Here is a 52,306-nt window from a genome sequence, read left to right as displayed (position 1 = left end):
CTTAATACCTATTCCTGAAGAGCTGATACTTGTTCATATATTTACTCACAATTGTTTACAAACTAGAAATTGCATATTTTTACGACTTAATTGGTTCCTTTCTGCGAATATTTATTTTCTGAACTGAAATGAGAGGGCATATTTGACAGTTGTATTACTGAGTACAGTCGGAACGGTTAATAACGACATATCGGCTATAACGACAAAATCGAAAAGTCCCGAATTTCTGCCCTTCACATCACTTAAACGACATATCGGTTGTATCGACCTGTTGTTTTTTCATATAAATTTGAACGACAAAACCAACGAACCAAAATATTTATAACAAAATTCCACACACTCGGCATGTTTGAATGTAGTGATATGTTTTAATTTTTCTTCGTAAGAGCACGTTTAAACTACGAAATCCACTCGATCCACATGTCCACAAATCCAGTTGATTGTATTTGACGTATAAGGGGTTAATTTCTATTAAATATATTATCTGCACATTTTAACGATAGACGCATCTTAAATTCAATCAACAACTAAAATTTACTATTTAAGTTATTATAGACAATATAAAGCTAACCTTGCTATTTTACGTTCCATATTACCTGACACAAATTTGGGTTTTGAGGGTGATATGGACTCATGCATTTCTTCTTTCTACAAAAACTTAAATGAAATGTCATTATTATCCATTCCCTTCATAGAATGTAGGGATAAGTAAATCGACTTTCGGCTAATTGACTTTTTGTATTGAAAAGTGTAAAAGTCGAAGTCGACTTTTGATCTATGAGAAAATCTTTTCAAGATCGACTTTCGTTTTTCTTCATAAATTCTTGGTTTTTTATCACAAAGCTCAAATTGTCCAAAAATTGTAGGGGAGTGGGGGGCACCTAATAAGATTACGGAATTAGCTGTATTTTTCACCATATAAATTTTTGTGTTTAAGTCATTTTATGTTTTAATAAATTTAGATCAGATTTTTTTAATTTTCGAATATTTTTGTATATATTCGAATATTTTTGTTTAATAAATAAATGCATTTCTGATGTATATGAATACAATACATATATATTTGAACATAAACACTGTAAAAAACCATGCCGTTCAAAAATACCAAGCTTTGTTCAAAGGATTGCCCACTCCCTACAAACTGCAGCAAAAGCAACACTTGGGTACCAAAAATCACCACAAAGAAACCAATGGTACGATCAGGAGTGTCGTAATGCTACTGATGTCAAAACCCTGCAGACAGTAGAAACACGTAATGTGATGGAGAATTATCGGGAGAAAAGGAGAGAAGAGAAACGTATTTTCAGAAAAAAGAAGAAAGAACAAGAAAAACATGATCGTGAGAAAATCGAAATGTACAGGAATCAGAATGAAGTCCGAAAATTTTACCAACGAGTAAAACATCAAACCGAAGGCTTTGGTGCAGGCACATCCCCCTGTAGAGATGAAGAAGGAAACCTGGTGACAGATACAGACAGCGTGTTGAGGATGTGGAAGAAGCATTTTGAAAAGCTTTTGATATCAAATAGTGGCAGTGAAGAAGATACCCCAGAACCAATCACAGAGAACGGTATGAAGACAAGATGAGGTCAGAGTAGCAATCAATCGGCTAAAGAATAATAAACCAGCAGGTGCCGATGGTTTACAAGCCGAACTACTCAAGACTGGAGGACAGATGCTGGTAAGGAGCATGCACCAACTGATTAGTACAATTTGGCTAGAGGAATGCATTCCCAATGATTGGAACCTCAGCATCCTTTGTCCCGAGCACAAAAAATTAGACAAGACAATATGTGCCAACTATAGAGGAATAAGTATCCTTCCCATAGAATACAAAGTGCTATCCAGCGTGCTGTGTGAAAGTCTGAAGCCAATGGTCAAGGACATTATTGGACCATACCAATGCGGCTTCAGACCTGGCAAGTCCACAATTGACCAGATTTTCACTTTCCGCCAAATCCTGGAAAAGACCCACGAAAAACACATATACACATATCACCTATTCGTCGACTATAAAGCCGCATTCGACAGCCCTATCCATTCAGAGGTGTTTAAAGCCATGTCTGCGTTTGGCATTCCTGCAAAATGAATTCGGCTATGCAGGATAACTTTAACTGGCACAAGATCAGCAGTTAAAGTCGAAAAAGACCTATCGGAGCGCTTCAGTACCGAACGTGGATTCAGACAAGGTGACAGTTTGTCGTGTGACCATTTTAACATCCTGCTGGAAAAGGTCATACGACATGCTACTCGCCTACGCCGATGACATCGACATAATGCGTCGAACATTGAGAACGGTAACAGTCACATTTGAGCAAATTGAGAAGGAGTCTGCCAATGTAGCAGTAAACGGCGAGAAGACCAAGCTGATGGTATCAACGCGCATTCAAATTCCATTTCTGTTTGTACAATAAAACTTTTAACTTAACTTTATGAAGATTTATTTGACAAATATACAATTGAATTAACACTTTAAAGTTTAAACCCACTGCTCCAACTAAATCCGATAAAATGTAAACTAAATCTCATAGACTAAATTTATTGTATTTTTGTAGCATATTTTCAGGCGATTGATATAACTTACAGTAAATGTGATGTTAACTATATTTAAAGCAGTTAACTATCCATTAAAGCAGTAATGAAATATTTAAATCGAACTTAAAGTATGTCATATGTATGTATAAAGGTTACATATTTACCTATCAGTTAAAATTTATAAAAAGCTAAAAATTATAAAATAAAAATTATTTGAAGCTTAAAAGCAAAAACCTTTAAACACGGTTTCCCCATCTATCCTACACATATCATAGACTGGTCGCAACACCGACTGACACTTTTGTTCTTGTTAGTCTGGAACAACTATGGAATATAAGTCTAAACGCTGACCCTCTATTTTCTGTAAATCGCACACAAATTAACCAAATAGCGGACATATGAAATTTTTTAAAAATACCCTATTTTCGACCACAACTCAAGTTAAGAAATAAGGAAAATATTGAGCGATTAAGCTTTACCGGTCACATGTAATGATTTATGTTAACTTGTTGGTCAACAAACAATTACAAAAAAAACCAGACACCTTATATATAAAGAATCTGTAGTTTTGTCACATTCATAAATGCATATAATCGCATTTATGTACACGCATTTAAAACTACACACAACTGACTACGTCACTTCATTGTACAGAACATGGTCACTAGGTAGGTCAAAACCATAATGAAGTCGAAAGTGTCACAATTTACGTTTAATTAAAAATTCTAAACACGAATTCGACAACTTCTCACAATTCCATTGCCTTTCTACAATTTCGAAATAAATGAGTGTCGTTAAATATTCTTCGTACAGAGAAACCAAAAGCAGCAGTCTACATTATTGTTCAATTCACAATGAATTTTCCCTTTTGGGTGAATGTGTGAGTTCGTCAATATTTGATCTATAAACAAATAATTTGAACGTTAGTGAGTCGCTCGCTACGTTGTGACGCTCGCTACTATTAATCGAAATAAATAAAAAAAAACAACAAGTCAATTTATGAAAATATTTACTCAAATCACATTGCAGTACATACAGGTGAGTCGTATACACTTACTATAACAAAAATATCGTATAAAATAAATATATTGGAACGGTGTAAAAAAATATTTGGGAGCTATATTTAAATTCAGCTACACTAAACTGAAAAGTTGCGGCTAAAAATTCGACAGTAACAGGCAAAAGTAAACGAGATGGACACATAGTTCCTTTTGAGAATACGCATAGAATCACTTTCTATATCGATAGATGTTAAGTTGTAAACAAAGTACAGGTCGCATTTATGATCCGATTTGGATAACATTTATAGCCCAAGGACGAACCCTATTGAAATTGAAGAAAATCGGATCAGATTTAGATATAGCTCCCATATATAGTTTCGTCCGATTTAATGTAAATGATGCACCAAAGTCCCTATATATCTTTCGATTTGCACGAAATTTGGCATAGCGTACGGAATTAAGTCTAGAATGATGTGTGTCAAGTTTCATTGAAATCGGATCATATATAGATATAGCTCCCATATAGTTTTTCGTCCGATTTAATTTAGATGGTTCACCAAAGACCCCATTTATCTTTCGATTTCCACGAAATTTGGCATAGCGTACTGAAATAAGTCTAGAATGATGTGTATTAAGTTTCGTGAAAATCGTTTCAGATTTGGATATAGCTCCCATATAAATTTTCCTCCGATTTACTGTAAATGGTATATTAAGTCCCTGTATATCTTTCGATTTGGGCGACGTTTGGCATAGCGTAGTCTAAAAGTATGTGTGTTAAGTTTCGTGAAAAACGGTTCAAATTTGGATATAGCTCCTATATATTTTTCTCCGATTTTAAGTAATTGATGCCCCAAGGACCCAAAATATGGCCGATAGGCACAAAACATACTGAAATTAGTATAACATAACTTGTGAAAAGTTTCGTTGCAATCGGTTCAGATTTAGATATAGTTTTCCATATATAGTTTTAAGTAAATAGTGCACAAAGACCCAAAGCTATGCCGATTGACACAAAATTTTGCACGACGTAGTACAACCTAACGTGAGCAAAGTTTCATTGAAATCGGTTCAGATTTCCATATGTATTTAATATCGATTTAGATATAGCTTTCTTTAAATTGTTCGTCCGATTTGAAGTAAATGGTGCCCCAAACTCCTCATTTTTGCCAGACTTTTGCACAACGTACAGAATTTAGTAAATAATGAAGTAATTGTTTTTTGTAAATATTTAAAAAATGTAGGCATAGCCCATATATTCGACCAACTTCATGTTTATTAGGCTTCAAAAATTCAACGAATATTCGACTGAGATTTGCTTTAAATAGATTTACATAATTATGATACAAAATTATCTATCCAAATGAAGAGTTTAGTATAGGTAACAGAATGACATGTTTATGGATTGATCTAAGTCGGTTATATATAGGTCACATATTTTAGTTCATCCAATTTCATGTCAATGGTCCTTCTAAAATACGACATTAGAATGTATCTGTTGAATATACCCAAAGTGGTGAAGGGTATCATATAGTCGGCCCCGTCCGACTTTACTACTTTACTTACTGGTTCTTAAGTGATTCGTTTATTTTAAGTTAAGTTTTTCTTATACTGAGAAATTGAAATATTTGTTTTTGATTTGTTTCAAAAATATTCTTAAGTGGTATTAATTTTATTTGTGGTCTTTTGCCCTTAAATAAGAAATAAGAATATATAACGTAATATTTTTTGTAAACCAAGATTAGGTTCTAATACTAAAATGAACTTAAACCACTTTCAAAATAAAAGACTGATTTATATATATATATTTTTTGCGTCATTATAACAATCCACATACACACATCATCAGGAATACTTTTTTCTATCGCATTTTCGTTCATTGAAGCTGGCTGGGTGAGCGGAGCAATATAGTCGGATGGGGCCGACCATATGATACCCTACACAACTTTCACGAAAATCTAACTTTCTGTGGTTTTATATTCTAAGCATGGGCAATATTTCGCGATATTTGCACCCTCATGACCGACTAGAGGTTAACAAATATTACTAATATTCAGTACAGCCCCTCTAATTACTTGCCCAGATTACCTTAACCGTGAGTTGTGTTGTGAAGTTTTCGGTCCACTTCATCCCAATATTATTATCTGATCATCACCGAAAATTATAGGCGTTGTCCCAGACAATACCTGGATCCTCTTCGAAAATTTCAAAGCGATCAGCGCTATATTTTGGCCCTCTAGTGTGGTAATGGGTTAGTAAATAATATATGAATACCTAAGCACTTGTAAATATTTAAGCGTAACTCCCACATCCGAGTACATATAACTCATTTGCTGCAAGACAGGCATAACTCAAAAAACGTAATGATGCACGATTGTTCGCTATAATCAGTGTTGCCAAAACTTGATTGAGAAAAAGTGCTAGATTTTGTTGAAAAATATGCTAGAAAGTGCTAAAAATTTTAGAAAAGTGCCAGAAAAAAGTGCTAAAACTTAATATAAAGAAATTTGATTATATTTTATAATGACATCTTTATTTCTTAAAATTAAAATTAGCAGCTATTTTGTGGGGATGTTATAAGTGCTCCAACAGCTTATAACGTCTCAAAATATTGGTCCTGGACTCACATTTTAGTAAAAACTTGTCACGATATTTTGCATATCCTGTTCTGGCTAGTGAAGACACTTATTGTGTTTGGGAAAATCGGTCAATATTTGGCTGTTGAAGTCAACCAAAATTAGTTTATATGTTTTTCTGGTATCTCTAGAGGTCACAAAATTGTACATAAGGAAACGCTAATGAATAAGTATATTGAGCGATTCAAATTGACCAAGACTTTTGTCCGAAAAATACAAAATTTGTATTCTATGCCGTATACATTTATTGTAGAAGGACAAAGACCAGGTGTGGGAGCTATACGTAAATATTTACAGGAGTCTACGTACTCTAATAATGTTTAGAATTACCATTATTACACTAGATGATATGTATGCAATTTTGCATAAAGTTCCGGTTATGGTGAAGTGCCACATCTATAGTTGTGTTTTTTTTTAGATGCCACCTTTGTAACGCGAACACCGATAAAGCAATAAATACGGGAAATCTACTCAACGAAAAAGCATGGCTGCTTTAATAATGATCTGTCAAATTTTTTTAATTAAATGAACCAAGACCTTAGCAGTACAATTAAAAAAACATTCCATTACATTTTTTCTTGTCAAGAGAAGTAAAGCTGACTTTACATTTATTTAAATTATATTCGTTTATATACCCCAAATTGTTCACAGTGTTTTTATACCCTCCACCATAAGGTGGAGTCTATATTAAATTTGTCATTCCGTTTGCAACACATCGAAATATTCACGGGATACACCACTAAGTATTACATATATATTCTTAAACAGAATAAAATTCTATGTCGATTTACGCATGTCCGGCTTTATATGGTACCTGCCAATATGGAATTTTTTGATCCGTTTTTTAATTTAATTGACTGTAATTTTGTATTTTGGGTTCACATTGTATAGCACATTTCCGTACTATTTCTCACTACCAGAAATATCAATATTGATCTCTGTTTTATTATAAACCCTTATAACGGTAGCCCCACCATTAGATGTTTGGACATTTTCAATATCTGTTTACCACCTATTTTTCGGTATGTTCAGGGTTCTATCATAACATGAATTTTCACCTAGGAGCCCCCATTAATTTTAGATATTTTGATTGACATCCTCATGGTGGAGGTTAAAAAAGTTCGGCCGGGTCAAACATAAAATCATTTTTACTTTTTATGTAATGGTATTGTAGTATTATTATAACCCAGGAGGTTGATACCACGCAGAATTTTTCACCGACACGGCAATTAGTTTCGCAGAAAATTTAAGTCTTGTAGTAGTTTCGTAGGGTATCATATGGATAGCCCCGTCCGACTGTACCGTTCATTGGAAAAAACATTGGAAATTCAAACCCACCATGTGAAACATACAGAAACTTCAATGTGCTAATGTGAAATCGAAAAACGAAAATTTTTTGGAGCGATACTAAAATTTGTAAAAAAATTTGGAACAAATTAAAAATGCTAAAAAAAGTGCTAGGTGCTAGATCGATTTTTTTGGTGCTAAACGAGTTTAAAAAGTGCTAAATCTAGCACTAAAAGTGCTAAATTGGCAACACTGGCTATAATAGACCTCATGTTGTGTAAAAAATGCATATGAATACCTCTTGCACACTCTAATTGAGAAGCTGTAGAAGTTCCTGTTTCCCATATAAAGTGTGAGTAAATTGAAAACTTAAAACGCCTTTTCTATACTATCAAATTCTTGGGTCTATGTCCTTCAGGAGTAAATATATACGCTATAGAATACAAATTATGTCATTTTTCACACAAAAGTCAGGGTCCATTTGGCCCGCTAAATATTGACCTGATCTTAATCAAAAACATTAGGGGTCTACATTGGCCAGAACCCATCCTCATGCGAAATTTCATGACGATTGATCCATAACTGTGGACTGTATTGTGTTTACAATTTATAATGGACTGACGGATGGACACACATGTATACATCGACTCACGTAGTCGAGATATGACGATCTGTATACTTAAAGGTGGGTCTAGGACCAATATTTCGCTCTTTAAAATGCCGAATCTACCCCCATAGATAGTGTCTATAGTTTTATTCTAAAACATTATGTTTTTAATTATTTTTATAAGAACCGTGCACCTAAATAAGCTTTCAAACTTTTATGATACCCACTTTAATGTACACATGACACGACGATGAGGTCGAGCCAAGTCAATTTATTTTATCATGATTCTCAGTCCCTACTTGTTTGTCGTTCGCACGTTCGCTAACTATGTAGCCATCCATCTATAATCTGAGAACGACAAATGTCGCGATCGTACTCACTATTCGTAATCGTTAAATGAGTTCGAGTGCCTTTTAGTGAGTGTGGCTGTTTATTTTTTAGTTTTGATATTGATAACAGTTGAGTTCGGTTCGGTTACGGTAACTTTTGGCAAAAAAAAAGTAATCGAATTTCTTCTTTTTCATATCATTATCAGCAAAAACTGATTTGATTTTTTTTGTGTTATATATATATATATATATATATATTTGCAAATTGGTGTATAAGGCGATCTACAGATGTACAAATATATGAGTGTATTTGTTTGTGTCATTTATTTATTTGCTGTATAAACCGGGTGTCAAAATCGAACCAATTACGGCAAATACTACAACAATATTCCAAAAAAATCACTTTGCGACAATATAGCAAATAATCAAGCTATCAAAAAAGGGAATGTCTCGTCCACCCCCTTGAAAATCGTATTGCTCTGCTCTAAGTAAATCGTCAAACAGAACAGAACAGCAACAACTACAACAAACGTTATAATTCTAATCTCATTCTAAACTACAATAATCACCGGAAAATTAATGCTCAAAGAAAAGGTTCCATCGAAAAAAAAAACTGGGGAGGAAATGTTGTCAAAAATCGCTGTCGCTTAGTTCATTTAGTATGCCGTTGTATGTTGTGTGTGCTAAACATACAATTTTGTGTGGTCCGTAGTTTTTGCTTTTTTTTTGCCGTTAAACGGGTAGGAAAGTAAACTGTGAGAGTTCAGTAGCGGAAGAACCTCAGAGCCGGGTGTCTATCGAAGAGAGTGAAAAAGTGAAATTTGTACGTGTGTGTGACAGTTGTATCCATTAAATTACTTGCTGGTTTTACTAGACAAACTACTCGGCCAACTGTTACAATTTATTTGACGCGCCAGGGAGGTGCTGAACTTATTTGTAAACAACAACAAAAAACGAAAGAGATAAATAATAAAAAACAAGCACAATGCCAATTAAAACTATGACGCCTAATAAGCAGCAAGTCGATGAGCTGCGAAATATGTTCATTAAGAAATATGAAACAAATCCACCGGCAGGTATGTATATTTAAGACACTTTTGTTTAATGTTGCCCTTTCATTTTCGCCTAAATCACTGGAAAATATATTCTTAGTCACAGATTGTAAATTTCTCACTTTGGTTTGACTGTCAAATCCTATGTTATTATATTTTGAAACCCTCCAGCACAAGGTGGAGTATATATTCACATGAGACCACATTAGCCATGCCAGTCCGTCTGTTGAAATCACGGTAGAATTCGAAGTACTTAAAACCATTAAAACGTTGTCTGTCATGAGGATGACATTCAAAATATGTAAAATTAATGGGGGGCTCATGTTAGGATCGGACATTGAATGTACTGAAATATGAATATCTAATAGCGGGCTAATTTTTATTGGGACTATACCAAAATGGGGATAAATATTGATCATTTTGGGTAGTGAAATTATTTTTAGTAAAAAGATATGAGGAACCGTTGTATGAGGGCTACACTCAAACTTGGTTCAATATTAATAATTTTTAGTAAAATGATTTGCTATACAATGACAACCCAAAATTAATCATTTTTAGTACAATGATGTGCTATACAACACGAATCCAATTTGATCGAAAAACGTGTCCAAACGTGGTTGTACCGTTATATAGGGGACTATCCTGAAAAAGGGGCAAAATTAATCATTTTTGGTAAGGACATGAACTATACAATGAGAACCCAAAATACCAATATTACTAATATGGACCCAAGTTTCAGGGTAGCCCGCACACAACGGTACCCGCAATATTCGTTATTTAGGATATTTTGGACACGTTTTTCAATCGAACTGGCTGGTTCAATATTAATAATTTTTAGTAAATGGATTTGCTATACAATGACAACACAAAATTAATAACATGTCCAAATTCCCAAAAATGCGGAATATTGAGTGTACCGTTACATGAGGGCTACCTGAAAAAGGGGCAATATTAATAAGGTTTGGTTCGGATATGTGCTATACAATGAGAACCCAAATACCATATTACAGCCAACTCGGTTGAAAAAAACGTGTCCAAATCCTCTAAATACCGAATATTGTGGGGTACCGTCGTACTGGGGCTACATCAAGACGTTGACCGATATATTCCATTTGCAATACCAAATATCCTGGGATTTTAACAGACGGGCCCCCATAAATCGACATAGAATTTTTTTCTGATAAAGAATATATGTACTTTATGGAATAATATAAGGAATATATACGATGAATATTTCAAGGTATTGCAAACGGAATGACAAATTTAATATACACTCCACATTATGGTGGTGGGTATAATAGAGCTTGCTACAACAAAGTGGGATACATTTCGAAACTGTATGCCTCTTTTTTCTACATATTTAAATAATAAATATTTTTTCTACTTCATAGGATAGCCTCCATATTACCGTACACCAAATATACGGTATTTTAGGCCTTTGGCCATGTTTTTCAACCTAACCCACTGTAATATGGGTAAAAAATCTCCTACCAAATATTATCAATATTGGCTTAAGTTTCCGGTCACTTTTTTTATCCGGATTGGCTCGAACTTTATGTTATATTATGAAATTATAAACATTGGTTCACTTTTTCATATATGTAGCTGCCATATAACGGTACCGACCCATATACACATCCGCCAATATATGATCAATATTGGTCCATGTTTTGACATACCCCCCATATAAGAATAGCGCACTATTGTTAGTATTTTGAATATTTTAGTCGCATCTTCCCATTATAGTATTTCGGGATGTTGGAGGGCAAAAAAGGTTCCGTTCCAGTATCTCATCGAAGTGTTTATAAAAATGTATATAGGATTTCGTGTGAATAAAAAACGTCTTCAAAAAACATTCAAATGACCCGTTTAATTTTCGGTATGTTGGAACATTCTTTTCGGACTGTAACTTGGAACATAATTTTTCAGAGCAACCTAACATAATGCACTAACAATAAGGAATTATGAAAGCACACCACCTGGTGGAGTGTATAAAAATTTCATACGGGCCGAACATAACTGCATTTATACTTGTGTTTCAAACCCCGAATTTGACGTACTTCCTCGGTTATTATTATTCCCGGCCTTCCTTAAACCGGTTATACGACATTTGAACATTTGTTCTTTGGTGTATCATTTACATAAAATCGGAAGAAAATATGTACGGGAAGTACATCGAAATCTGAACCAATTTTCGTCAATAGGCCTCGTTCTTGTCCCAAATAAATGAGCTTTGCCAAATTTATGTCCAAATAAAATTCTATATTAACAACTTTCATCGAAGAGTTTTTTTGTTATCGTCTGAAAACAAAATGACTACTAGCATAATACTGAAAAATGAGTCTGTACCATTATATATGAGCATTGATCTATATTGAATATTTTCTGCAATTATGTTTTTCACCCTCCAAGAAACGGAAATGCCAGATAACAGTACCTACGGATGGCGAATACGTCTAAAACATACTAAATATGGGTCGGGACCTCTACATATTAGTGATATTTAAAAACAAGGACCTATGCGAAACATTTTCTTATCCTTCCAATATATAAAGGGACTATTATCGCCGTACTTCACAATTAAAGTTCAAAATCCCCCATTTTGATCTCTTGCTGTAGTTTTTAAAATCAGTACAGATTTTGATGCATATCTACAAGTTTTTTTATACCCTACACAACTATGTTGTCAGGGTATTATAGCTTCGTGCAGCCCCAAAAGTTTGTAACGTCGAGAAATATTGGTCCTAGACCCACCTTTAAGTATACAGATCGTCATATCTCGAATAGCCGAGTCGATCTAGACATGTGTGTCCGTCCGTCCGTCTGTCCATTCTAATTTGTAAACACGGTACAGGCCACAGTTATGGACCAATCTTCACGAAATTTTGCATGTAGAATGGGTTCTGGCCAATGAAGACCCCTATTGTGGAAAAGATCGCTTAATATTTAGGGGATGAAATGGACAAAAAACTTTATTTTTGTCTGATTTTCTGGTCGCTCCAGAGGCCGCAATTATGGCTCAAACACCGCGAATTTTTGCATGGAGAAGGGGATCGGGCCAAAGAATAAGCACGTCTGTTTTGATAAAGATCGGTCAATATTTAGCGGGTCAAATGGACCCTGACTTTTGTGTGCAAAATGACAAAATTTGTATTCTATGGCGTATATATTTGCCCCTGAAGGACCTAGACCCAAAAAGTTGATAGTATGTTCAAGAGGAGTGGTTGACCTTTAAATTGATACCAATTATATGGTCGTATGTACTCAGATGTGGGAGCTACACTTAAATATTTACAGGTGACATTATTTAGTAACCCATAACCACACTAGAGGGCAGAAATATAGCGCTGATCGCTTTGAAAATTTCCATGAGATTCCAGTTATGGTCAAGGACAACGCCATAATAATTTTGAGATGAAGTGGACTGAAAACTTAACATTTAGTGTTTTTTTTATTTATTTATTTATTTTTTTTTTTTTTGAGTCGGTCTATAGGCCACAGTTGAAAGCAACAACAACATCACAACATAACCCACGGTAAAGAGAATCTGGACTAGTACAGCCCTCAGGTTTCAAGAGGGTGCAAATAACGCAAAGTTAGAAGTTGTTAGGGTATTATATGGTCGGCCCCGTCCGAGAATACTGCTCCGCTCACTGTTTTTTTGTCAAAAAAAGAGATGATAAACCTCTACCTTGTGGACTATAAATAAAAACAAATGCAACAAATTGTTCTGTTTATTTGACATATTGTTACAATTTTACCAAAAAACGCGAAAAATGAATGGGATGTCTGGTATTCATTTCAAAAGCCACTATATGAAAGAATTGTAATTTATAAGTTGCTATAGCTAACCTTAAATAATTATACCATGGCTCTACCAACACCGAAGTGTGTATTTAAAAATATAAAGTACATTCCCAATCCTGTGAATAATTTTGTGATGTATACACAAGCTCACAGTTAAGATTATATCTAGTAATTGTGCAATTAAATAATTTTTATTAAAAAAAAACGAAAAATAAAAATTTTTGGCCTAGCACGTGATAGTGTGCGTCATTTTACTCTCATACTCTTGGTAACAAAACGAAAACATAAACATTTGTTTACATATTCATCGATGAACAGCTGATTTGTAAATGACTTTAACATACACACACACACACACATTTTTAACAAGCTTTATACCTTGTTATTGATAAGCATCGCAGATATTTGAACTTGACCCATATACATACATAATTATGATACCTATAACGACTTTACCAAATATGAATGGATATTCATCTGACTTTTTATAGTAATATGCTCTCGACGTTTATGAATGTGCGACGAATTCGCACATTATAAATTCGTGTTATGTTTTGTGTTAATTATATGTGCTTGATACACACAAACTACATACATGCAATGCGTTTTTTATTTTATTAAAAACACCATAATAAAACAAACCGCTATAGGTCAGTGGTCTATGTTGTCTTTATTTGTTTCCCCATTCAACAATCAGAGATTTCCTGCATATAAACATATTCGGACGATGCACTAAGCCAAAAACAAGTATGAAGGCCTCCGTAATAAAAAGCATTTTTGCATATTTTTAGCAACATATTTTTTCTAAAATGCATTCAGTTCAGTCAATACAGGTTTTATATGTTTAACTATGCGATCGTAGAAAACAATGAAAATGTCGTTATGTTCGGCCGGACCAAGATTTTTATAGCCTCCAACGTGAGGTAGACATACCTAAACATGAGCGAAACTGTATGTATGTGGGTTATGCTATGGTAAATTTGTGCCAGAATAAAATAAAACACCACAGACACAAACTTTGGGTCTAGGATCTTTGTATGCTGACTAGGAGAAGATACCAAATAACAATCACTTCGTAAATCTGAAATGTTGTCAATTCGTATAAAAAATGTCCCTAATACCATTAAAATACCTATAAAGGGGCTGGACATTTATATGGTGGTTATACCCAAAGATTGACCGATAATGATAATTTTTGGTAGGAAAAATTTGCCATCCAATGTGAACTCAAAAAATAAGAGAATATTAAAAAAGATCTCAAAATATCGAATAATGAGGAGTACATGGGGAATTCCCCCAAAACTTGGACCAATATTTATAATTTAATGTTGGGAGATTTTTTATGGAAATCTTAAATAAATCCAGTGAGCGAAGCAGTATAGTCGGACGGTGCCGGCCATACGATACCCTACACAACTACCACGGAACTCTTACTTTCTGCGGATGTTTATTTCGAGCTTGGGCAATATTTCCTAAAATTTGCACCCTCTTTGTACTAACTACAGTACGAGTATATGGCACAAAATTGTGTAGTGCAAAATTTACAAAAAATCAGTGAAAATTATACATGGGAGCTATATCTAAATCTGCACACATCATTCTAGATTTTTCAGTACGGTATGCCAAATTTCGGGCTTAACACACAATCATATATATGGGAGCTATATCTAGATCTGAACCGATTTTCACGAAACTTTACACACATCATTCTAGGACTTACTCCGTAATCTATGTCAAATTTTGTGCAAATCGAAAGATATATAGGGACTTTATTGTAACATTTACATAAAATCGGACGAATATATATATGGAAGGTTTATCAAAATCTATATATGGAAGTTTTATCTAAATCAGAACCGATTTTCACGAAACTTAACACACATCGTTCTAGACTAAAATCAATACGCTATGTCAAATCGAAAGATATATAGGGACTTTGGTACACAATTTACATAAAATCGGACGAAAATATATATGGGAGTTATATCTCAATCTGAATCGATTTTCACGAACATAAATGAGCTGCACCACATATCATCGAAATTTGTACTTTGTAAATGGACAGACAGACGGACAAACATGCATTAATCGACTCCGAAAGTGATTCTATGCATATTCTTAAATGGAACCAAGTGTCTGCCTTGTTTTCTATTGCCTGTTACAAACATATGCACAAAAATATATAATACCCTGTACCACAGTGTGGTGAAGGGTATAGGAATTACAAACAATTTGTGTCGAAACTCTTTAATATTGGCAATTTTTGCCAGTCAATTCGCCTGAAACAGTGCTAAAATAACGAATATTGGAAGTTTATACCATAACGTGAACGAATACTTTTCTTCTTGATTCGAATATAGTTCAATGTCGATTTTCGGATGTCCGCCTTTTTTAAGTCACCATACAGATCGCCATATCTAAAATAGAGCTTTGCAATTTTGTACGCACATTACTACTACTCCTGGGATGTTTTGTAGTGCAAATATCTCGGTTCACGATGTGGCATACCATACCGGCCAATTTTCTATTTTTTTTTTTTTTTTTATTCAACTGAGAGGTTAGGATTAGGCATTCCGGATTATTAATGTGTAACTAACAGCCATACAGAAAGTGTTCGATATAAGTCCATGTTTACACAAAGGCCCTATTTAAAGATCCGGCTCCATTATCGAGTTTTGGAAGGGTTTAGATATACATTGCTATCAAAGTTGATTTGGCATTCCGAGTTTATTTTGAAATTTATTTATTTATTTCAGTCTATGGAAATATAAATCCTTACAGACTAGATTATTATAAAGTATAGTATAAATCTAATAATTCTTTAAATGTATCTATAGTATAAGTAAAATCCAATAGATATAGCTCCATATATAGTTTCGTCCAATTTTATGTAAATGGTGCACCAAACTCCAAATATTTGTCCTATTGGAACAAAATTGCACAGAATACTGAACTTTGTGAGAATCGGCCCAAATTTGACATGCACTTCGACGGGTGGAAATATAGTACACATTTAGCTAAATCAATGTGTACAGTCAACATATTACGATCCATATTAAAAATGGTGATAGAACCAATAGTTAGGAGTATTATAAACTATTGAGTCACAGACGAATATTTGATCCAATTATACTGTGTGGCGTAAAACTAAACTGATATTAAAAAAAAAACATTCGAAATGTGTCTAAAACAATATTTTTACCAATTTTTGCAAACCATAAAAATATAGCTTTTTTAATATTTTTAGTCAACCCTGAAATCGGCGATTAGATTATTTTAGCATTTTATTATTCTACTATTTGCGATTAACAACTACCACCCGAACAGGTCTAATCGCCTGACTACTTAGCCACTACAATTGGTGCAATAAAAAAACACCTAGTGGTCGCCAACAACAAACATATAGGTAGCAGTAGGTCCACTTATCAATCGAAAGCATTGTTAATAATATTTTTGCACCTGAAATCTTTGTGCAAAGTTCAAGTTTGGAAAAGATGCAAATCCCAATAAAAAACAAAAAAAAAACCTTTTATTTTTTCTGATTGAAGTGTAGTTGCTAATTAACTTTGCAATGTTACTTATTTGCATTATTACATAGAACAAAATCGAATTGTATGAGGTTTGTTTCAAAGAGTATAGCGACGTTGTGAACATCCTATGAATGTGTTTATAAATCTGTATACGAGGTCTGATCGAAAAATAGTTTTTAAGGTGTGATCAAAAATGGCATTAATTCATCAATAGAGATGGTATTTACCTGATAAATACCCAAGGGGTGGGAAAATACCCATTTGCGGGTATTTATTTGGGTATTTACTATATTGGAGCGCTAATACAACATCATACACCCTATTTCCGGGTTTCTGTTATCAAATCGATTTTAAATGGATAATGAAGCAATCAAGATTATTATGAATTGATGTAAAGCTTTACACTGTTTATCGAATTAAATTTAAGCTTATGAATGTCATCCTATCTTAAAATTATGTAACTACAACGCTGTAAATAATATTAGAATGTTATCGATCTTTTAAGAATATTATCAATACCTGTAAACACATTTTGTAACGCAGAAAAGCATATAAAAGAGCGAAGAAAATACAAGAAGTCGCTCATTAAGCAATCTCCATTCAAACATCTGATAAGATTGCGCAGTGTGAATTTCAAAATAACCAAATCCTCGTTATTATTTATGAATCGCTACAAATTACGAAGCGAGGCCGTTTCGCAGACATCCAGCATAGCTAACGTTTCATTGACAACCTACGTGGAGCATGTTTTATTAACACACTACGGAGATTTCAACGAGACTTGCCAGAGATTAATTTATATTAACTACAGTTCATTGTACAAAATTGTGTTGCAATCGGACAAACCTTGGATCTTTAGTGCACAATTTACATAAAATCGGAAGAAAGAATATATAGGAGCTATATCAAAATCTGAACCGATTTCCAACTTAGAAAACATCATTCTAGACGTAATTCAGCTCGCCATGCCCAATATTGTGCAAATCGAAAGATATGTAGGGACATTGGTGCACCATTTATCATAAAATCAATGCAGCTTGGTACAAAAAATATATATGGAAGCTATATCTAAATCTGAACCTTAGCACACATTATTATAGACTCAATTCAGTACATCATGCCAAATTTCGTGAAAATCGAAGGATACATAGGGACTTTGGTGCACCATTTATCATAAAATCGGATGAAAATATATATGGGAGCTATATCTAAATCTGAACCGATTTTCAGGAAACTTAACACACATCATTCTTGACCTAATTCATTACGCTGTACCAAATTTTGTGCAAATCGAAAGATATATAGGAACCTTGGTGCACCATTTACCTTAAATCGGACGATAATATATATGGAAGCTATATCTGAATCTGAACCGATTTTCAGGAAACTTAACACACATAATTCTAGACCTAATTCATTACTCTGTGCCAAATTTCGTGCAAATCGAAATATATATAGGGACATTGGTTAAATCGGACGAAAACATATATGGGAGCAATATCTAAATCTGAACCGATTTTTCCCAATTTAAATAGGGTTTGTCCCTGGGCCAAATAAGTGTGTAAAATTTCAGTCAATTCGGATCATAAATGCGATCTGTACTTTGTTTACAATTTAACATAGACAGACAGACGGATGGACGGACATGCATAAATCAACTCAGAAAGTGATTCTAAGCATATTCTCAAAAAGAACTATGTGTCTATCTCATTTCCTTTTGCCTGTTACAAACATATGCACAAAGCCATAATACCCTGTACCACAGTGTGGTGAAGGGTATAAAAAGCCTTGGCAACACTGACTGTGACTTTTCTAATATATTTGTTAAAATTCCGATCCCCTTTCCCTTACAGAGTGGAGTTGATAGGCATAGCACCATCAACCACCATTATATTTATAAATAATTTAAACAGAAAATTAGTCATGTTCGAAAATATGGAGGCGATAAAAAATTTCCAATATTTCATTGCCAATGGCATGTAAATAACTAAACGATTAGCGGGAGAAGTTAATTACAAATAACAATTTTTTTTAAATATCACTCAATTCTAGGTAAAATGATAACAATTGTGTTCGATAATTCAATATATTTTTTATAATAGGTGTGTTCGTTTACTTTTCCAGTAAAAGAAAAATACTTGAATTTTTCGAAATTATTTAATTGTATACATGTACAAATCAATATTTGAATTCTTAAACTAGAATTTAGGCAGCCCGACACCCCTGCTCATTACTCTATATTTTGTTGGATTTTGGGCATATTTTCAGCTGGATTGGTTATAGTTTGATATTTTCGGTTTTGTGCCATAAAACGACATTCACATTAGAACTCTTCACCGGGTTAACCTGCTTTATTAGGATTTATTTGGCATATATACAATGGAATTGACAATTTTAACCCCCTGGCTTAACGAAATCCGGTTCAATGTAAACGTACTATAACGTAGCCCCCATATAAACTTCCTATCGATTTTAGGCGTTCTGAATATCCATCTCATTGTGGAGGGTATAACAACAACGTTTACACTTGTTTTGCTCTTGCATAACTCCAAATAATGTTCCTGCTCCTTTTTATGTATTTTCAATGTCCAAGCTGTGTGTGGGAAGTTTAATATCGAAAATCCTTCTAACATTTAATTTTTTTTTCTTAATTATCCTTTTTACAGTCGACTTTCATCCTGTGGATATTGATCGCGTTCGCAATGATGATCTCTGGTGTATACGTTTCTTGGAAATGTACGATTTGGATATGAAAACGTCATTCGACAAATTGTGGTCGACATGTATATGGCGTCAACAGTTCGGTGCCAATGATCTAAATGAAAACAATGTTCGCATCGACTACCTAAAGGATGGTGTCATATTCCCCCATAATAATGACGTCGATGGCAAGCCATTACTCATCTTCAAAACCAGCAAACACATCAAGGGCTCCAAGGATATGAATGAATTGTTGAAAGTTCTTGTCTACTGGGTCGAACGGATACAACGTGAACGTCATTTGGAGAAGATTACCATATTCTTTGACATGGACGGAACCGGTTTGTCCAATATGGATTTAGACTTCATCAAGATGATTATTGAAACATTTAAAATGTATTATCCCAATACATTGAATTATATTTTGGTTTTTGAAATGGCCTGGATACTGAATGGTATGTTTTTCATGACAGCACGGGTGAAAGGTTAATTTGATCGCGTTTCGTTGATTTAATTGCAGTCATAAATCCCAAACACTTTAATTATAGTAATGAAAAAATGGCTATGCAAAACGTGACGTGCGAATTAAACTTTAACCCAAGCTATATATAGAAACTCTATATATATATACATATATATATATATATATATACACATATATGTACATTACAGTTACAATTTATTTTCTTTATAATTACAGCTGCATTTAAGATCGTTAAAGCTCTTTTGCCTGAAAAGGCTGTGGAAATTTTGAAAGTTATTACCAAGAAGACTATTAACACGTATGTGGACAAGGACAACTGTCTAACTAGTTGGGGTGGAAATGATAATTATGTGTTTTCCTTTGTACCGGAAGTGAGGAAGCCAATAATGAATGGATCAGCAACAATCTCTCCTGCAGATCATCAACATAACGATAAAAAGGTAAGATATTTTTTTTTTAACACCAACTAGGATTATTCGAAAGGGGATATGTACAGTGACCGATATTGGGGTTTATTCTAAATTTTGCACAAGCATTGTCATTAATGTTTGGTATTGAAAATTAAACGCATTTGCCACCAATATTCAGTAATTAACGGATGTTGGTCATGTTTTTATATCCTCCACCAGGTATATTAAATTTTTAAATTGTTCATTCTCTCCCTATAAGGTATGTACATATATTCAAGATCGGAAAAACAATTCTGTGTCGTGTTGTGGTTAGGGATAAGTAAATCGACTTTCGACTAATCGGTTAATCGACATTCGGTATTGACAAGTCTAAAAGTCGAAGTCGACTTGTGATCTTAGAAGGAAATCGCAAAGTCGTCTTTTCAAGATCGGCTTTCGATTTTTTCATTAATACCTGGTCCTTTTGGTGCTGATCACAACCACATAATACCGGAGGCTAAAGACTTTCACCTATGGACAGGTGGGCTATGGAATTGGGCTACGCAAGCAGCATTTTCTCTAAATTTGAAATTGTTTCTGAGTAGTCGGTCTACGGCCGGAGATTTATAACTTTCTCCTATGGACAGATGGAATTAATATGATTTTTTTTGCAGAACTGTCCCCGTATGTATAATATCTATATATTAAACTAGAATTTAGGCCCCATTACTCTATATTTCGGGCACGTTCTCAACTAGATTGGATAAAGTATGATATTTATTGACATATATACAATGGAATTGACAATTTATACCCTCTGGCTTAACGAAATCCGGTACAATGTAAACGTACTATAACGTAGCCCCATATAAATTTCCCTATCGATTTTAAACGGCATTTACATTAGAGCTTTTTACCGGGTTAACCTACTCTATGAGGATTTATTTGACATGTATACAACAGAATTGACAATTGAAACCCACTGGGTTAACGAAATCCGGTACAATGTAAACGTACTATTAGGTTTTTGAATACCCATCTCATTGTGGAGGTTATAACAACGACGTTTACACTTGTTTTGCCTTTGTATAACACCAAATTTCTTCTATGGACTGGTGGAGCATTGATCTACGCGAGCAGAATTTTCTTTTAAAAAGATTATTTGCAGAATTGGCGGCCTTTGGCCGGTTTTTTATATACATACCTCTGTTGAACCAGCACAATCCGAGCTGAGTCTCTTAAGGCTAACAAATAAAAATTATTTTAAAAATTTGGAACTCCATATTTCGGGAAGTACTGATTTCCCCCCGAGAAAATCTATGTTGTTCAAAATGATCTAAGAGGTGTCCGTAATGTGCATTTAAGCCTAAAAAAATAAAATTTTTAGCCGATTTTGCATCAGTCGTTAAAAGACGAAAATTGATTTTGAGCAGGATTGACAAAATCGAAAGATCAAAAATCGAAAAGTCTGATAGTCGACTTTTGCTCTCGACTACGTATCACTAGTTGCGGGTCGTCTATCTGTCTTTTAAAATCACGGAAGAGATCGCAATATTTAAGATAGAGCTTTGAAATTTTGTATTGGTATTGCTATTACTCCAAGGATGCTTGGTATTGCATATGGGTTAGATCGGCCCACTTGTGGCATGGCCACTATATAATGGTACCTTCAAATATTCCGTATTATGGATATTTTTGGCAAAATTTTTCAAAAGAATTGAATGTAATTTCCTATATTAAGTTATCATTGCGTATCATATCTTCCTTCCGAAAATGATCATTATTGGTCCACTATTTTGGGAAGACCCCATATAATGGTGCCTCTTAATTTTGACATTATGCATGTTATAGATAAGTTTTCCACAGAATCGGCAATAATTTAGTATTTTGAAATCACGTTGAGTATCTTATCTGTATATGAATTATCAATATTGGTCCATATTTGGGCTGAGATTCCATATAACGGTACTTCCCAATATTCGGTATCTTAAGGTTTTTGGGCATATATTTTAGGCTCATTGGCCGTAATTTAGTATTTCGGGTTCTGATGTCGTAGTTAATCTTACTACTAAAAATTTTCAATATTGGTCCACTTTTTAGGGAAACCCCCATATAACGTTACATCCCAAAAGTTCGCTATTTTAGGGAGCTTGAGCAAATGTTTCCAACAATTTGGGATAATATTTTGATTTGTCATTCAGTAGAAAATCACCCTACCAAAAATTATCAATATAGTCCAATTATTTCGGTTATCACCCAATAAAATGGTAACTCCCATTATTCGGTATTTTGAGAGGTTTGGGCATGTTTTTTAACTGAATTTACTCTAATGATCGAGATTGGTCCACTTCTTGGGGAAGCCCTCATATAACGCTACATCGCAAATTTTGATATTTTAGGGAGATTGTGCTAGCTGTAATTATGTATTTTGAATTCTCATTGAGCAGAATTTTTCCCTACAAAAAATTATCAATATTGGGCCCAGTTTTTGGGTAGCCCTCTTATAACGCGTATACCATTTATGCGGTATTTTGAGAGGTTTGGGTATGTTTTTAACCGAATCGCCCTAATTTGTTTTTTAGGTCCTCATGGGGTGTCAAATCTTCCTGCCAAAAATTATCAATGTCAGTTTACGATTTGTTATAGCTCTAATAGGTCGGTAACGAAGTACCATGGGGAAATAAGCCAAAAATCTTCAAAATGCTGGCAATGACGCGCTACACTTACATTTACAGCCAAATTACAGGCACGTCGCTGTGAAAAATGTGGCTAAAGTCGCATTTTTCACCTGTAATTTGGCTGTAAATGTAAGTGTAGTGCCACATTGCCAGCATTTTCAGTAAAATACAGTAAAATCTTGCCATTCCAGACAATTGATTACAGACCCAATGATATAACCCTCACAAAAAAATATCCAAACCCTTTTTATACCCTACACAACTATGTTGTCAGGGTATTATAGCTTTGTGCAGCCCCAAATGTTTGTAACGCCGCGAAATATTGGTCCTAGACCCACCTTTAAGTATACCGATCGTCATATCTCGACTAGCTGAGTCGATCTAGACATGTGTGTCCGTCCGTCCGTCCGTCTGTCCATTATAATTTGTAAACACGATACAGGCCACAGTTATGGACCAATCTTCACGAAATTTTGCATGTAGGATGTGTTCTGGCCAATGAAGACCCCTATTGTTTTTGGAAAAGATCGGTTAATATTTAGGGGATGAAATGGACCAAATACTAAATTTTTGTCGGTTTTTCTGGTCGCTCCAGAGGCCGCAATTATGGCCCAAACACCGCGAATTTTGGCATGAAGAAGGGGATCGGGCCAGACAATAAGCATGTATGTTTTGATAAAGATCGGTCAACATTTAGCGGGTCAAATGGACCCTGACTTTTGTGCGAAAAATGACAAAATTTGTATTCTATGGCATATATATTTACTCCTGGAGGATGTTGACCCCAGGAGTTGATAGCACATCCAAGAGGAGTGGTTGGCCTTTAAATTGATACCAAATATAGTGATGTATCTACTCAGATGTGGGAGTTACAGTCAAATATTTACAGGTGCTTACGTATTCAGATATTATTCAGTAACCCATTACCACATTAGAGGGAGAAATATCGCGCTGATGGCTTTGAAATTTTTCATGAAGTTCCAGTTATGGTCAAGAACAACGCCTATAATTTTCGGTGATGATCAGATTAAAATTTTGGGATGAAATGGACCGAAAACATAATTTTTTGTGTGTTTTCGAGTAGAGTATAATCCGAAAATCACAACACAACCCACCGTGAAGGTAATCTGGACAAGTAATTAGAAGGACTGTACTGAATATTCGAAAAAAGTAAGGAAGAGGTGTTGTTAACCTCTAATCGGACAAGAGGGGGCAAATATCACGAAATATTACTCAGACTCGGAATAAACATCCTCAGAAAGTTAGAGTTCGTGGTAGTTGTGTAGGGTATGGCATGGTCGGTCCCGTCCGACTATACTGCTCCGCTCACTGGTTTTGTATTACTAAATGTTTAGCCAATTTTTTTATGGAAGTGGCTAAAATTTGGCCTATCGGTTGTAACAAAATTCATATTCAACGAACTTGAAATCTTTTTTACCCATTTCTTCTCAAAACATATACAATCCTTTGCAATACATATTTTTTCTGATTTCTATTACGTCACAACCACCATAGCGATAGCCAATTACAGGATATCAATAGAACTCAACTGTGTTTTTTTTTTTATTATCTACCATCCGTATATCTGTCGATTTGATTCTATTCCTATGAATGTTTTAGTCTTTCAGTGTCTGTGGGCAGTTTGGCAACACGCAAGCCCGTCCTTTTAATTACCCAATTTTACGAGCATTGTCAATTAGGCCAGTAGGGGGGGGGACGTTTATGTTGATAAACACGCACCACATAGTTCGTTTAACTTAAAGTGAATGAAAACAAAAAATTCAAGTTAAAACATCTGAAGAAATTGTGTGCTTTAAGGAGACCCCACCCATTCTCAGTTTCAAAAAAAATTAATTAGTTTTTATACCCTACACAGCTATGTTGTCAGGGTATTATAGCTTTATAGCCCAAAAAGTTTGTATACCTATCGTCATATCTCGCTAGCTGAGTCGATCTAGTCCGTCTGTCCATTATAATTTGTAAACACGATACAGGCCACAGTTATGGACCAATCTTCACGAAATTTTGCATGTAGGATGGGTTCTGGTCAATAAAGACCCCTATTGTTTTTAGAAAAGATCGGTAAATATTTAGGGCTTGAAATGGACCAAAAACTTTATTTTTGTCGGTGGTCGCTCCAGATGCCGCAATTATGGCCCAAACAACGTGAATTTTTGCATGGAAAAGGGGATTGGGCCAAAGAATAAGGATGCCTGTTTTGATAAAGATCGGTCAATACTTAGCGGGTCAAATGGACCATAACTTTTGTGTGAAAAATTGCAAAATTTGTATTCTATAGCGTATATATTTACCCCTGATTCTTGCAGTACGGGAACAGACCAATTATTTAGTAACCCATTACCACACTAGAGGGCGGAAATATAGCTCTGATCGCTTTGAAATTTTCCATGAGATTTCAGTTATGGTCAATGACAACGCCTATAATTTTCGGCGATGATCAAATAATAAAGTGGACCGAAAACTTAATTTGTTGTGATTTTGAAAGTCAAACATCACAACAGAACCCACGGTGAAGGGAACTGGACAAGTAATTAGAAGGACTGTACAGAATATTAGTAATACTGGGAAAATATGTTAGTGTAAGGAAGAGGTGCTGTTGACCTCTAATCGGCAACAGAGTGTAGATATCAAGAAATATTGCCCGTGCTTGGAATAAACATCCACAGAAAGATACAGTTCCGTGGTAGTTGTGTAGGGTATCGTATTGTCGGCCCGTCCAACTATATTGCTCCGCTCACTGGTTTTTTATTTGATTAGAACCTACATTAATTCAAAAATGTCCTTATAAATTTTCAAGTGAAAATCTCAAAAATTTATGGTGGAGGGCAAACAAATTATAATTCGGTAATTTATAATTTAGTACTGATTGATTAGTTTACCCACACATATACGAGGGAGGTTCACCGGAAGTATCCGTTTGATGTGGTTTACAGAAGATCACAAGAAAAGCGTTCGTAAATATTTAACATTCTTGAATTAGTGTAGGTTCGAATTAAATCAAAATACGAAATTACATTTTTTGAAACCGAGAAGGGGGGGATCACCTTAAATTTGTCATTCAGTCTGGAGATCTATTCTGAGTGTTAAAGATTTCTCATAAAACTTAACTTCTTTTTTCTTTATTTATAAAGAGGATTGTTTCAGATTTAAAGAAAATGGGTTTAGGGGACTTTAAATACACACATGACTACAACGTCAAGAGTATCCTCTGCGGGTCGCATACTAAAATAGGGGAACCGATCATTCCTATCTAATATATAACCTATATAACAGACATACTTTCTTTGCCTTCGCAGTCTTACACAATTCGTATACACTTTGGAGTAATCGTTTAATCCAGATTATAAAGTATTTTTTTTTCATTTACATCTATCTATCAGCATAAATTGTGTGTAAATTATATAGCAATAAATATTAACAAATTGATCAGTTAATGCCCCTACATGTAAACGTTCACTTATAATGTGTATGAAATACCCTTTTTAAAATAACAAATTTATTAAATGTAGCATACTTTTAGGCTTTCGCTTTATAAATATATAAATACATATACAGTGCAGTACTGTAGTGTACTGTACACCTCTTGTCGTCAAATACTTATCGGAAATTACATAAATTTGGCAAACAAAAAAGAATTTTTGAAATATTTCATTTAATATCCGTAGTAAATAATTTACTCTCACAAGTGCGATATTTGATATACATTGCATCTTAAAGCGTTAACATACATATTTCGGTAATGATAAATATTCTCAAGTAATTTCACCTTTATTATTAATATATTTTCATGTCAGTCTATTGACTATCCTTTCTGTCACACACACTCACACACAAACTTTAGTACATTCATAGTGCGTCACAAAGTCCACACAGTCAATAAAGGCTATCGATAATAACATTTTCAACCAAGGGGTGGGTTTGTCGGTTTGACTTTTGCCACAAAAGTTTTTGTTATGGCCTGGCGATGTCTTTGCGTTGTTGAACAACACACAAAACATTTTCTATAAATATCCATATTTATATCAGTATTCAGGTAGCTTTTCCTTTTGGTATATCTAACACAGGAAGGGACAATACATTTAAAATTACAACTGACCTTAGCAAATGTTGGAAAGAAAGATTAATAATTGATTCCAACTAGTCTGTATAAACAAAATTTTTTTTAGGTTTTTTAACCCTTTATGGCCCAATGTTGCCCACAGGCAACAACATGTTTTAGAGCTTATATTTAATACGCGGCAAGTAAATGTATACTTTTTGGATTACATATGTTAAAAGCTGATTATGGACGACACATATCAAAAGAATAATCTAAAAAATATGTACAGTACCAAATTGTTTATACAGTCCAAAATATTTAAATCGCTTCGTATTCGAAGTTATAAATTGGGTACTTTATTCACTAAAAAAGAAAACAAATCATTAATTCTAAATTCATTATGAAATAAATAATAATGAAATAATAATAATAATCAATTGTTGCTGGAACAAAACTTTTAGTTATTTTTATCGTTATACGAGGGCAGTTCGGAAAGTTCTTAGCCTAGCACAAAAAGCGCAGTATAAACAGAAAAAAGTTAAGTGTTTTGGAAACTTCCCTCTCTGCTATGAACACATATAAAATTTTGTTTCCATCTGACAACTCCTTCATATTGAAACAGGTGTTCAAAAAAGACGCATCCGCAGTTTTTTACGATGAAAGAACGCAATTCTAATTTTTCCATTGTAAAAAACTGCGGATGCGTCATTTTTGAACCCCTGTTTCAATATGAAGGAGTTGCCAGATGGAAACAAAATTTAACATGTGTTCATAGCAGAGAGGGAAGTTTCCAAAACACTTAAATTTTCTTCTGTTTATACTGCGCTTTTTGTGCTAGGCTAAGAACTTTCCGAACTACCCTCGTATGACGATTTATGCATGTCCGTCTATTGAAATCACGGTAGAGACCGAAATGTGTCCGTATAAATAATTATTTATATTGATTCAAGCTTCTGGGTAGCCCACACACAACGATGACCCCCAATATTCGGCATTTTGGAGACATTTTTCAACCGAATTGTCTGCAATTTGGTATTTTGGGTTGGGTCATTGTATAGCACATCTTCGTATTAAAAATTTTTAATATTGACCCTTTGACTTTCAGATGATGGTACCCCTATGATGGTACCATATCCATATGACGGTACCCCTAATATTCAGTATTTAGGTGATATTCGACATGGATATAATTGTAATGGTTCGAGGTAGCTCCCATTCAAAATTAATTTGGCAACCCTGTCGTGAATGTTCACTAATTTTGTGGTGCTCTGTGCTCGTTTAAAAAATATTTAATTTCTAACAATATAATCTGTGTTTTTGTGGTAACGGTGTTTAAAAGTGTTGTGAAATAATTTTTGTGCATTTTGATATAATTGGAAGTGTGAAATATAACATATTTTTCCTAATATTAATTAATCTTTTTAATTCTTATTGGCATTTTGATTCCATTCCCAATTTGTTCCTTTGTTGCATTAGCTTATATTGTTGTTGTAACATTTCTTTTAATTTTATTTTGTTTTGTTATTTTGACATCTCAAAACAGAGTTGCCAAATTGTGTATTTCATAAGAAATTAAAGGGATAGAAATTCCAGTAAATTCATAAATTATTTAAAAAAAATAATAATAATAATAATTTTTAAAAATGGTTTGTCCTTACGAGTTATGTAATATTTCCGTAGATGATGAGTTGTGTGTCACATGCTGGTTTTGCCTTAATCAATGGCACGTTAAATGTGCTCGAATTAATGCAAAAGTAGTGGACACAATTAGGGATAATGTTGGTGTCCGTTGGTGCTGTGTCCATTGTCGAAAACTTTCAGCTGACTTTTATAACTTTGTAAAAGACTTGCAGTCGGAGCTTGGTTCGATGAAAAAGGAATTTACATCGTTATCAAAACGATTTGAGAATTTTTCGAATTTGTTCGACAAGTACCAAGAGCTTGATGAATTTGTATCATCACCGTCTGTGTCTGGGCAGAAACGTAAAAGGTCTGCGAAAAAGGCTCCCAATAAAGTCGTGCCTAGTCGCAAACCCACAGTTTCTGTTGGGAATACAGTGCCACAATCACCTTCCGTCAATATCACAGATACAACGGAAACTGATTGTGTCCAGACATATGCTAGTGTTGCGTCACATTCGGCCTCGGAAATCGTTAAGGATGTAAATGAAGTGATAAATCCAAAATCTGTGAGTATAAGTAGTGCTAGTCTGGAAAAGACTTCAAAACCTACTCACGGAAATCGGGAATCATCAGTTCAATCATCTAATGCGTCTTCCGTAGCTGGCACTAGCAATTCCCTCCAACCTGGTCAAAGACCATTATCTATGGCTCCCACCAGGAAAATGGTATTTGTATCTAGGTTTGCACCAGATACCTCGGCTGAGGATATAAATTATTATATAAAATCAAAAATCGATGGAAATTTCTTTCTACGTTGTTATAAGCTCCGGTCTGCTTTCTCAGAAAGTAGATCATCTTTTAAAATCGTAGTAGAAGAAAGTATGTTTCATCGACTAATTTCGAGAGAATTTTGGCCTGCTAATGCATTTGTAAAGGAATTTCTGGAAAGATCTGAAAATTTAGCTCATTTGCCTCAGAGGGCTGAAATATTGCCAAAAAACTAAATATGTTTCTCAATGTTTGCTATCAGAATGTAAGAGGGTTAAACACAAAATTAACTCGATTATTCTCTGATAGCCTTGGGTTTAATTATGATGTTATAGTATTTTCTGAAACTTGGTTAAAACCATCCGTGTTAAATAGTGAAATTTTGTGTTCTAGATATCAAATATTTAGAAAAGATAGAGTTCTTAAAAAAGGTGGTGGCGTCCTTATTGCAGTTGATGCCAAATATTCCACTAATTTAATTGAATTAAACTGTTTTGATATCGAATTTATTTGCATATCCATTGAATTAGAAAATTTTAAATTATTTGTGACTTGCTCATACATTCCTCCCTCATCGCAACTTGATATTTATAATCAGCATTTGTTAGCAATAAATTCAATCACTAACAAAATGAATGACTCTGACAAAATATTAGTTCTCGGCGATTTTAATCTGCCGTCCGTAAAGTGGCTTTCATTGCCAGATTCTGAGGCTCTAACACCTTTGACATCTGATGCAAATGTAAACTTATATACCTTTGAAATTGTAAATCGTTTTAGCGACATAAATCTTTATCAAATAAATAGCGTATCAAATTCTTATGATCGAATTCTAGATCTAGCATTTGTGAATTATACACAATATTTTGAAATTATTAGAATACCTCCAGTATGTACTCCCGAAGATAACTACCATCCTACATTATGCATATCCATGATGCATAATAATTTAGCTACCAACAATTCTTTAATATCATTTAAATCTGTTCCTAATTATAATAAAACTGACTTCCGAAAGCTAAACGCACTTATCTCAAACGTAAATTGGAGCACATTATTTATTTGTAAGGGTCATATTGATCTAGAATTATCAGTATATAAATTTTATGATATCCTAAATAAATTTATTCTAGAATGTGTTCCCATTGTTAGAGTTAGAAACTCGGATCGATATCCATGGGTCACATCTGGGCTTTCAAGTATTAAAAATTATAAAAATAAACTTTTTAAAAAATATAAAAAATCAGGCTCCTCTATAGATTATGCTAAATATGCTGTCGCAAGGTCTAAATATACGTCAGAGTCCCGAAAACTTTACAATCTTTATTTAAACAAGATTAAACTTAATTTCAAATCCAATCCTAAATCTTTTTATGACTTCGTTAATATAAAAAGAAAAGCTACGTCAAAGCCCACCATCCTGAAATTCAATAATCAGACATTTGAGAAAAACTCTGAAATTTCAGAGTGCTTTGCAAATTTTTTCGCTACAACATATTCATATTCACCCTGTCCAAATAAAGATACATATAGTTATAAATTATCGACGATAGATCAAATATCTATGCCTTTTTTACAAAGTCAATATGTTTCTAAAATCTACGTAATTTAAGATCAATTAAAAGTCCAGGTCCGGATGGCATTCCTAGCATAATTCTAAAGTACTGTTCAGATACATTAGCTATCCCTTTAACGCTATTGTTTAATTATTCCCTGAAATATAGTCATTTTCCGACCTTCTGGAAGAAATCCTATATAGTTCCTTTACACAAATCTGGTAGCTTAACTAATGTCTCGAATTATAGAGGAATTGCTAAATTAAGTGCAATTCCAAAATTATTCGAAAAACTGATTACTGATGTAATTTCTCATAAAGTTCAGCCAATCTTAAGCCCATATCAACATGGTTTTCGTAGTGGCCTCTCAACCATTACCAATCTTATTCAATTTTCCTCAACCGTCATAAAAGGTTTTATTCAGCGTAATCAAACCGACACGATTTACACTGACTTCAGTAAAGCTTTTGACAGGGTTAACCATGAACTTTTAATATATAAATTAAATCAAATTGGTTTCAGTATAAATTTAGTTAAATGGATATCATCTTATTTGAGAAATAGATCACAGGTAGTTTTGTTTGATGATTGTCTCTCCAAATCCATTAATGTTCCTTCCGGCGTTCCCCAAGGAAGTCATTTAGGTCCACTCCTCTTTCTTCTATTTATAAATGATTTACCAAATGCAATAATCCACTCCAAATTGCTAATGTATGCTGACGATGTCAAGTTGTTTATCACCCATAACTCCATGAAGCAAGCTGATTTACTTCAAAATGATTTAAATAACCTTTTTCAATGGTGCGAATTAAACTGTATGGATTTAAACCTAAACAAATGTAAGCATATGTGTTTTTCCAGATCTTCTACTTTAACAAGGCAATACAATATTAATGGTACTGTTTTATCAACTGTTGATTCATTTGTTGATCTTGGTATTTTAATGGATCCAAAATTAAATTTTAATAATCATGTTATTTCTATGGTAAACAAAGCCCACGGTGTCTTAGGATTTATAAAACGATGGGCTAAAGAATTCTCTGATCCCTACATTACAAAACAACTTTTTACATCTCTTGTGCGACCCATATTAGAATATGGTTCTGTTGTATGGGATCCCCAATATACAATTTATTCCGATAAAATTGAATCAGTGCAGAAACAATTTCTAATTTTTGCGCTGAGAGGTTTACATTGGAATAGTGACTTTGTGTTGCCTTCTTACACTAGCAGGTTAAAATTAATTCGATTGCCAACATTAAAAAGTAGACGTATTATGTTGAACACTATGATAGTAATTAAAATACTAAGCGGTAATATACCCTCAGACTTCCTAATTTCATCCATTAGAATAAATGTTCCTTTTCGATCAAGTAGATATTATCAACCATTATACGTAGATTTTCATCGCACAAATTATTCTATGGGAGATCCACTTAGTAAAATGTGTATTGATTTCAATTCTGTGTATTCTAACGTAGACTTTTGCATGAATATAGACCTAATAAAATCTAATATAATCATATTTTTAAATGAATAATACAACTTAATAACAAACTGGCTGTTGAAGTAGATTTCTGTAGCTGGTTTTCTATCCCTTCTCATATTCCATCATAATGCGGATTATGATGCGTACGCGATCCCTACGAAAGGGGAGGTCGCCCCCTCGGTCGGCAGGGGTGGGAAAGTGAGGCGTGGGAACGTACGATAAAAATAACGATCTCAAGCCCCTTTTCTCAATTCGGTATATTCAATGTCCTATCATAACATGTGTTTTCTCCTATGAGCCCCCATTAAGTTCACATATTTTAAATGTCATTCTCATGAGTGTTCATACTTATTATTTTGGCTATGTATGTGACCATTGCTCCCATTCCCATAATTATTAATCATGTCAACGTGATTGGCAGTTTTTTCATAACTGATAATTTCCGTCTATACAGAAATCGTAATAAAGATGTTTTATTGCAACTGATTTCAAATTAGTTTAACCGGCCACAAACTGAAAAACATGATAATAGGCTGGTAGCTTTAAAATACTCTCGAATTGTACCACGATAAGAATACAATTTCTTTCGAAAGTTTTATATGCGAATAGAAAGAACAATAGGTTGTTTTACACATTGGCTCTTAGGGCGCATTAGGACAATAAGTTCTTATTGCGATAAGGTGCATTATCCCGATTTAATTACTAAACCGAGCTGAATTAACCTCGATTTACCATACAACATGAAATCCACTCAATATCTCGATTTTCATAGAGTCCTTTGCTAAATCGAGAGAATTTCAAATGCAACCCTGCTTTTGTCCCAAAAGTTCTTTTTTCATGAAAGTATGCTCTAAAATAATTAATATTCAAAACAAAAATATGTCAGCTGCCGAAAAAAATTAAATTTTGTTTGCATTCATAATAAATATTGCTATAATTTAGGACAACAAAGGCTTTAATGCATTTCTGACCTATCGTAGAGCAATTTACTACAGAAATCAGGAAGTCGGCAAAATGTAAACAAATAACAGCTGACAAATCCACTTCATTTCAATTGAATACTAGTATACACAGTTGAGCGCAGCTGATGTCTCGATTAACTCTCAAAGTGCGTAATTTCGATGTGAAATGTTGCCAACCATGTGGAATATTACAAGGAAAAATTTGACTGATGGTCGAGACTATGGCACAATGAATAGGTAGTCCATTTAGCGCAGCTGATGTCTCGATTAACTGTCAAAGTGGGTAATTTCTACTTGAATTCGATGTGCAGTGTTGCCAACCATTTGAAATATTATATGGAAAATTTGACAGATAATCAAGACAAAAACAAAAACCTTTGTTTTGTTTTTGTCTCCCTTAGAATTGCATCATGGTCGAGACAACAAAAAAGTTTTTTGTTGTGACACATCACCTTATGATTGCATCGCGACATACACAATTATTAATTAGTGCCAAAAATATTTGTTGGCTCAAGATTTAACCATGGTTGTTACCTCTTATATTTATAAGTTTTAGAGGCAGGGGACTTCAAAATATTTTTAAATACAACTTATTTAACAATTTTTGCCATGAACACATGATATGCGTACATTTCGAAGGAAGGTATGTATTTCATTTAAATTTTGAAAGCTGAATACTGTCAAAGCCAGATCAAAACAAGATTTAACATATGTTCATAACAGAGATGAAAGTTTCCAAAACACATAACGGTTTTCTGTTTATACCGCGCTTTTTGTGCTATGCTAAAAATTTTCCGAACTGCCCTCGTACGTATTTTGGGAAATGAAAAAATAAATATGAAATTAATTCAAATAAAAAATTTAGTTAAAATCTTATTTTTTATTTTAAAATTCATAGTGCAATTTTTTGTAAAAAGTCTTAGTGTGCGTGTGTTTCTTGTTTCTTAATTTATTTTCCTTTTCTTTGCAACTCCGATCATGTAGCTCATCTCGAAAGAGAAATTAATAAAAAACTTTTACATGAATGATCCTTCGCCCTAAAAAGGCATAAAAACAAAAAAACTCAAAAATTCATCTTGAGCCCGGCTGGGATTTGAACCCTGGTTCCCATGGCATCTGTTGATGTCCGGCGCCTTAGCGTTCAAAGCCACCTCCTTATCTTCTAAGGTTGCACAATATACAGTTGCATACCATTGAAGAAAAATATTGTAGTCTGTATGGAAAAAAAGTCAGTCACTACAAGAAAAATCTGATCTGAAAAGGAATGTTCTGGTGTGACGCCAAATGTCCGGTTGACACGTTTGAATTTAATTCGTAGATGCAATTTCGCAACAATAGTCGACATAAATATAACTTATCAAGTAAAGACATTTATAAGCCACATTGCCCAATATGCTTGATGAGCCGCTTAACCAACGACGAAACGCGTCGCATAACACTAGATTGCCGAAGGCAGTCATTTTGACCGTTTTTCAACTTCAAGTACAAAAACAATTGTGTATATTATGACCTAGCTTTTTAAAATTTGGTGACTTTTTGTACCACATAGAACTAAGTTTATTAATCATAGTAGCTGCTTCCTCGCCTCTTTCATTCCCCGTATTCACATGTGCTATACACACACAAAGGAACATACAAATCGGGAAAAATAAATTTTATATTTCCAGTCAATTTCACTCTTAGAGTAAAGACTTCCTCTTTTTCGAACATTTTGTCCGCGCTCTTATTTTTCAAAAGGGGAAACTCGAGAGCCCTACCTCCGAAAACAAATAAAAACAACGTTTTGTATGATTGCAAATAATGTAAAAAATATAAAAAAATAAGTTTGAAAAAATTTCTTTACACAATAACAATTCTTTCAGAATGAGGTTATTTTGACCGATTTTAGGCAATATGCCCGTCTTTCTAGAGATAATGGTGGTCTCTGGCTTTCCTTTTCATCATGTAGCTCATCTCGAAAGAGAAATTAATAAAAAATAATTTATTTTAGTTAATCCACTTGCGTATCTAAATCCGCTATTACGCTTCTATAAATGTCCAATAGGTAATATATAGTACTTACAATATAACATTTTATTGTCATTATCCTGATGGAGCAAATAGTATTGTCCTTTAAAATATTTATATAACCGTACATATTTCTGGGCGGAGTACCAAAAGTTGCAACTGTTATTGAACCCCTCCCCAAATTTATCATACCTCCCGCATACAAAGTGAATAAAAAAAGCTCCAACAAGAGAATAAAAACATCAGACGGAGAGACAATAAGTTAATATTGTTGTTGTTTTTGGTTGATTGTTGTTGTATTTTTTTATCAAATTTACTTTTGCTGTTGACGGAGCAAAACAAACCCATTCCAAAGTTGTCGAATAAAGAACACAACAAAACATTTTTGATGTGTTTTTTTCTATTTTATTATTTCAGTTTATATTTGTTGTTCGCGGCGTCATCTTCTCTTCACATTGACGGTTTTGTGTTTGTATATTTGAAATAAAACAAAAATATGTATTAATTTTCTATTCGAGTGTTCGCTTATTGTACCCAAAAAAAAAGAGAAGGAATTTGAAATACGCTGTTGATTTATTTTAAGATTTTGTGATTTTCGTAACACTCCACCTCCCCCCAAAATAAAAATCCAAACATAAAAGAAGATCAAAAAGTGTCAATTGTTAATATTTATCACAACAACAAAAACCTGTTTGAGCAAAATAAAATTTTAACACGTGTAATATTATTAAAAAAATTCTCAGGGTATCAATTATTTAGAGTATATGTTTCACCGACTGAATTCACGTGTGATTTCATAGTATTGAATACGATTGAAACTCTTCTCTAAAAGGCCAATCACACTTCTGTCTTCATTGGATTTAAAATACATATTCCTACGCAACAACAACATACATCAAGTATAGACAAGCTGCAAACCAAGATTCTTATATTATTATTATTATTATTCTCAACGCAACGCAGCCGCCAAAATTAAGATGCCACGGGTATGTGCCATTAATATTTGATCATACTTCCTTAATCGCCCATTGTTGTATCATCGGATATTCTCACTTATAAATTTATTCGTAGATATTTAATAAAAGTTCGAAACAAAGAAAAGCTTTATGTATGTCTGTCTACCTACACATAAATCCATACTTATGTATGTATGTGCACAAACAATTGTTCTGGGAGCTGCTGTTCTAAACGTATCTTAGCACAGTGGCCCAAATGTGTAAATATTGTAATTAAAATGCGATAGTAGTTTGTTTAATTTTTCGGCAAGTTGAAGTATTTGTCGTATATCCTATATGTTGAAATCAAGGTACAATAATACAAGGTATAATATATAGAGGTGAATAACAAAAATGCAACTCTGTAGGCAGTGGCTTCTTCAGTTGCTAAAAACGCGAAAAATTAATAAAACGTTATTGTTTCCCAAAATCGAGTAAAGAGATTTAAAATTCTGAACCCGCATTGCTATTACTCCTAGGATGTTAGGTATTGAAAATATATTCAGTGAGTTACAGTCAAAAGTATCCACTTGGTTTTTTATAATAAAAATGGTGTAAGTTTATGTTATTCGATTTATTAAATTTTATTCTTTTTTATATGTGAACATGAAGAACTTAACTTAAAATTAATAAATTAAACAATGCATAAATATAAATATTGTTAATGCCATTTAATTACTCGTAAATAATAAACAATTTATTTGTGAAATCGAAATCCAAGTTAAAAGTTTTTTACCGCCTTCAACCTTGCCGGCATATATTTACCAAGTTTTCCGTGTTAAATGTCTGAATTCTTAAAGTTCGATATAGGATTCAAATCCGGGGACTGAGGAGGTGTTCAGGGACTTGTGTTGTTGTCCCAAAGCTCCGTACCATTACAGAGCCTCATTCGTGATTTACGGTCTAAATTGTGTGCTCATTTCATTAGCAAAAATAACAGATTCCAAAAATGCGAAATTATTTTTTCGTGTTTCTAAACGAACTCTAATCGGATTTTGGAGATTTGGGATTAATGAATGGTTTTTTTATCAGTGCAACTCTACCATGAAGACCATGCCACGCAGAATTTTTCGAATTGTTTCTGAATTGCATTTCTTTTCCAGATATTTTTCTGCGATTTCAGAAATTGCTTTTGTTTAAAAATTATTTTTTATATTGTATTTATCATGGCATAATAATACAACATAGTCTCATGCAGTCATATGTTTCCAATTTTTTCATAAATTTGCCTTTGACAGTATTCAGATTTCAAAATTGAAATGAAAATATCTCCCTTCGACATGTAAGCATATCATCTGTTTAGTGGCAAAAAATTGCTAAATAATTTATATTTATAAATAATAGCTCTGTCTGTTTACTCGATATTTGGTAACAATTGTTACCAAGTGTTACTAAATGTTGTCTGTTTACCCAAAAATCCAGTAAAAGAGAGTCAAGTGAGAGAGCAAGTTTGACAGTAGAACAACAACAAACATACTGGAGTTTACTGAAAGAATTGTATGCAGTAAGATTTTGCAAACTCAGCCATTTTTGGATCAGCTGTTTTATGACCAAAAACAAAAATTATTCAAAAATGAAAGAAAATTCGTAAGTAATGCAATGTTTCATTAAATTAGAAACTAATTCGTTATATATTTTTAAGCTAGTTCCAGATGGAGGGCAATGTACTGATGCAGGAAGCTTAAATGTTCCCGGGGAACATACCAGATCAATTTTTCTTTCATTATTCATTTTATTTTTAATATTAAATTCAATACAAATAATTGTGTTCGTCCTTCGTTAGTTGTTGTTGTTGTAAATTCTTTTAACAATACAAATAATTGTGTTCGTCCTTTGTTAGTTGTTTATTTTGGCGCAAATCAAATGTTTTCTTGAATCAGCTGTTTATTTGCTAAATCTTACTAGATGTTGTCTGTTTACTTTTCGCAGTATTATCGCAAAAGAGAGTAATAACTTCTTTCTCTCTGAACTAGAACTTACTGAATAAATGTTACTGGAAAAGTAACCAGACACACCTAATTTGAAGTTCCGTGCCTATAAAACTTATAAATATATGATGTAACATCTATGGTTAAATTTTCAGAGCAATGTTCAGCTTTAGAAAAGATATATTTATAAAATATATATAATATTGGCATATTATATATATATATATATATATATAATATATATATATATCAACATATATACAATTTAGTGGAATTTATTTATTTTTCATATTATTTAAAATTTATAGATGAGTTCCAAATTAAAAAAGGTTTGCCATCATCAAATGAGACTACCTTCTGTAATTATGCCATGGTATTTATATTCAAGTATAAAAAAGGATAAAATGTTGATTAATTAACGCACACTTAAGTGGCATTTACATTATAACTTTTTTCTGGGTTAACCTATTTTACGAGGATTTATTTGACATATATACAATGGAATTGACATTTCAAACCAAATCGTTAATCCAGTGGGTTCCGGTATAATGTAAACGTACTATTATACCATTTTTATAATGATAGAAATCAAGTGTATACTTTTATCTGTGACCCACTGTATAAAGGTCCCGCCACATTTTAAATATTTTGATGGACTTAAACGGCATTTACATTATAACATGTTTATCGGGTTATCCTACATTATGGGGATTTATTTTACATATATACAATGGAATGACCCACTGGGTTAACGAAATCCGGTATAATGTAAACGTACTATTATTAGAAACACTTTGCAAATTCCCAGAATTTTTTAATAGTCATTTAGGAAAAGAGTTTCCGTTTTTATTTTCTGTGTAAAAACAGAGTTATTTTTAAAATACACTAGTTTTCGTATAAAATGTCGAGCAAATCGATATGAGTGGATTGAACTTGTTGTGGTAGATCGAGAAAAATACAGTCCGATTTAATCAATAAAAGCTCGTTTAGAGAATAGCACATATATCAATTGCTAAATCGACCAGTAATCCTATTCTAAAACTAAATAATTCCAAATACAACCCTATTTTTGTACAAAAAAAATGCCTACCTTTTCCTAAATACTTATATCTAAATTACTGATATCTAAATTTTTGGTCAAAATATTTAATTTCGAATTAAAAAAAGTTGCCTATCGAAGGGATGTAAAATAATGTTTCTATTTAATAAAATAATTCTGTACAAATGCAAGAAATATATATCAAATATTGTGAAAATTGATTCACAAAATGCTGCAGAAGTTATGAAACCAGTTAAATGTGTATGTATACGTAAACAAATAACTGCTGTCTGTCAACTTTATATTATTTTGATACTAGTTTAAGTCCCAATTTAGATTAGGCAAGTTTACTTGCAGCAATCCGTTGTTTGCGGGGAGAAGGGCAAGGGGAATGGAAATGGAAAAAATGCTCGTACCAGCAATTGTTTGTAGTGTTTCAATGAGAGTATTTTTGATGATGTTGTTTTTTTTTTCAATTTTCTTTCCACAAAAAAAAAATCACAAATCGTTAGCTAAAATGCAAAAAGGCGAAACTAACAAAATCATAATTGTGTAGGAGAAACAAAAAACTGTTTTGAATGAAAACTATAAACATGTTATGTGAAATGAAAAAGTATGCCCGGCAGGGTGATATTGCATATGACGAATAATAGACTATATTTTTTTAAACAAATTTAGTTATTTAGTTTAATGGCAGTCATAACAATTAAGTAAAAAATTTGAATTTTTTGTTATTTACTCCTTTTTGCATTTATCAAATTAACCCACTTGTAGTTACGTCTTTTTGTTTTTTGTTAATAAAAGCTCCTTTTTTTGGCCGCAGACGTGTAAAACTTTGTCAACACATGTAGTTTATTGACATTCACAATATTCATTCAAAAAGTCAATTTTCAATTTTTTGTTAGTTACGCTTTTTTGCATTTTAGCTGACGATATATATATATATATATATTTTAAAACCGAATTGCCTTTATAGACGCATAAAGCAAGTTCAAATGAGAACGATAAGAATTGCCGCAAGTAAACTCCTCTAATCTAAACCAGGACTAAATAGCTGGACAAGTTTTATCTCCCATAATCTATTCCATATAAAGGTTCAGAAGAATTTGAGAATTAATTATGAGGTTGAAGGGAGAAACACATCATGATTGACATGTGATGTTAGCTTATTTTATTGTAAAAGAATAAAGGGCTAAGCAGAATGCTCGCGTTGAGCCATCCGTTGCGTTATGTGTTATCGAAAATAGTCCGCTTTTCCACAGGCAGATTTTTATTTGGCAAATTTTTTGTTTTCTCTTTTGAAATTTTCGCTTGCTTTTCCATTAGCAAATTTTTCTTTGCCAAATTTTGCGAATCAAAATACAAAAGAAAGAAAAAAAACGTCAAAAGTGTATGCATTTTAAAGATTTTTTTAACATTTTATATATTTTATTATATAAATTGCAAAAATTAAATTTCACTTGCACAAATTAAAGCAACAGGTTTGTAAACAAAAGCCGCCTATGTGTCAGTAAAGCGAATAGGTTCAAAAGGAAATGTCAACAAAATTGTTTTCAACGAACAGAGCAAAGCAGAATTTGCGTGTACGGCAAATTCAGAACAGGCAATTTTTGTTTTTCTTCCTCGCACCCCTCTCGCCTACAAACTTAGTATTTGCCAAATAAAAATTTGCCTGTGTAAAAGCAGACATACAACAACCACAAGGAAACGATAACACAAACGCTCGAAGTTGATGTGCGCTTCGGAGTTAAATATATTTTAACTTTTTGCGTGCGTTAACGCGATAACAAAAAACGCCCAAAGCGAACATTCTGTTTAGCCCTTAAAGGTGAAAAGCTGGTTGGAAAATGTATTTGTATTGGAAATTTCTTAAAAAATAATTCTGGCTATCAATTGTTCATTCCCCTAGCAAGAGCATAAATCCTCTCTCTACTGGTATTTACCGTTACTACATGGATTTTAATAAGTAAACCTGTACAAAAATTTGAAAATACAGATTAAATTAAATGAACTCTCTAAACACTACCGATAAGTCCAATGATGTTAATCTAAAAATCTCTTAACGTAAAAAGAGAATAAAACAAATGTATTGACACATATTCAGGTGAATCATGAACCTCATTGAAACATATGAACTTTCACTCTTGCTGTCTGTACGAAATTAATGAAAACAAGTTTTAGTTATAGAGATGCTACTTTTACTTTGTCTACAAAATTAAAGTTTTAAGTTCAGAAGGTGTTTCTTTGTTAGTGATGCAGAAAAGTTTTTTTACATTAATTTTATACTAGGGTGTACCGTCAAAAATGTGGTTTCCAACATAATTTTATAGTGAATTGAAAAATAACATAAAAATGCATGTTTTATGTAATGGTTCTGTTATATTAGAGGGGTACTCTTAAAAGTAGAATAAGAAATCAAATATACCCTCCAAAAATCTAGTTTGCAATATATAATATGTATCTTTAATTAATAAATTAGGGCTGTTGCGACATTTATGCCCCAAAAACGGCACAATTTTGTGTCATTTACCATACAAAAATAAATGATGGATTCAACGTAAACAACGCACGAAAATACCACACTATGCTATGCAATCCTGTACTAAAAATTGCAACTATTGCAACAAATATTAAATGCGTCGCTCGGCGTACATAGATTTTCTCCACTTTTTGAAATATATTAAATTTAAGTATCAATGTTCTTGGTATAGTCATATGTATCTATAATATATTTTCTGAATAATAATGATTGTCGCCGTTAAGGGAGAAACACTTAAGAGGACTTCAGACTAGGCCAGTTAAGTTGGCTAATTTTATTGTAAAAGAATAAAAGAGAACGGCGTCCAATATAAAGTTTGACTCTGATATGCCTTTATAAATTGACATTTCATGAATAGGCCACTCCTGAATCCTTGTATGTGTTTCCCCCTTCATGCATTCGTCTGTCCACGTACTGCAAGACATCGAAGAAGTTTTACTATTTTACAAAAATAAATATTGATCAAGGTTTTAAAAATATCGATGACAGTGATGACAAATTATAAAAATAGATGACAGATAGAGGACATAAATATATTTATAGATGACAGCCAGTTAAAATCGATCAGGGGTGGGCATAATAAAATTGAGAGTAAGCGGGGTTTTACACTTATCGGAATTGGGATTGGTGTTGAGAGTTTCTCTCTCTTGAGATTGTAATTAGAATTGCGTTGTTTTTAATTTTGTAACAAGCGTACTTTTTGTTCACAAAAGGTACAAATTGACATAAACGTATCAAAACAAAAAGTAAATTTTTTTTTATTCGTGAAAATTATAACATATATTATTTATGCAAATAACTGGTATAAATATTGGCCAATATTTCTCGATAATTATGATTTATTATCATTTGAAGTAGAATTTTAGGTACATTTTCGCACTTTTTTGTTCCTACCTGTGATAATGTTTTCCAACTCAATTCACAAACTCTCAACACCAATCCTGATAAGTGTAAAACACCGCTAAAGTGGCCCACACACGTCAAACATGTGCGTTCGATCGGTGTGAATCGAAGCAATGTTTGACGTGTGTGGTACGGTGTTCACAATTATTAATTAATTTTTGTCAAGAACTATTCTTTGAATAATAATTAATGAATTTGTGTATTCTTGGGTTATTGGAGGTTTTAGGTCAGTGAAAAATAAAGTTTAAGCCGTGGTCGCGATTAATTTTAAGTTTCCCACATGTAGCCCATGGCTCCTTTTGATGTTGTTTATATTGTGAATTACAATCTATTTTTTCTATGGAGTGGCTTCAAACCTTGCCTTCTTAAAGAAAATTGAAGGACATAAATCCCCGGCCAAAGACTAAATCATGGAAATTGTGCTGACCGTATAAAATCTTTCCATAGACGTATTTAACCTCCGCCGAGAATTGTGGCAAGCACCAAGGGGACGATTCCCATATAGGCTAACATAATTTGTTCGATTTTATGAGTAGCTGGGATTTCTGGACAGATTTCCACACATAACATAATATATGTGGACCAATCGGTGAATGGGGTTATAACTGAGCCTATGTTTCCTCTCCGTCCGCCTCTATGAATGTAGTTTTCTTGATTGTTTATTATTAACAAAGCCTAAATTGGAAGACAATTGTTGAAATCGAAATGTAATATTGAAAATGTTTTTGACAATTTGCCAAAGACTAAATCGTGGAAATTGTGCTGACCGTATAAAATCTTTCCATAGACGTATTTAAACTCCGCCGAGAATTGTGGCAAGCACCAAGGGGACGATTCCCATATAGGCTAACATAATTTGTTCGATTTTATGAGTAGCTGGGATTTCTGGACAGATTTCCACACATAACATAATATATGTGGACCAATCGGTGAACGGGGTTATAACTGAGCCTATGTTTCCTCTCCGTCCGCCTCTATGAATGTAGTTTTCTTGAATGTTTATTATTAAAAAAAGCCTAAATTTGAAGACAATTGTTGAAATCGAAATGTAATATTGAAAATGTTTTTGACAATTTGCTTTACAAACAAAGTTTGAAACCATATGAGTGCCACTTACACCTTATTAAATACATCTTGTGTGCAAGCATGGCGACTGGTGCCCTTGTTTACATGTATACGAACTTAGCGGGGTTTTACACTTATTGGGATTGGTGTTGGGAGAAAAAAAGACTCTCATGACCAATACCAATCACCAACAGTGTAAAACCCCGTTAACCATTTCATATGGCGGTTTCTCATTTACTCTCCGAGAATTTTCTCTTTTCACACCCCTAAATGTAAAGTAGACGTGTGCAGATGCTCGTAGAGTAAATTAAAATCCGTCATATGAAATTAAATACAAAAAGAGAACAATCTTATTGGTACATGTGAAGAAGACACCATTTCCCATGTATGCCCAGCTCTAATGTAAATTACCAATTTTGACATACATGAATAATGTCGTATGTACTGAAAAACTGACAGCACCAAACTTAAAATTTCCTTTATGACATCGATAATAATAGTAGTACTAGACATAATAGTAGAAACCAGTAGACATGGCCATGTTAGTAGACATTTGCAGTACGGGAACAGACCGCATCAGCAATCGATTATCGATAACGACAAACAACTGTTGTAGAACAATGATTCGTCAACAATATTTTCAGAACAAAAAAAAAAACTAAAAAAATGTATAAAATTTTGTACACAAATTAATGGAGAAAATAATAGTACATTTACTGACAAGAAAAATTAGGATTTGTTCATTTATATATTTTTTTTTTGATTTAATTGTATCAACAGCTGTGCTGATGCAACTACCTTATTAAATCTGCCTTGTGTCAAATGAAATTCTATACGTCGATTTTTGTTTTGTGCAAATAGTCGATTAGTCGAAAGACGGTTTTTGTACTACTAGAGTAGTTTTTAATAATAATAATAATATAAAAAGAAAACAAAATATTAATTAAAACAAACTACTAATTTATATTTACGCTCGACAACATAGACAACAGATGTGACGAATACCTATCGTATACCATTTATGAAATGTTAAGTAAATGAAACAGCAAATTGAAAACAATCATTTTCCATCGGAAATATACAGGGTATGTCGGTAGTGTTACAACATATTCCATTAAATATAGTATGCACAATATGTAGGTGCAAATAAACAATACTATGTATCCGACTATATTTTGATTTTTGCACATATCCGCACGGCTGCCGGCCAGTTTCTGTAAATAGCAGTATATGCTCAGTGGGTGTTGGGGGTATGATGGTTACACACATCCACAACACACAAACATATTTATTTCATACAAGAAAATTGATTGATTTCCCATACTTATACACTTCAAATGACAACATCAAATCGCATTTCAATGACCACTTAATATTCATTGATTGTTGGGTGTTCTGCCTAATATCCTTGTGCTACAAACGGACATCATTGAGAACATTATAAGAGGAACATCGATAAAACTAAAACCAAGAACGTTTTTGCATTATCCTTTTCATATTCAGTCACTTTGATTTGTTTGGTGTGTCAAGACTAATTTTTATTTGGTTTTAATTTTTCAGGTCCATTTTAATAATAACCTTCCAAGTCATACGCATTTTGCGGAATCACCAACACAAATGCCAGAGATACCAGACCAAATAACACCTCAAGATCGTAAGTATTTAAAATATATTGATTAAGAATATGTATTGATTAAGAATATGTATTGATTAAGAATAAGTATTGATTAAGAACAGGAAGATATCATATTTGTTCCAATTGTTAAGACGGCTCATTTAATAGTCCCTTTGGAAGTTGTGGAGAATTTGTACATTTTTATGTAAAGTGTACGAAAAATGGTGCAACAAAGATCCAATTTTCTTATACAATTTTTGGTCCGATCAAATCAATTTCTATGTCGATTTATGCGTGTCTGTCCGTCTGTGTTGAAATGATGATAAAGATCACAATTCTTAAAATAGAGCTGTAAAAATTTGCACAAACATTGCTAGGATTTTCGGTGATGCAAATGGGATATATCGCTCTACCTTTTTCTGTAGCCGCAATATAACGGTACCCACCAATATTCCGTAATTTTGGGATTTTTAACACGACTTTCAACCGAATTAACTGTAATTTGGTATTTTGGGTTCTCATTGTATAACTCATCTCCGTACTAAAAATGATTAATATTGACCCAATCTTCAGGTTAACCCCTATATGACAATACCCCCAATATTCCGTATTTTGGACACTTTTTTCAACCGAATCAAATGTATTTGGTTGTTGTTGTAGCCAGTGTTACCGCTACCAAAATTTATTAATAGTGCACCATGTTTCAATCAATTTCGATACAAGTTTTGTTATTTTGATAATTTATAGCATCATTTTCTTGCTTTTTTCAGTATATTCAAGGCCCTATCACAACATGAGTTTTTTCCAATTTTAGATATTTTAAATGTAAAACTCATGGTGGGAGAAATAAAAAGTACGGATCGGCCGAACTTAACATTGTTTTTACTTGTATACAAAAGTTATTGTAAATTATACATGTACCGGACCAAATACCCTAACATATGGTCTGTTCCCGTACTGCAAGAATCAACTACTTTTTACTACAATAACAAAATTTCTTTATGATATCGAAGAATATAGTAAAATCGAGTAGATTCTTGCAGTACGGGAACAGACCAATAGTCATAGTATTTTTTCAATTTTATGTCTAGTGAAAAACGAAAAAGAAATACTAAATTACATTTGTTATTTTTCCTAATATTTATTCTCCTTTATTACACATATAGCAAACGAAGACATGTTACGCATTACACCAGCCGATTATCTGCAATTCGCACGTAATGATGCCAAAGAATGTACATTGGAATTGACATGTATCAGTTCGAATCCCGTCACATATAAGGTAAGTTCCACAAAATTTTAAAAACATGCAGAAATTATTAACATTCCTCCCTATTTCAATGTAGATACAAACAACATCACCGGAAAAATTCCGTGTTCGTCCAAGATGTGGTATTTTATATCCTGGCAGCTCAATTACAGTGAATATTCTTTTAAAACCCGAGCATTCATTGTCGGACAATGGTAAAGATAAATTTTTAATTATGTGTATGCCATCAATGGACATTCAATCGAATCAAGTAACTGAGTTTTGGAAAAAAGTTGGTCAACAATCTGCCAACATGGAACAACATCGTTTGTATTGTACCTATAAAGATGGTGGAGAAAAATCGTCACAACTAGTCGGCAATGGTAATGTTGGCAGTGCCAATACAACAAAGGAAGACGCAGATTACAGAAGAGGAATGGTAAGGAGTTATTTAGTATTTAAGAATGCATTAAATATGGTACTCGAAAAAGTCAAATAATCGTATATTGAGATTTAAGATTATAAATAATTACGTAATAGCAAGAGCGTGTAGATTATATGTTTATGAACCCTCTTATTTTAAGTAATTTGATGATCCTAGGTGCATTTTCCAATCGACACTATATTTGACCATTTAAAACAAACAATATACTCAAAAAGCATGCAGAAATAATTACTTATATATTTTTATATTTTATTTTTTTCCAGAACCTTGAAGATACCCGTAAATTGGAAAAACAGCTGAGAAACACCCAAATTTTACAAATAATAACATTGGTCTTCCTCTTCATTTTGTTGGGTGCTGTAATTTATTTACTTAAATTACAAATGTGTGACGATGAAGGCTGTTCGACAAGTCGTATCAATCAAGCAGATTCTGTAGATTTCGCCACATGTGCCAAGGGCAAGGCAGATCTATAATATTTACTTTCGAAATGCAACTTGACCAAACAACGCCTTCTCAATGCCGCTGCAGCTGCCACCACAAAATGTCGCCACTTTAAAACATCTAAGATTCACACACTCATTAAGCACTGCAAATGTCCCGAAGGTTATGTGGCCACCGATGGATTTGGTGACGACAACCTAATGGATCCATATAATTTCAACGATGAATGTTCACAGAAAGGCGGTGTTCTAGGAGGCGGCTATTTGCTTGGTCTTGTCGCATTCGCACGTAAATTTGCCCGTTGTATATTGACGCTTACGATGCTCTTTGCCATTGTCTTTGTAACGTTTTATTTATGTTCAACATCGCGTGAAAATTCATCCATTGTCACAACAAATGCCCTGCTGCAAGTTACCGAGGCAGAGTATACCCTTACAACATACGATTGGAATTGAAACGCAAATTGAAGAAATGTGATTTGTAAGACAGGCAAAATTCATTAAGGAGAAGGGAGGAAGTGCAAATTAAATGGTGTTAAATGGTTATTAAAATTTAGTTATTATTATTTAAAATTATATTTATATTTCATTTTGCAAAAAAAAAAAAAAACACACAAAGCTAAAAGGCAAATCATTTACATTGTTGTCGTATTTAAAATATTAAAAATACAACATCTTAAAACTTAGATATGTTTACCAAGCCGCTGAGATGATAATTTTGAATAATTATTGAAATTGAAGACCAATATTTTTTCAACACCTATTGTTATGTACCTATATAACTGTGTAAATACTATTTAAATTATATATATATGTATGTGTATACTTTAAATAAACAAGCCAATTAAATTTATACAAATTTAATTAATGTTTTTGTAGTTGAACATTTTTAATATTTATAATAAATAGCAATATTCATAAACCACACACGTTTTATGAGAATTTCTTATAGCGGACTACGGATACAGCGAACTTTTTCATAACGAACTATTTATTCGGTCCCAACACACAGTTTTCATATATTTTAATATGCTATAAGGAACTAGCTACAAATATACATTGTATATATTGTGACAAACCTCACAAAAGATGGTTTTTACTCTAATGCAGGCAAAAAAAAAATGTTAGCTGTAATGTCAGGTTCAACAAAGAAAAAGAGAAACACCTTAATAATTGCCAAAAAAAACCTACCAGTTTCTAACTGAATATATATTTTTTCTGCTATGCCTATGTTTTGCCTTACCTTGGATATAACGAACTAATTTGATTGGTCCCTACTAGTAGTTCGCCTGTATTATAACAAATGCTTAGTTATTTTTTCATGGGCTTCGAAATTTACTAGCAAAATGTTAGATGTTTGTTCCCAAAATTACAACATTTATACAGCGTGCTATTTGTTTTATGAGTACTGTATTTATCGAGTTTCTAAATACCTCATTCATGGAAGTACATCGGAACTTCTTAATTACCTAATTTAAGTAAAACAATAGAATTTACAAATATTTTATTTTATTTCATCAAATCAAGAAAGTACACTAACGGTGTAGGTATAAAAATACATCTATATAAAGTAATCTTGTAAGAGGGCCAATATTGGAAAACAAGCCATAACCTTTTCTCTAAATGGATATTTTTTAATTTTATTCTTTGAATGCATTTTTGGGAAAGGAATTTTAGTTAAGCTTACGCTTTCAGACATTTTCCGTTTAATAAAAAGGGTAACAAGTCTAATTTAAAGTAAGTACAAAACAAAACAGATTATTTGGGGGAAAAAACAATAATCGTCAAACAGGCAAAAATATACTTGAATATGAAGGACAAGGATTTGGGGGACTTCATGCAATGTGAAAGTCATAGGAAAACAATATACAAATTTTAGTCCATATAAAAAATATAATTGTTTTTGTTTTATAAATGTAACGTGCTTCAGTTAATTGCATGCTTGGAAAGAAAATATTTTTTACTGTATATTCACAATCTGCAACAAGATTGTGATTAACAAGATTTTTTGTGGAGAAAATAACAGATATACAGGAGGTTTAAACTAGTTTAGGCCTAATGAAATTTATTTCTTCTTGCGCCCTTTTTTAGCTGGTGGTGGGGCCGATGTTGTTTTAGGCTCCTCTTTCTGGGCTTGTTCTGTGTTATTTGACTTTGCATCGTCTTCCTCTTTGCCGTTTTCTCCATTTGTTTTTGCCTTTTCTTCTTCAACTGGAGCTTCGTCTTTTTCTTCATTTTCTTTATTTGCTGCTTTAGACTTGGATGCAGCTGGAGTCTTCTTCGCTGGCTTTTCCTTGGGAGTTTCTTCGGAGGCCGGCTGGCTTTCATCTTGCACTAAAAATATACTATGTTGTCCACCGCTGGATGCTCTGATTATACGTTTTCCTTCGGTCTGTTTGCTTACAATTAGCACGGGCTCTAAAGCATCATCGTCCGACCCTGTGCCCAATTGATGATTGGAACCCATACCCCAGGAATACAGCTTGCCATCATCGGTTAAAGCAAATGATTGGGCTTCACCACAAGATACACTGACGATTTTCTTACCCTTCAATGCTGTAATGGGTTTGAGTTCTGTCACATCATCGGCCACCGTTCCCAATCCCAAACGTCCGTAATCTTTGCGACCAATAACAAAAACAGAACCATCCTCCTTCAGAATCAGAGTGTGATGTTGGCCACCAGCTATCTGCTTCACGTTTTCAATTTTCGTATTAATTGGATTAATGATGGTGGGCAAATCCTTGGCATTGGCAAGTAGTTGCTTGTAATTATTTAATCCAAATGCCCATATGATTCCACTTTGTGATTCACGCAAAAATGTACAGTAATTAGTAGCCCATATAGCTTCAATGGGCTTATTTTTGTTCTTTATCACAACCAAGCCTGGCTTTAGAAGCTCAGTTTTCCCTCTTCTACCTTCACCGGACGCAGATCGTAGCGACACTCTACCCAGTTGTCCTTGTTCAGCACATCCAACCGTATAAACCTTACCTTGGCAAGTCAAAATAACCAAATGATCAGCTCCGGAAGCGATGTCACAACAAGTCATATCTGGTAATACATTTATGGGCATCCTTTTGTTGCCTTCCAATGTCAAGCCCATATTACCATGTGAGTCACGAAATGAGCCCCAGGCAAAAACTCTGCCGTCTTCAAGCAAACAGGCCGAATGTGAATCGCCCGCTGAGATTTTCAATACTTTACCGGGCAAGTCCACGGGACGAGGTTCAAATTCGGAGCCCTCTTCACTGCTGTCGCGGCCGAGGGCGCCTTCATCATTGCAGCCGAAGGAAAAAACACGTCCGTCATGTGTCAATACCAAATTGTGCATGCCACCAGCTTTAACGTCCACAACATTGGCGATTTTCTCAAGTAACGCTGGTCGTTTACGTTCAAATTTGGAGTCGTCGTCGCCCAAGCCTAGCTGGCCCATATCACCTTGTCCACACACCAAGGCGCGACCTACAATGCGCGGTCTTTCTGGCAACGGTAGAGAGAATGCTGTACGCATTCTCTTGCCTTTGGGACCGGCGGAATCATCCTTGTTATTGTTATCAACATCTGTTGTGGGATCAGATTCGGCTTTTCTTCTCATGGCAACGCGTGGCATTATGAATCAGTATGTAAATGTGTCTAGCAAAAACTAAAAATATAATACATACACGTATGTATATAAGTACAAATAAAGAAATTGCATATTTTACTCGAACAGAGTAATACTCACGTTGTCAGATATCTAAAGTTTGGCACTTTGTACGTTGTTTTTATCTTCCTCACGCGGGTCTTGCTTCTATCAATATATTTCTCGGCTGCTTGTTCTCGTCGTCAAACGTGTGTTTGCCAAGACGTTAACTGTGTAACTGTTTGTCTGAAATTATTTCTCAAAATCGCTTTGCTTTCTTGAGAATTTCTCAAACAATTTCCAGTTGCCTGCCACAGTTATCCTTTTTGGGAGTCCTTAATTCTGCCTTTTTACCTGACAATGTGCGCGGGAAAACCAGTATTGATCTGATGCAAGCCGGCATACAAGAAATGTTGAAGTATTGGTGGGAGAAGCAGCTGCCAATTTGCCTTTTGCAATGGGTAGGGATGCCAATTTATTTAAAATAGAGACGTAACGTAGACGTTGTTGCATAGTCGTGAATTTAACGTTACGTAAATAAATAATCGCATAAATTATTATTTGGTATACCCGAGTTTAAGAAAGATACAGCATTTAATAAAGAAACATTTTTAATGTACTCAGTTTTTCTGCTGGTTAAATTTTTAAAACATAATTTGTCATATTGAAATCATTATTTATAAATTCAATATTTTTTTGTGCGAAAGTACGAAAAATTGCAAATGAACCTTGTTTCATTTTTAATAGCAAAAATGTTTATAACAATGTACTTTTCTATCCTAATAGTGGAGGTTATAAAAATGTATTTTCTGGACTTTATGTATTTTTTTTACAGAAATATATTGAGTGAAAAATAAAAAAAAAGTGTTATGTTGAAGAATCTGGAATGGAGATATATTTTCATTCCTCTATACTTCAATGCTCAATATAATAATAAAGGTGTATGTCTATTATATTCAAAAT

At 33.5% G+C, this 52,306-nt stretch overlaps 2 protein-coding genes across 2 annotated transcripts; one reads left to right on the top strand and one right to left on the bottom strand.

The window, feature by feature from the left end:
* Positions 1-9,377: 9,377 nt before the first annotated feature.
* Positions 9,378-48,174, top strand: LOC133329377 (motile sperm domain-containing protein 2-like). The gene is given in 9 exon segments (XM_061537852.1): positions 9,378-9,468; positions 19,448-19,936; positions 20,182-20,455; positions 32,035-32,066; positions 45,439-45,441; positions 46,748-46,863; positions 46,928-47,269; positions 47,539-47,734; positions 47,807-48,174. Coding segments are annotated over 9 exon segments (1,911 nt in total).
* A 1,609-nt stretch (positions 48,175-49,783) lies between these two features.
* LOC133329376 (regulator of chromosome condensation) lies at positions 49,784-51,331 on the bottom strand. Its single transcript, XM_061537851.1, has one exon. The coding sequence runs from the start codon at positions 51,329-51,331 to the stop codon at positions 49,784-49,786; it is 1,548 nt and encodes a 515-aa protein (XP_061393835.1).
* Positions 51,332-52,306: the final 975 nt, after the last annotated feature.

This window comes from Musca vetustissima, unplaced genomic scaffold (genome assembly GCF_032173495.1).
Source record: "Musca vetustissima isolate MV318-11 ecotype Yass unplaced genomic scaffold, APGP_CSIRO_Mvet_v1 utg2026, whole genome shotgun sequence".
Taxonomy (NCBI): Eukaryota; Metazoa; Arthropoda; class Insecta; order Diptera; family Muscidae; genus Musca; species Musca vetustissima.
Note: the sequence above shows the minus strand (reverse complement) of the source record. Positions and strands in the feature narration are given on the sequence as shown.

Excerpts from the sequence above, each read along its gene's own strand:
- LOC133329376 (XM_061537851.1), bottom strand. The coding sequence starts at position 51,331 with ATGCCACGCGTTGCCATGAGAAGAAAAGCCGAATCTGATCCCACAACA.